Below are 72089 nucleotides of genomic sequence, written 5' to 3'. Positions count from 1 at the left end.
GAGTGTCGAAAGTCCTCCTTCTCGAGACGTGGAAGAGTGGCGTGTCCCAGATGGTTATCTGGAGGTGTTCAAATGGAGTTCCATAATCAGGTGGTCTATAGTTGTTGTGGGTGTTTAACATAATAGACAGGCGAGCTTAGATTACATTTTGGCGAGTGTAGTTGAAGTGTTCTTTATCGAAAGTTGCTAGCTTGATGGTTAGAATGTGCGTGTCCCAAGAAGTTTCTTTATCGAAAGCTGCTAGAATGTACGAGGCTGATTAAGTTTTGTATAGGTTCGTTCAAGATCTTCAAAGTGGGAGATTTGTTGGGTTTGAAGATGTTGAACGAAGGAACAAAAGGAAGAAGGTTTGAGAAGAAAATCTTGTGATTGTGTGATCTACTTTGTAGTCGCGAAGTGGTGAAATCAGGATTCGTGAATAGATGCATTTGAATAGTATTTATAAAGTGGGATTTGCGGTTTTGGAAATCAGAAGCCTCACGGTCGCGAGGATTAGATCTTGGTCGCGAAAAGTGTGTCTTGTAGGACAAGTTGAACGATTTGTTTTCTTTAATCGTTTTACCATATAAATAGAATCCTATGTAACTTGTAATTGTGTGTAAGAATATAATTAATGAAAATCTCTGATTTGCGCTCGTGGAGTAAACTCTTCTCCGTGTTTGGAGTTGGGATATAACCACGTTAAATTCTTGTGTCGTTATGCTTTAAATTACCGTTTATGCTTTTAGATTATTCGTTTGTCATACGTAAGTAAGTGATTGTTGTAAATCTCTGTCTTGGTTGGGTCCTAAATTCTGAAAATGAAACAACTCAAATACAGTAGCAAAACTGCATAAAAATGGCATAAGAACTACATAATAACTACTCAAAAAACTGCATAAAAATTATCCAAAAATTTTCACAAAATTCTCCCAAAAGACTCCCACAAAATTATACGAAAAACTGCGTAGAATCTAGTCAAAACTACCTAAAAGTGAATTAGCCAACATTTGCTATTCGGTTAGATTTGTTTATTGTATCATTACCTTAAACCATTCGGCCTATTGAATATATGAGTTTTTGAGCCGATGGCAAGCAAAGAAAATTAATAATTCACTCAAGATTCAATTTGTGTTATTTTATTTAGTTGCTTTCTTCTAATTGATATGTTAGCAATTATTTATCAATTTATTATTTGTAGGTATAATCTAACGTGTGTTGTTTGAATTTGTTTTTTACTAGAAAAAGAATAGATAGTATTTAGTTATTTGTTCAGCGGTAATTCGTAAATCCCAACAATAATTGTTAGAAAATGAATGTATGTCAACCCTCTTTTGTGTTTTTTTCTTAAAAAAGCTTTCAACCACAATCTCCAACAAGCATTGATGAGTTTCTATAATAAAAATAATATTATTTCAGTTGAACATTTTTTATAAATAAATTGTAACTGTTGAATGATAATTTCTTTTACTAAAAAAACAATACTTTAAATAGATGTAACTAATTTTTTTTAAAATATTAACATTTTTACTGTAAAATGATATTGTAGTTAATTTGATAAATGTAGATATTTTTTACAAAAAAATTTATATTTTCTATAAATAACTTTTTACTAATTTTTGCTTAAAGAATAATATTGTTTGTGAATAATTATTTTACTTCCCCTAAAAACTCATTTTTCTCTTAAACCCTTAAAAATATATATATATATATGTGTATATATATGTATATATATAGCCAAAAGTTCAAACGAGAACCATAAAAAAGGCGAGAACTGCGAGAACTTTTGATTTATAAAGATTTTCACATGTAACCAGATTGAATCACACATAAACCTTGATAAAGAGTATGAATGAACATAAAATAGCTGAAAAATACTTATATTTTACCTATATAATTGAATATATAGTTTCGTGTTTACATGTGCATATTTGTTTCCGAGCATGTGAACAGTTTCATATAATTAACAATTTAACATGTAATTTGAGCTAATGAACATATGTTTGTTAATGATATGTGCATTAATTAACACTTGCATGTAATTTGTTGCATTTAAACGCATAAAAACCATTAAATTATATAGTTCTCGCAGTTGTCACCTTTTTAGTGGTTCTCGTTTGAACCCCTCTATATATATATATATATATATATATATATATATATATATATATATATATATATATATATATATATATATATATATATATAAAGACAGACTGCCACACTATACATGAACTTTTTTCCCACGAATATTGTATAAATGTTCACATTTAGCTAGAATTTATCGATACCGCTAGACTAATGATTCTTTGGTGGGTATTATTCTAATACTGCTTTCTCAAATTATATATTAAGTTATTGTTTGGATAAAAATTTGTCATTTTTTATCTCTAAGACATGTTAGATTATTCTCATTGGCTATGTTATTTTTTTCGATAACTAGCTTTCGTGCAATAACACCAATAATATGGCTCATCATGTCTTTCCTCTTGCTTCTTGTAAATGATGTTGGAAGACGCAAATATATGGGACAATTTTATTTTTCTTAGATTTTATTTTTTTATTTTGTGTTTATAGCAAATTAGCATTGTTAAGTACAAAACTCAAAAAGGTTCATTCGTTCACTAATCGGATGATAACAAATATTAATGTAAAAAACAAATATTAATGCAAAAACAAAGAACGAAAAATGATTTCAGCTAAAGAAATCGGGTTTTGCATTATACAAAGACTCCATCATCACCCCCAATAACTCTTTATTTATAGAGTCTTGAGAATAAGTAATAATTAACTAATCACCCTACAATCAGGGGCTGATCGTTTATAGTGCGAGGACGGGAAACCGCCCCCCACTTCGAGTGCGTTTGATTACCTCATAATAGAATGATTTTGCGTTGAATGTTGAACCATTTGACATTCAACGCATTTTTTCTGACTTATGAATGACATATGATGTTGTATGGTTCAGTATTCAGTGATGAACCATTTAGAGCTAAAATACCCACTTAATTATTAAACACTAAATTTTATGTAATATTCTCTCTAAAATTATATCAAGATTACTTATTAAACAACTATATTGTTTTGTATTCATTCAAAATATTAATAAAGTACATCATGCATAATATCCGTTCAAAATAATTATTAAACAGATTATTGTCATTAATAATCAACTTCATTCATAACATTTGAATCATTCAGATTATGAACCATTCAGTGCTAAATCATTTAGTTTATCAGACGCAACCTTAGTCTTGTGTATGTAATAGAACTTGTAAGCCTTTGAGTTACGAACGTTTGAATTTTTGAATCATCTAAATCGGAGTCTGTATGAGGGAGATATGATTAAAATGGTGAAGGTTCACACAATTTGAATTGATCAAGAATTTACCATCTTTTTCCGTATCTCTCAAACATTTTTCAACTAAAATCAACTTTTAACTAAATAAATATCGTAAGTTAAAGAAATTAACTTAGATAATCAATAATTAAGATTGATATTTCTATTGAGAATATGCACATATAATTTTCGCCCCTTTAAAATTTACGCTCCCTTTTCTCCCTCATACGATCCCCATTTCAAATTTAACCCTCATTTTCACTTCTCATCACTTCGATTACCTCTTTTTGACAATTAATCTTATCTTTATGACAGTTTCTTCGCCGATTTGGCGCTCCTTCTTTTTTTCACTCTCCAACCACCGGCATCCCGCGGGTGGTGTGGCTTCCTTTTCCCTATTCCTTTTTCTTCGGCTTGATTCGTTTATACCAGCCGACCATCGACCTCTCGTCGTCGTTTTCGTGATGAGGTCGTTGGTCGGATGGGATTCTCCTTAAAATCAGATTTGGTTTGTTTTGACGACCACCATCTACTGCTTTTTCTACAGTGGTGGTTCGGTCTCTGGTTCGAAGGGTTGTGGTTTTTGTGGTGCCGAAAATTTGATCAATGTTCTCTTGGTCTTCCGCGCGTTAGTAAATCTTTTTCTTGGCCGGATCTGGATGTTGGACGATTCTGTCGTGGTTTTGTTGCTCATCGGAGTTAGTTTCTTCATCACCGAAGTTGTTATGTCATACCCCTCGCTCCTAGAGATCAGTTGGAGAAATCTTTCGAGGTATTCAGGTTTTTTGACAGATTAGAGTTTGGTTTTTGAGGTGGCTTCTTTTTTCTTGGCGATTTATTGTGGTGGTTTTTTTTGGCCGGTGGTTTATTTCACCATGTAGCTTCTTTTGGTTCTCTTCGTTGGTATGTTTTTCCATATGCGACGTTCTCTCGTGTTGGGCCCAATTGTGATGTGTCCTCAGAAGTTGGCCAGAATTTTTGTCAGTGGTTAATTTTGATAGCTTTCAGGTGTGCTGACGGCTGTTCATTTGTGGTTGTGGTTGTGGTTACGGGCGGTGTTCTTCACTCGCTTCCTTTGTTTATTCCTTTTATTCTGATTCTTGCAGGCTTGTAGGTCTCCGATTTTTTTTGTTGGCTTGTGAATCTTTGGAATAATTTAGTGTAGCTGATTCTTAGGTTCCTTGATGTTGTAGCTTTAGTTACTTTACGTTCCTTGTAAATAAAATTTCACCCTTTTGGTGAATTTGTTTGTTTTAGGCGTTAGTTGACTAGGGCTCGTTTGTATGGTTAGTTGTATTTGTTGATCCTCAGATCTATTAATGTTATTACTTTTTTTCAACAAAAATAAAAACAAAAAGTAAAATAATCTTAGCAATCAAATATATTTTAAATTGTTGTAATTTAGTAGTTATTACTACCTTTTGCCTAAGCTTATACAATACTTAAATATTAAAGAGTGGTAATGGAGAGAGAGAGAGAGAGAGAGAGAGAGAGAGAGAGATGAGTATTTATTTCATATATATGTAAGAATGGTGCACCTCATATGGTTACATTTACTCGATATATATACTACTAAAATATCTGTACATTTGAGATTCTTCAATTATGAAACATGTGAAATAGTGATATGTAAAAGTTGTTATCCACTTTTGATTTTTGGGATAACATCTTTTCACAACACTCCCCCTTGGATGACAATTTTATTGAAAAAACAACTAGTACTGCCTCGTTAAAAACCTTGCTAAAGAAAAACCTAGTGGGATAAAAACTTTAGTCAAGGGAAAAAGAGTGCAGCATAAAGTTGACTCCCCCTCAAGTAGATATCGTTGAGTCATCACATCTTTTGAAGTTGCCTCATGCCAATATTGTGAACATGTGTACTGAAGACAGCAGTTGACAGTGCTTTGGTATAAAGATCAGCAGAGTTGTTGATTGAACGTATCTCATTTTAATCTGGTTGTCTTTTATGAGATCTTAAGTATATAAAAGAATCTGAGGTTTTCATCTGAAACTATATCATCTAAATCTTTTATGTACAAATTTAGCCCCTGTGATTTGTCTACAGTCTCCTTCATGGTTTGCTCAAACCGTTGTTTCAATTCCTATTCCCTTTCAGTCCTTTTCTGAGCCTTACCAACATACCATTCTTTTTCATCAAACTTATGACCTTTAAGACCGTCTATGGTTTTAGTGCCTCGTCAGCATTTATGTTTTGTTCTGTCACTTTTGATACTCTTCTTTCATTTGTACTATGCAAGCTGAATTATCTTCATAGATAGTTGTTGGGCTTCTATAGCGTTCTAGTCCACAAGAATCAATAACGATTTGTGTCATTGATCTCAACCAAAACACATTATTGGGTAGCTTCATGTAATACAATGACTTTGGCATGATTTGAGGATGTAGCAATAAGTGTTTATTTCTGGAACCACCATGAAATTATTGTACCTCTATTTAGGAATACATATCCAGTTTAAGATTTTGATTTATGTGGATCAGATAAATAACCTGCATCTATATAACCAAACAAATCTTGTTTTGAATTGTTACAATAAAATAATTTTAAATCAGCAGTTCCTCAAGGGTATCGAAATATGTGTTTGATCCTATTTCAGTGTCTTTTTGTATGAGCTGAGCTAAACCTTGCCAACAAAGTAACTGCAAAATAAATGTCAGTTCTTGTACAATTTGTAAGGTACATAAGAGCTCCAATTGCACTAAGATATGGAACTTCTAAACCAATAACATCTTCATGTTCTTCTCGGGGACGAAATGGATCAGTGTCAACATTGAGTGATCTAACCACCATAGGAGTACTTAATGATTTTGCCTTGTCCATATTGAAGTGTTTTAAAAAACCTTTTTGGTATAATTTGTTTGATGTACAAGTAAACCATTAGGCATATGCTCAATCTGTAAACCAAAGCAATACTTGGTTTTTTCGAGATCTTTCATTTCAAATTCTTTCTTTAGAAGTTGAATGACTTCATGAATCTCTTTATTTGTACCTATGATGTTAAGATCATCAACATAAACAGCTATAATCACATATCCAGATGTTGTTTCTTAATAAAAACACATGGGCAAATAAGATTATTTGTATACCCTTTGCTTATCAAGTAATCACTTAATCGGGTATACCACATGCGATCCAATTGTTTCAACCCATATAAAGACCTTTGTGATTTAATGGAATACATTTCATTGGATTTTGCATTTGATGCTTCCGATACCTTAAATCCTTCATGTATATTCATGTATATATCACAATCAAGTGATTCATTTAAATAAGTAGTAATAACATCCATTAGATGCATTTCTAAATGTTTAGAAATTTCCAGGCTGATTAAGTAATTTCATCCATAACAGGAGAATAAGTTTTCTCATAATCAATTTCTGGTATTTGAGAGAAGTTTTGAGTTACAAATCTAGCTTTACCTTGTAACTTCATTTTTCTCATTTCTTTTTCGGATAAAAATTCATTTGTATTCCATATATTTCATAATGATAACTATTGATATGAAAACTTTTCTTTATTGAGCGATTCAAATTTAGCTCGTATTGTTTCTTTCTATTGAGCTCAGTCGTGTCTATTTTGACATTTAATGACAGATTTTGGCTCTGGATCATCATCATCATTCATGATGTCATATGCAACATTATATGAAAATATCTCATCAAGATTTTTCATTTCATTTTGGTTCCATAATATTTTTGAATGTGCATAATTGATTGAAAAATCCATGTTGACATCCTCAATCTCCTCTGCAGAAGGAGTATTGATTTGTGGTTCTTTTTGAACACTTTCTTTTACCTCATTATCAGTTGATTTTCTTTTTCGAGGATTTTTATCTTTAGAACCAATTGGTCTTCCACGTTTCTGTCGTGGCAAAGACTCATGAGTGACATTATTGCCAGCTTTTAGAATTTCAATTCTAGCTGAAGCATTTACTGCTAGTATATATGATTTAGTCACTACTTTTTGTATCTGTAAATACATCAGGTAATTTATTTGCAAGTTCTTGCATATGTATTATTTTTTAACTTTCTTTTCGCATTCTTTTGTGCGATGTCTATATACCTTAATTGATTTTCACATCATGAAGCATCTTTTTCTTTATTTTTTATTTCTCCCCCTAATATAGGGAACAATGTTTCATTAAAGTGACAATCAGCAAAACGTGCTGTAAAAACATCACACGTCATGAGTTCAATATATCTTATGATTGAAGATATTTCATATCCAACATATATTTCCATCCTTCTTTGAGGACCCATTTTAGTGCATTGTAGTGGTGCGATAGGGACATAAACCGCACAACCAAATGTTCTAAGGTGGAAAATATTTGGCTGATGGCCAAACGCAAGTTGTAAGGGAGAATATGTATGACTTGCACTTGGTCTAATGCGAATTAATGATGCAACATGTAAAATTGCATGACCCCATACAGATACTGGGAGTTTTGTTCTCATTATCAATGGTCTAGCTATTAACTGCAATCGTTTGACTGGTGATTCGGCTAAACCATTTTGTGTATGCACATGGGTAGCAGGATGTTCAACAACAATCCCAATAGACATGCAAAAATCATTAAATGCTTGAGATGTAAACTCACCAGCATTATCCAATTTCACCCTTTTAATAGTATAATCAGGGAAATGTGCCCTCAATTTAATAATTTGAGCAAGAAACTTTGCAAATGCCATATTACGGCTTGATAACATACAAACATGAGACCATCCGCTAGATGCGTCTATTAGAACCATGAAATATCAAAATGGTCCACATGATGGATGAATTAGTCCATATATATAACCTTGAATTCTTTCAAGAAACATTGGTGATTCTTTTTCAATATTCTTTTCGTTAATCACCATATATGCTTTTCATTAATCACCATATGTGCTTTTCATTAATCACTAAATGTGCTTTTTCATTAATCACCATATGTGCTTTTTATTAATCACCATATGCGCTTTTCATCGTATATCCTTTTCACCATATGTGTTTTTAATCATATGCGCTGCGCTTTTCATCATATGCACTTTTCATCATATGCGCTTTTAATCATATGCGCTGCGCTTTTCATCATATGCGCCTTTTATCATATGCACTTTTAATCATATGCGCTGTGCTTTTCATCATATGCGCTTTTCATAATATGCGCCTTTTATCATATGCACTTTTAATCATATGTGTAGTGACCCGAACTTTTCCATGTTTATATATATTAATTGAGATTGATATTTACATGATTAAATGTTTCCAACATGTTAAGCAATCAAACTTGTTAAGACTTGATTAATTGAAATAGGTTTCATATAGACAATTGATCACCCGAGTTGACCGGTGATTCACGAACGTTAAAACTTGTAAAAACTATATGATAACATATATATGGTTATATATATAGTTAACATGATATTATGATAAGTAAACATATCATTAAGTATATTAACAATGAACTACATATGTAAAAACAAGACTACTAACTTAATGATTTTGAAACGAGACATATATGTAACGATTATCGTTGTAACGACATTTAATGTATATATATCATATTAAGAGATATTCGTACATCATAATATCATGATAATATAATAATTTAAAATCTCTTTTGATATTATAAACATTGGGTTAACAACATTTAACAAGATCGTTAACCTAAAGGTTTCAAAACAACATTTACATGTAACGACTAACGATGACTTAACGACTCAGTTAAAATGTATATACATGTAGTGTTTTAATATGTATTCATACACTTTTAAAAGACTTCAAGACACTTATCAAAATACTTCTACTTAACAAAAATGTTTACAATTACATCCTCGTTCAGTTTCATCAACAATTCTACTCGTATGCACCCGTATTCGTACTCGTACAATACACAGCTTTTAGATGTATGTACTATTGGTATATACACTCCAATGATCAACTCTTAGTAGCCCATGTGAGTCACCTAACACATGTGGGAACCATCATTTGGCAACTAGCATGAAATATCTCATAAAATTACAAAAATATGAGTAATCATTCATGACTTATTTACATGAAAACAAAATTACATATCCTTTATATCTAATCCATACACCAACGACCAAAAACACCTACAAACACTTTCATTCTTCAATTTTCTTCATCTAATTGATCTCTCTCAAGTTCTATCTTCAAGTTCTAAGTGTTCTTCATAAATTCCAAAAGTTCTAGTTTCATAAAATCAAGAATACTTTCAAGTTTGCTAGCTCACTTCCAATCTTGTAAGGTGATCATCCAACCTCAAGAAATCTTTGTTTCTTACAGTAGGTTATCATTCTAATACAAGGTAATAATCATATTCAAACTTTGGTTCAATTTCTATAACTATAACAATCTTATTTCAAGTGATGATCTTACTTGAACTTGTTTTCGTGTCATGATTTTGCTTCAAGAACTTCGAGCCATCCAAGGATCCATTGAAGCTAGATCCATTTTTATATTTTCCAGTAGGTTTATCCAAGGAACTTAAGGTAGTAATGATGTTCATAACATCATTCGATTAATACATATAAAGCTATCTTATTCGAAGGTTTAAACTTGTAATCACTAGAACATAGTTTAGTTAATTCTAAACTTGTTCGCAAACAAAAGTAAATCCTTCTAACTTGACTTTTAAAATTAACTAAACACATGTTCTATATCTATATGATATGCTAACTTAATGATTTAAAACCTGGAAACACGAAAAACACCGTAAAACCGGATTTACGCCGTCGTAGTAACACCGCGGGCTGTTTTGGGTTAGTTAATTAAAAACTATGATAAACTTTGATTTAAAAGTTGTTATTCTGAGAAAATGATTTTTATTATGAACATGAAACTATATCCAAAAATTATGGTTAAACTCAAAGTGGAAGTATGTTTTCTAAAATGGTCATCTAGACGTCGTTCTTTCGACTAAAATGACTACCTTTACAAAAATGACTTGTAACTTATTTTTCCGACTATAAACCTATACTTTTCTGTTTAGATTCATAAAATAGAGTTCAATATGAAACCATAGCAATTTGATTCACTCAAACGGATTTAAAATGAAGAAGTTATGGGTAAAACAAGATTGGATAATTTTTCTCATTTTAGCTACGTGAAAATTGGTAACAAATCTATTCCAACCATAACTTAATCAACTTGTATTGTATATTATGTAATCTTGAGATACCATAGACACGTATACAATGTTTCGACCTATCATGTCGACACATCTATATATATTTCGGAACAACCATAGACACTCTATATGTGAATGTTGGAGTTAGCTATACAGGGTTGAGGTTGATTCCAAAATATATATAGTTTGAGTTGTGATCAATACTGAGATACGTATACACTGGGTCGTGGATTGATTCAAGATAATATTTATCAATTTATTTCTGTACATCTAACTGTGGACAACTAGTTGTAGGTTACTAACGAGGACAGCTGACTTAATAAACTTAAAACATCAAAATATATTAAAAGTGTTGTAAATATATTTTGAACATACTTTGATATATATGTATATATTGTTATAGGTTCGTGAATCAACCAGTGGCCAAGTCTTACTTTCCGACGAAGTAAAAATCTGTGAAAGTGAGTTATAGTCCCACTTTTAAAATCTAATATTTTTGGGATGAGAATACATGCAGGTTTTATAAATGATTTACAAAATAGACACAAGTACGTGAAACTACATTCTATGGTTGAATTATCGAAATCGAATATGCCACTTTTTATTAAGTCTGGTAATCTAAGAATTAGGGAACAGACACCCTAATTAACGCGAATCCTAAAGATAGATCTATCGGGCCCAACAAGCCCCATCCAAAGTACCGGATGCTTTAGTACTTCGAAATTTATATCATATCCGAAGGGTGTCCCGGAATGATGGGGATATTCTTATATATGCATCTTGTTAATGTCGGTTACCAGGTGTTCACCATATGAATGATTTTTATCTCTATGTATGGGATGTGTATTGAAATATGAAATCTTGTGGTCTATTATTATGATTTGATATATATAGGTTAAACCTATAACTCACCAACATTTTTGTTGACGTTTTAAGCATGTTTATTCTCAGGTGATTATTAAGAGCTTCCGCTGTCGCATACTTAAATAAGGACGAGATTTGGAGTCCATGCTTGTATGATATTATGTAAAAACTGCATTCAAGAAACTTATTTGGTTGTAACATATTTGTATTGTAAACCATTATGTAATGGTCGTGTGTAAACAGGATATTTTAGATTATCATTATTTGATAATCTACGTAAAGCTTTTTAAACCTTTATTGATGAAATAAAGGTTATGGTTTGTTTTAAAATGAATGCAGTCTTTGAAAAACGTCTCATATAGAGGTCAAAACCTCGCAACGAAATCAATTAATATGGAACGTTTTTAATCAATAAGAACGGGACATTTCAGTTGGTATCAGAGCGTTGGTCTTAGAGAACCAGAAAATTTGCATTAGTGTGTCTTATCGAGTTTGTTAGGATGCATTAGTGAGTCTGGACTTCGACCGTGTTTTCTTTAAAAAAATGATTGCTTAACATTTTTGTTGGAAACTATATATTTTTAACATATGAATATTATGTGATATATTAATCTCTTAACGTGTTTGACATTATGTGATAGATGTCTACCTCTAGAACAAGTCCCATTGACTCACCTAATAATAATGAAGAGTCAAATGTAAATTGGAATGATTCGTGGACTGATTCACAAGTTCCCGAAGAGGAACCGGAAGAAGAGTCGGAACCGGAAGAAGAATCGGAACCGGAAGAAGAATCGGAACCGGATGAAGAAATAGAACCGGTGGGAGAAATAATAAAACGGTTAAGTAAAAGAAAATCATCAACCAACCGACCAAGGTTAATTATGGTCAATGGTGTTTCCGCCAAGGAAGCAAAATATTGGGAGGATTACCAATTCTCCGATGAATCGGATTCCGACGAAAATTCCGATGATGTTATAGAAATTACCCCAACTGAATTTAAAAAGGCAAAAGAAAATAATAAGGGAAAGGGTATAAAAATAGAGAAATCTAATTCCAACCCCGATGAACTTTATATGTATCGTCAACCCCCGAAGTCCTTAAGTTGTAACAATGACCCGGGAACCTCTAAACCACCAGGTTTTTCTAAACCAATGTGGACAACGACAGTTAGCATTAGGGGAACATCATATATCCCTAGAAACTTGGCAAAACGAACCAAAACCGAAGAAGAAGAAACGAGCGAGTCGGAATAAGATAGTTGTATTCGTGTGGTGTAATATATGTAATATAGTGTGCTTATGCTTTATGATATATGTAAAAATTGCTTGTATTAATAAGTATTTTTTTTATGAATCTAACTCTTGTCTATTTTACAGTTAAAAACAAAAAATGGATAGACAACCCAATATTTTAAGAGACCTACCCGGAGACATGATTGATGAAATCTTGTCTAGAGTCGGTCAGAATTCCTCGGCACAACTATTTAAGGCGAGATCAGTTTGTAAGACATTCGAAGAACGTTCCAAGAATGTCTTGGTTTATAAGAGACTTTCGTTTGAAAGATGGGGGATATCACATTGGGAAACCCATAAGTTACGATGTGTTTACTTTGACGCATATATTGCGGGGAACCCAAATGCTATTTTACGCAACGGGTTAAGAAATTATTTTGACTCAATATATCCGAATATTGGACTTCGTGATTTAGAAAAAGCGGCTAACATGCAACATAAAGAAGCATGTTATGCTTACGGATTAGTAATGTTCGCTTCTCACCAAAGTGAGAACAAGAACATCGGGCTACAACTATTAAACAAAACGTTTCCACAAGTGACGGAGTCGGTAATTGGGGTAAGAAATGAGGTTTTTAGATTGTTACGGGACTGTTGGACATTACGTAACCCTCATCCTTTTGACGACGTTACAACACGCTGTCTTATCATTGGCCATAACGGTTATGTTCCACAAGACCAAGGATGGGAAGTAATCCTAGTAAAACCAGAATGCATGACTTGTTTCTGGACGTATGAATTACGTGTCTTTATTGCCTTTGCTGAACGACTTGTGTACTAGCTAGAATTATCTTCACAACTATCTTGTATCAAAGTTATTACGTGCTATATTTCATGCTTTATGTAAAATAAGCGGTATTGTAAGTTTGTAAAATATTGTATAAAAGTTTGAACGCGAAATATTATTATAATCAGTTTTTCATATAGAATTGTAGTAGTTGAATTGTATATTAGCTACTAAGTATGAACTTAACGGGTAGGTACTACCCGAATTTAAACTTATAAAACGCTAATATGAAGAAAAAGCTTTTATAAATGAGTTCATATTATGCTACGAAATACTATTAACTACTCTTAATATTCTGTATGATTAACTTGTTCCATTTGAATATTTTGAAGGAAATGGCACCGACTACTCGACACACCGTGAATATGAATGAAGAGGAATTCCGTACTTTTCTAGCTTCAAACATAGCCGCAGTACAGGCTGCGCTACATACCAACAATAACCTTGGATCTAGCAGTACAGGAAATCGTGTAGGATGCACCTACAAAGAATTCACTGCCTGCAAACCTTTGGAATTTGATGGAACCGAAGGACCGATCGGATTGAAACGGTGGATCGAGAAGGTCGAATTGGTGTTTGCCATAAGTAAGTGTACTGAAGAGGACAAAGTGAAGTACGCTACGCATACCTTCACAGGTTCTGCGTTAACATGGTGGAATACCTATCTAGAGCAAGTGGGACAAGACGATGCGTACGCACTACCGTGGTCAGCATTCAAGCACTTGATGAACGAGAAGTACCGTCCCAGAACCGAGGTCAATAAGCTCAAGACAGAACTTAGAGGGTTACGAACCCAAGGATTTGATATTACCACGTACGAAAGACGATTCACAGAATTGTGCCTATTGTGTCCGGGAGCATTCGAAGATGAGGAAGAGAAGATCGACGCGTTTGTGAAAGGATTACCGGAAAGAATCCGAGAAGATATAAGTTCACACGAGCCCGCCTCTATACAACAGGCATGTAGAATGGCTCACAAACTAGTGAACCAGATTGAAGAAAGAATTAAAGAACAGACTGCTGAAGAGGCCAATGTGAAGCAAGTCAAAAGAAAGTGGGAGGAAAACGGTGATAAGAATCACCAATACAACAACAACATCAATTACAACAATAATCGCAACAATTATCCCAACAATCGCAACATCAATCGCAACTACAACAAGCGGCCCAACAACAACAACAACAACAACAACAACAACAACAGCAACTACAACAATCATCCCAACAACAATAATAACCGCAACAACAACAACAATCAGAAGCAGCTATGCCAAAGGTGTGAAAAGTATCACTCGGGGTTCTGCACCAAATTTTGCAACAAGTGTAAAAGAAATGGTCATAGCGCGGCGAAGTGTGAGGTCTACGGACCAGGGGTTAATAGAACGAAAGGAACAAATGGTGTCGGAACGAGTAATGGCGGAGCAAGTAGTGTCGGAGCAAGTTATGCCAATGTAGTTTGTTATAAATGTGGAAAACCGGGCCACATTATTAGAAATTGCCCGAACCAGGAGAACACGAATGGACAAGGCCGCGGAAGAGTTTTCAATATTAATGCGGCAGAGGCACAGGAAGACCCGGAGCTTGTTACGGGTACGTTTCTTATTGACAATAAATCTGCTTACGTATTATTTGATTCGGGTACGGATAGAAGCTATATGAGTAGAGATTTTTGTGCTAAATTAAGTTGTCCATTGACGCCTTTGGATAGTAAATTTTTACTCGAATTATCAAATGGTAAATTAATTTCAGCAGATAATATATGTCAGAATCGAGAAATTAAACTGGTTAGCGAAACATTTAAGATTGATTTGATACCAGTAGAGTTAGGGAGTTTTGATGTGATAATCGGTATGGACTGGTTGAAAGAAGTGAAAGCAGAGATTGTCTGTTACAAAAATGCAATTCGCATTATACGAGAAAAAGGAAAACCCTTAATGGTGTACGGAGAAAAGGGCAACACGAAGCTACATCTTATTAGTAATTTGAAGGCACAAAAAATAATAAGAAAAGGTTGCTATGCTGTACTAGCACACGTCGAGAAAGTACAAACTGAAGAAAAGAGCATCAATGATGTTCCCATTGCAAAAGAATTTCTCGATGTATTTCCGAAAGAATTACCGGGATTACCCCACATCGATCTGTTGAATTTCAAATAAATCTTGTACCAGGAGCTGCACCAATAGCTCGTGCTCCTTACAGACTCGCACCCTGCGAGATGAAAGAACTGCAAAGCCAATTACAAGAACTTTTAGAGCGTGGTTTCATTCGACCAAGCACATCACCGTGGGGAGCTCCTGTTTTGTTTGTCAAGAAGAAAGATGGTACATTCAGGTTGTGTATCGACTACCGAGAGTTGAACAAACTTACCATCAAGAACCGCTACCCACTACCGAGAATCGACGACTTATTTGATCAACTACAAGGCTCGTCTGTTTATTCAAAGATTGACTTATGTTCCGGGTATCATCAAATGCGGGTGAAAGAAGATGATATTCCAAAGACTGCTTTCAGAACACGTTACGGTCATTACGAGTTTATGGTCATGCCGTTTGGTTTAACTAATGCACCAGCTGTGTTCATGGACCTTATGAACCGAGTGTGTGGACCATACCTTGACAAGTTTGTCATTGTTTTCATTGATGACATACTTATTTACTCAAAGAATGACCAAGAACACGGTGAACATTTGAGAAAGGTGTTAGAAGTATTGAGGAAGGAAGAATTGTACGCTAAATTTTCAAAGTGTGCATTTTGGTTGGAAGAAGTTCAATTCCTCGGTCACATAGTGAACAAAGAAGGTATTAAGGTGGATCCGGCAAAGATAGAAACTGTTGAAAAGTGGAAAACCCCGAAAACTCCAAAACACATACGCCAGTTTTTAGGACTAGCTGGTTACTACAGAAGGTTCATCCAAGACTTTTCCAGAATAGCAAAATCCTTGACTGCATTAACGCATAAAGGGAAGAAATTTGAATGGAAGGATGAACAAGAGAAAGCGTTTCAGTTATTGAAGAAAAAGCTAACTACGGCACCTATATTGTCATTGCCTGAAGGGAATGATGATTTTGTGATTTATTGTGACGCATCAAAGCAAGGTCTCGGTTGTGTATTAATGCAACGAACGAAGGTGATTGCTTATGCGTCTAGACAATTGAAGATTCACGAACAAAATTATACGACGCATGATTTGGAATTAGGAGCGGTTGTTTTTGCATTAAAGACTTGGAGGCACTACTTATATGGGGTCAAAAGTATTATATATACCGACCACAAAAGTCTTCAATACATATTTAATCAGAAACAACTGAATATGAGGCAGTGTAGGTGGATTGAATTGTTGAATGATTACGACTTTGAGATTCGTTACCACCCGGGGAAGGCAAATGTGGTAGCCGATGCCTTGAGCAGGAAGGACAGAGAACCCATTCGAGTAAAATCTATGAATATAATGATTCATAATAACCTTACTACTCAAATAAAGGAGTCGCAACAAGGAGTTTTAAAAGAGGAAAATTTAAAGGATGAAATACCCAAAGGATCGGAGAAGCATCTTAATATTCAGGAAGACGGAACCCGGTATAGGGCTGAAAGGATTTGGGTACCAAAATTTGGAGATATGAGAGAAATGGTACTTGGAGAAGCTCATAAAACCAGATACTCAATACATCCTGGAACGGGGAAGATGTACAAGGATCTCAAGAAACATTTTTGGTGGCCGGGTATGAAAGCCGATGTTGCTAAATACGTAGGAGAATGTTTGACGTGTTCTAAGGTCAAAGCTGAGCATCAGAAACCATCAGGTCTACTTCAACAACCCGAAATCCCGGAATGGAAATGGGAAAACATTACCATGGATTTCATCACTAAATTGCCAAGGACTGCAAGTGGTTTTGATACTATTTGGGTAATAGTTGATCGTCTCACCAAATCAGCACACTTCTTGCCAATAAGAGAAGATGACAAGATGGAGAAGTTAGCACGACTGTATTTGAAAGAAGTCATCTCCAGACATGGAATACCAATCTCTATTATCTCTGATAGGGATGGCAGATTCATTTCAAGATTCTGGCAGACATTACAGCAAGCATTAGGAACTCGTCTAGACATGAGTACTGCCTATCATCCACAAACTGATGGGCAGAGCGAAAGGACGATACAAACGCTTGAAGACATGCTACGAGCATGTGTTATTGATTTCGGAAACAGTTGGGATCGACATCTACCGTTAGCAGAATTTTCCTACAACAACAGCTACCATTCAAGCATTGAGATGGCGCCGTTTGAAGCACTTTATGGTAGAAAGTGCAGGTCTCCGATTTGTTGGAGTGAAGTGGGGGATAGACAGATTACGGGTCCGGAGATTATACAAGAAACTACCGAGAAGATCATCCAAATTCAACAACGGTTGAAAACCGCCCAAAGTCGACAAAAGAGCTACGCTGACATTAAAAGAAAAGATATAGAATTTGAAATTGGAGAGATGGTCATGCTTAAAGTTGCACCTTGGAAAGGCGTTGTTCGATTTGGTAAACGAGGGAAATTAAATCCAAGGTATATTGGACCATTCAAGATTATTGATCGTGTCGGACCAGTAGCTTACCGACTTGAGTTACCTCAACAACTCGCGGCTGTACATAACACTTTCCACGTCTCGAATTTGAAGAAATGTTTTGCTAAAGAAGATCTCACTATTCCATTAGATGAAATCCAAATCAACGAAAAACTTCAATTCATCGAAGAACCCGTCGAAATAATGGATCGTGAGGTTAAAAGACTTAAGCAAAACAAGATACCAATTGTTAAGGTTCGATGGAATGCTCGTAGAGGACCCGAGTTCACCTGGGAGCGTGAAGATCAGATGAAGAAGAAATACCCGCATCTATTTCCAGAAGATTCGTCAACACCTTCAACAGCTTAAAATTTCAGGACGAAATTTATTCAACGGGTAGGTACTGTAGTGACCCGAACTTTTCCATGTTTATATATATTAATTGAGATTGATATTTACATGATTAAATGTTTCCAACATGTTAAGCAATCAAACTTGTTAAGACTTGATTAATTGAAATAGGTTTCATATAGACAATTGACCACCCGAGTTGACCGGTGATTCACGAACGTTAAAACTTGTAAAAACTATATGATAACATATATATGGTTATATATATAGTTAACATGATATTATGATAAGTAAACATATCATTAAGTATATTAACAATGAACTACATATGTAAAAACAAGACTACTAACTTAATGATTTTGAAACGAGACATATATGTAACAATTATCGTTGTAACGACATTTAATGTATATATATCATATTAAGAGATATTCGTACATCATAATATCATGATAATATAATAAATTAAAATCTCTTTTGATATTATAAACATTGGGTTAACAACATTTAACAAGATCGTTAACCTAAAGGTTTCAAAACAACATTTACATGTAACGACTAACGATGACTTAACGACTCAGTTAAAATGTATATACATGTAGTGTTTTAATATGTATTCATACACTTTTAAAAGACTTCAAGACACTTATCAAAATACTTCTACTTAACAAAAATGTTTACAATTACATCCTCGTTCAGTTTCATCAACAATTCTACTCGTATGCACCCGTATTCGTACTCGTACAATACACAGCTTTTAGATGTATGTACTATTGGTATATACACTCCAATGATCAGCTCTTAGCAGCCCATGTGAGTCACCTAATACATGTGGGAACCATCATTTGGCAACTAGCATGAAATATCTCATAAAATTACAAAAATATGAGTAATCATTCATGACTTATTTACATGAAAACAAAATTACATATCCTTTATATCTAATCCATACACCAACGACCAAAAACACCTACAAACACTTTCATTCTTCAATTTTCTTCATATAATTGATCTCTCTCAAGTTCTATCTTCAAGTTCTAAGTGTTCTTCATAAATTCCAAAAGTTCTAGTTTCATAAAATCAAGAATACTTTCAAGTTTGCTAGCTCACTTCCAATCTTGTAAGGTGATCATCCAACCTCAAGAAATATTTGTTTCTTACAGTAGGTTATCATTCTAATACAAGGTAATAATCATATTCAAACTTTGGTTCAATTTCTATAACTATAACAATCTTATTTCAAGTGATGATCTTACTTGAACTTGTTTTCGTGTCATGATTTTGCTTCAAGAACTTCGAGCCATCCAAGGATCCATTGAAGCTAGATCCATTTTTCACTTTTCCAGTAGGTTTATCCAAGGAACTTAAGGTAGTAATGATGTTCATAACATCATTCGATTCATACATATAAAGCTATCTTATTCGAAGGTTTAAACTTGTAATCACTAGAACATAGTTTAGTTAATTCTAAACTTGTTCGCAAACAAAAGTTAATCCTTCTAACTTGACTTTTAAAATTAACTAAACACATGTTCTATATCTATATGATATGCTAACTTAATGATTTAAAACCTGGAAACACGAAAAATACCGTAAAACCGGATTTACGCCGTCGTAGTAACACCGCGGGCTGTTTTGGGTTAGTTAATTAAAAACTATGATAAACTTTGATTTAAAAGTTGTTATTCTGAGAAAATGATTTTTATTATGAACATGAAACTATATCAAAAAATTATGGTTAAACTCAAAGTGGAAGTATGTTTTCTAAAATGGTCATCTAGACGTCGTTCTTTCGACTGAAATGACTACCTTTACAAAAATGACTTGTAACTTATTTTTCCGACTATAAACCTATACTTTTCTGTTTAGATTCATAAAATAGAGTTCAATATGAAACCATAGCAATTTGATTCACTCAAAACGGATTTAAAATAAAGAAGTTATGGGTAAAACAAGATTGGATAATTTTTCTCATTTTAGCTACGTGAAAATTGGTAACAAATCTATTCCAACCATAACTTAATCAACTTGTATTGTATATTATGTAATCTTGAGATACCATAGACACGTATACAATGTTTCGACCTATCATGTCGACACATCTATATATATTTCGGAACAACCATAGACACTCTATATGTGAATGTTGGAGTTAGCTATACAGGGTTGAGGTTGATTCCAAAATATATATAGTTTGAGTTGTGATCAATACTGAGATACGTATACACTGGGTCGTGGATTGATTCAAGATAATATTTATCAATTTATTTCTGTACATCTAACTGTGGATAACTAGTTGTAGGTTACTAACGAGGACAGCTGACTTAATAAACTTAAAACATCAAAATATATTAAAAGTGTTGTAAATATATTTTGAACATACTTTGATATATATGTATATATTGTTATAGGTTCGTGAATCAACCAGTGGCCAAGTCTTACTTCCCGACGAAGTAAAAATCTGTGAAAGTGAGTTATAGTCCCACTTTTAAAATCTAATATTTTTGGGATGAGAATACATGCAGGTTTTATAAATGATTTACAAAATAGACACAAGTACGTGAAACTACATTCTATGGTTGAATTATCGAAATCGAATATGCCCCTTTTTATTAAGTCTGGTAATCTAAGAATTAGGGAACAGACACCCTAATTGACGCGAATCCTAAAGATAGATCTATCGGGCCCAACAAGCCCCATCCAAAGTACCGGATGCTTTAGTACTTCGAAATTTATATCATATCCGAAGGGTGTCCCGGAATGATGGGGATATTCTTATATATGCATCTTGTTAATGTCGGTTACCAGGTGTTCACCATATGAATGATTTTTATCTCTATGTATGGGATGTGTATTGAAATATGAAATCTTGTGGTCTATTATTATGATTTGATATATATAGGTTAAACCTATAACTCACCAACATTTTTGTTGACGTTTCAAGCATGTTTATTCTCAGGTGATTATTAAGAGCTTCCGCTGTCGCATACTTAAATAAGGACGATATTTGGAGTCCATGCTTGTATGATATTATGTAAAAACTGCATTCAAGAAACTTATTTGGTTGTAACATATTTGTATTGTAAACCATTATGTAATGGTCGTGTGTAAACAGGATATTTTAGATTATCATTATTTGATAATCTACGTAAAGCTTTTTAAACCTTTATTGATGAAATAAAGGTTATGGTTGGTTTTAAAATGAATGCAGTCTTTGAAAAACGTCACATATAGAGGTCAAAACCTCGCAACGAAATCAATTAATATGGAACGTTTTTAATCAATAAGAACGGGACATTTCAATATGCGCTGCGCTTTTCATCATATGCGCTTTTCATCATATGCGCCTTTTATCATATGCACTTTTAATCATATGCGCTGCGCTTTTCATCATATGCGTTTTTCATCATATGCGCTTTTCGGTGCTACATAGATATTTCTCATTTTCGGTTATCATTGACTGAGAATCATATCCATTATGATATATATCAAAGAAACTTAACAAATTTCTCTTTGATTTGGGAGAAAACAGGGCATTGATTATCAGAAAATTCGTACCATTTGGTAATATGAATTTTTGCCTTTTTCGTTCCTTATATCAAGTTTGCAAGACCTGATATAGTATTTATAATTCCTTCATTCGATTTAAATTAATGAAATATTTCTTAGATTTGATCATAGTGTGTATGTTACCACTATCTGCAATACATAGGTCTTTACCATTTAATTTATGTTGTATTTCAGCAGGATTCATACTAAAACTTCAAATAAGATAAGCAAACAATGAGTTATATTTCAGCAAGATAATCAAATTATATTACATGCAAACAAGTTACAATCTGAAGTACATAAAAGATAACACTTAATAAAATATATGCGTTATGTTCTAAAACCATTTATTTATGAGTGATACATAACAAGCTAGGCATCTTAGAAAATTCAAACCATTCAAGTCTTAAGGTAGCTCAGGGTTTATTTAATCAAGATTTTTCAACAGATTCACTCTCGTTTTCTTTTCTTTTGGGACTTATTTGTAGAGCTAAACAAGATGTTCATGTATTCAAGAAATACTAGACTGATGATCCACGTTACCAGATCATTAATAAGAATCTACGGGATTCTTATAAGAGCGTCTACTAACATCTTCAATTTTATTCTTTCATGGATCACCGTTATTTCTTGATAATTAATATCGTATCTATCTTTGAGTATTTTCCATAATACCCTTGGATCTTCGATCATATAATACGTAGATTCTAAGGACTCGTCAATATGTTTGCTAAGAAAAATACTTGCTATTGCTTTCTCTTCTTCGGAACAATTGTTATTTTCATTCAGGGTTTCTAAAATACCAATTGATTCGAGATGTTTTTCTACATTCATAACACATGTTAAGTAGTTGTTTCCACTTGATTCTAAAAAAGCAAATTTAAGCCTTTTTAAATTCGACATTTTCTATTATCAAAAAGATGAACAACATAAATCATAATCATAATAAACTTCTATTCATAGACAAATAATAAAATGAAATTAGAATCATTTTAAATTCATAAGTAGCAAACAACATAATAATGGCATGATTACAAATGATAAAACCACAAGGGCGGGATAGAATATAGGTTCACCCGGTGGTATATTAGCAACAATGATGATAGTTAATATGACCAACACAATAGGAAAAATCATCCGTGTGTGAATCATCTTTACAAAAAAGAAAACTTTTTAAGAGTGGTAATCTGAGAAAATGAAGATTGATTTGTGAAAATGTGAAAACGGAGATGTTTATTTTTTATTTGAAAAATATAGTCGTTGTAACGTCGCCAGTTGATTTTAACAACCGTTATGTATATATGACCGTTGTAACGTCGTTAGTTGGCGTTAACGACTGTTATGTACTCGTTGTATTAATAATAATTTTAATAAAAGAATATAATTAGTATATATACGACTATTATAAATACATTTAGTATAAAAACGAAGATTAAGAGAATAAACATATTAATAATAAATTTAAGAATAAATATTAGTATGCATGAAATAAATAATGATTAGTAGTTGCATAAGTAATCATAAATAAATGTTTGATAACAATAATATAAATGTTAGTGAAGTCAATAAGAGTTAAATTACATAAATGTAATGTTAGTAAACATAAATTATACTTAGGCAACAGTGTCGACCATATACAATTCAGGCGGTATAACCGACCGTATATAACTTAAATAACATAAATATAAATGTTAGTGAAGTTAATAAAAGTTAGATTACAGAAATATAATTCAGGCGGTATAACCGACTATATATAACTTAAATAACATAAATATAAATGTTAGTGAAGTTAATAAAAGTTAGATTATAGAAATATAATTTTACTTATGATGATAATAATATTTACCTTACTAATAAATAATAGAAGATATCGTTAAAGAATTTCTTACCTTGATTAGTGACTTGTGCTTGCTTAGATAAACCTTGATTATACGGAGCACTTTGTGCTGATAACGTGTTGTAATTTAGTAGTTTATTACTACCTTTTGCCTAAGCTTATACAATACTTAAATATTAAAGAGTAGTAATGGAGAGAGGGAGAGAGAGAGAGAGAGAGAGAGAGAGGGGAGTATATATTTCATATATATGTAATAATGGTGCACCTCATATGGTTACATTTACTCGATATATATACTACTAAAATATATGTACATTTGAGATTCTTCAATTATGAAGCATGTGAAATAGTGATATGTAAAAGTTGTCATCCATTTTGACTTTTGGGATAACATCTTTTCACAACATAAATGTCATAGTTGACAAGGAGCGAGATTTGTTTAATCAATTTTTAAATATAGGAAAATTTTGTCCAGAAATATTATATACATGGTGGTTTGGTGAAAGATCATCCTTGATCAGTTTTCCACTTAGAAGATTTCCAACGGGCTTCGTGGTGAGCCTTGCCCTCGGTTTATCCTTTAGGACACCGTTGGCAATGCCTTGTGGTGAGGCTTGTCCTCGTTGTGTGTTCAAGCTTCGTCCTGATTGTTTTTATCAAATAGCATTTTGCATCACAGTTTTATTCATATTTATTTATTTATTTGTGCTATATTTGTTTGTACTCGTAATTTTAACACTTGTAAATTATGAGTAGTATATATTTAATTAATTTGGTGTGGAGAAAGTATGTCATGTTTGTGAGTGGTATGTGATAACCATTTGATTTGATGGAGAAGACAAGAGGAGATACTGTTAATGTGATGCTAATGTAGCGCTCTATGGTGAGAAAGAAGAGGTCATTGTTAGGAGTGGTCTTATCCATTAGAATAAGTACCGGTCTTATCGAGATTCATAGTCTTAATTAATTCACCATGTTACCCGTGCCCGTCGTCTAGTAGCAAATTTTAGGCGTTTTCTAAGGTTGAGAGATCAGCTTTTTTTGGAGTTATTTTGGCATGGCTACGTATTCCGTGAGCGTATTCTCTTTTAGATTGGACTGTTCTACTCTTTCTGTAATTTGTTCACTTACTACTCTTTTTTAACACGCGTCATAACCTTAGAACACATATGACACAAATTACTTAATTATTATCGAATGAACAGTTTTAATTCACCTTCTCACCGTACCCAAAAAAATATATCTATTTAATAATAGCCATTTTTTTCTTTATGCTAAAATTTCACCAACAAAAAAAATTAAAAAAAAAAAAATGCATATTTCACTCACTATTATTTTCACCACTCTTTCTCTTCTCCTTCCTCTATATTCTTCAAATCATGAAACCAACAACATAAACCCCTTTTTGGAGCATCATAATTCTTCACTAAAAGATTATATTCTAAAGCTTGCATATCATGTTGAAACAACAAATTGGATCAAGAATATAAGAAGGGAGATTCATGAATTCCCTGAACTTGCTTTTGAAGAAATTAAAACGAGCTCAATTATCCGACGAGAACTTGACATGATGAATATAAAGTACCGTTGGCCGGTTGCTAGGACCGGAGTAGTGGCCATAGTTGGCACCGGTTTACCACCGTTTGTTGCACTTAGAACAGATATGGATGCTTTACCTATTCAGGTTAATTAGTTAATTATTTCTCTAGTTGTTACTAATTAATTTCCTTATATCATTTATGTAGTACAGTTAGATATATTAACGTACATATGATTCTGTTACTCAACTTTATGAACGAATTTTGTAAAACGTGCTGGGGTTTTGATACATCAATCTATCGATCTGCCGGCCAGTTGATTTCTTTTAAAGGATCGTACACAGTGTCATACTTATTATTTATAAATGGCAGACATGTAGGGGCCTTTTTTATACCCTTCTCTAATTTTGAAGATACTTGTAAATTATAATAATTACTTTAGTCTATCTTGATTTAGGGTTTCATCTCTTGTTGTATAAAAATAACGTATACATATATGTATACCTTTTCATGCATTGTGTGCAACTATTTGATAAGATTGGTAATTAATTAATTGGTATGATATCTTTTAAAGTACTAATAGCTGTTAGAATTATAATAGATTTTGATTAGTTAATTGATGATTGTTTTAGTTTAGAAATAAAATAGTTATGGGTATTAGTTGTTGTAAAGAGGGAATGTTTTGTTGTATAGAAAAGATGGAGAGGATAGTTTTTTGAAAGTTAGAATTATATTAACTCAAACTTGTGTGTTTGTTGTGTGTACATGGATCAAGACACAATGCCTATTTATAGGCTCCATAAGTTGGCTATGAATCTTCTAGTATTTACATGACATTTATATTTACCACTAGATAACTCTAGTTACTTCCTAATTAAATATCTACTAAGATAATATCTTTTACTAAATATCTAATTCTAGACTAATCTAGATAGAAAAACATTAATATTTTAACACTCCTCCTTAATGTTTTTCGTGGTTACTCCGAGCATGTTGCGTAGAAGCTCGAACTTTGGTCTCGGCGAAGCTTTGGTGAAAATGTCTGCAATCTGCTCTTCAGTTTTGCAGTACTTTAATTCAATCTCTTTCTTAGCGGTGACTTCTCGTAAGAAGTGATATTTGATATCAATGTGTTTTGTTCTACCATGAAACACAGGATTCTTTGCCATTGCAATTGCAGACTTGTTGTCGCAGAATATTTGAGTAGCTTCGTCTTGTTTTTCGCCCATGTCTTCAAGTATTCTTCTTAGCCATTTAGCTTGATTAGCTGAGTTAGCGGCTGCGACGTACTCGGCTTCGGCTGATGATTGTGCCACAGTTTCTTGTTTCTTTGATGCCCATGAGAAGACACCAGATCCAAGTGTGAATGTGTATCCTGAAGTACTTCTCATGTCATCGACCGATCCGGCCCAATCACTATCTGTGTATCCATGAAGCTTCGAGTCTATAGTGGGCTTGTACCATATTCCATAGTCCATGGTACCTTGCAAGTATCTTAGTATTCTTTTAGAAGCTCCGTAATGTATTTGAGTAGGGTTTTGCATGTACCTGGATAGTAGACTGGTTGCGTACATAATATCTGGTCTTGTTGCTGTTAGATAGAGTAGGCTTCCGATGAGACTTCTGAATCTTGAAGCGTCTGCTTTCTCAGATCCATCTTCTTGTCTCATCTTCTCATTGGCAACTAGAGGTGTGTCGACGGTTTTGCAACCGTATAGTTTAAACTTTTTCAGGAGATTTTCCGTGTATTTCTTTTGGCATATGAAGATGCCTTCATTTTCTTGACTGATTTCGATGCCAAGAAAATAGCGCATCAATCCAAGGTCGCTCATCTCGAACGTTTTCATCATGTCTTGTTTAAATTCTTGTATCATTCTCTCATTGTTTCCCGTATATATAAGATCATCTACATACAAGGAAATAATGAGAGTGTCAGATTTACCTTGGGTTTTGATGTAGAGTGTGGGCTCACTTTGACTCCTCCTGAATCCTGAACTTGTGAAATAGCTATCAATGCGGCTATACCAAGCACGTGGTGCTTGTTTAAGTCCATATAAGGCTTTCTTGAGCTTTAGGACTTTTTCTTCTTTTCCTTTTTGAATGAACCCTTGTGGTTGCTCTACATATATTTCTTCTTCTAGAAACCCATTTAGAAAGGCTGATTTCACATCTAGTTGGTGAATCTTCCATCTTCGTTGAGCTGCTAGAGCCACAAGAGCTCTTATAGTATCCAGTCGTGCTACGGGTGCGTAGGTTTCGGTGTAGTCGACTCCTGGTTGTTGTGAATAGCCTTTAGCTACTAGCCTTGCTTTGTGTTTTTGTATAGAACCATCAGGGTTGAGCTTTGTTTTGTAAACCCACTTAACTCCAATGATTTCTTTATCTTCGGGATGATCAACTAACTCCCATGTGTTGTTTTTCTCTATCATTCTGATTTCTTCGTTCATAGCAGCCACCCACTTTTCATCTTTGGATGCAACTTCATAGCTTTCAGGTTCAATAGTTGTGAAGTTGCAAGTCTCGTATACCTCTGTTAATGCTTTGACTCTTCCAGGTGTGGACTCTGGGCTTGACTCGTCTTGCGCCAAAGGTAATCTTGTCGACGGAGAAGTTGGTGTAGTAGGACTTGTTTCTCCGGTACTTTCCTGTTGTTGAGAATGCTCCATTTGTAGTGGTTGTTGAGCTGGACTTTCCATAGATATCTGCGGCAGATATGTTTGTTTTTCAACTTTGTCTTTCTCCCAATTCCATGAAGCGTCTTCGTCAAACTCCACATCTCGACTGATCACGATTTTATTAGTCTTCAGGTTATAGACTCGGTAGCCTTTAGACGGTGTGCTGTAGCCCAAGAATATTCCCTTCTCTGATTTTTCTTGGAGCTTGTGACGTTTCTCCTTTGGAATGTGGATGTAGCAAATACACCCAAATACTCGCAGATGTTTTGCTGATGGTTTCCTTCCACTCCATGCCTCAATTGGAGTCTTGTTTTCTACAGCTTTCGTTGGACATCGATTCAATATATATATACAGCCGTGTATACAGCTTCAGCCCAAAAACTGTTTGGAAGGCCTTTTTCATGTATCATCGTTTTGGCCATTTCCATTACAGTTCTATTTTTACGTTCAGAGACGCCATTTTGCTCAGGGGCGTAACCAACAGTAAGTTGGCGTTTAACTCCTTCGTCTTCACAGAATTTGTTAAACTGTGTAGAGGTGTATTCTTTTCCTCTATCACTCCTTAGCGTTTTTATATAATGGCCGCTGCTTTTTTCTACGAAGTTCTTAAACTTCTTGAATATCGTAAATACTTCCGATTTTTCACACATGAAATAAACCCACGTCATTCTAGAATAATCATCGATGAAGAGAATAAAGTACCTGTTTTGGTTAAGTGACGGGGTTCTCATTGGTCCACAAACGTCGGTGTGCACCAGCTCCAGTATACCTTTCGCTCTCCAAGCTTTGTCACGAGGGAAAGGTTTTCGATGTTGCTTGCCCATCACACAGCTTTCACACGTGTCGGTGATCTCTTCTATGTTAGGCAAGTCTCTCATCATATTCTTCTGTTGGAGGATTTTTAGTTCGTGAAAGTTAAAGTGGCCAAATCTTCGATGCCTTAGCCATGATTCTTCAACTTGAACTTTCATGGCTATGTCTTGGATATACTGCCAACGAAGCGAAAAGTTGCGGTTCTCCATTGGCACTTCGGCTATTAATTTATAGTTATTTTTCTTGTCACGAATAACGCATGATTTGTCTTCGAAGAGTAAAGAGTATCCGTGCTCCATCATTTGACCAACACTTAACAAGTTACTTGCTAGGCTTGGCACTAGAAGAACGTCATTGATAGATCGAGTGACGTTATTAGTTTGAACAGTTATCGTACCTTTGCCTTTAGTGTCAACAAGCGCTCCATTCCCTAGTTTGACGCGGGACTTTACGGACGTGTTGATACTATCAAATAATTTTTCATCTCCTGTCATGTGGTTGCTGCACCCACTGTCGATCAACCAAGTATCGTCCCTCTGTTTATTTGCGACATGACAGGCATAGAATAGCTGATTTTTGTTCTCCGGTATATCTTCACTTTCTTCCGTGAAGTTAGCTTGATGATTTTGTTTTAAACGGCAATCTTTTTCTAGATGCCCAAATCTTTTGCAGTTATTGCATTGTGGCTTCCCTTTATGGAAACAATCTTTCTCCAAGTGGTTTGTCCTTTTGCAAATACTACATGGAGGGTAGCTTTTTCTTTTTTGATCGAACCCGGTTCTGGGTTTTGCTCCTCCTCTCGAATTTTCTTCAAGATTTCTTTTCCCCCCATTATTAGATTTTTGAGACCTTAATTTGAGTTTAGACTGAAAGGCACTTTCGAGTGAGTTTTCACTACGCCGACTCAGTCTAGCCTCATATGCTTCGAGAGAGCCAACTAATTCTGTTACTGACAGAGTCTCAATATCTTTTGACTCTTCAATAGCAGTAATGACATGATCGTATTTTTCAGTCATACTGATAAGTATTTTTTCTACGATCCTTTTATCAGTTATTTTATCTCCATAGGCTCTCATTTGGTTTACTATTTCTTTAATTCTAGAATAGTAGTCTTTAACGGTCTCAGTCTCTTTCATATTTAAATTTTCAAAATCTCGTCTTAGAGTTAGTAGTTTTACAGATCTCACCTTGGCATTTCCTTGAAATTCTTCTTGAAGGATCTTCCACGCCTCTTTGGCTGTCGTAGCTCCCATGATTCGTGGAAAGATAGACGGTGTCAAGGCTTGTTGAATGTAGCCTAGAGCAGCAGCATTTCTTACAACATTTTTTGTTGTATTTTTCTTGTTCTTCTGCGGACAGAGTTTCGACGTCTTTTGGAGTTGTAAACCCGACTTCGACAATATCCCACAAGCTTTGTGCTTGGAAATATGTCTTCATTCGGATACTCCAAAAATCATAGTTGTCGCCATCAAAGATGGGGACGGGAATATTGTATGCACCGACGGTAGTCATGATGTATTCGAACGAACGCCCAAAATGGCTCTTGATACCACTTGTTAGAATTATAATAGATTTTGATTAGTTAATTGATGATTGTTTTAGTTTAGAAATAAAATAGTTATGGGTATTAGTTGTTGTAAAGAGGGAATGTTTTGTTGTATAGAAAAGATGGAGAGGATGGTTTTTTGAAAGTTAGAATTATATTAACTCAAACTTGTGTGTTTGTTGTGTGTACATGGATCAAGACACAATGCCTATTTATAGGCTCCATAAGTTGGCTATGAATCTTCTAGTATTTACATGACATTTATATTTACCACTAGATAACTCTAGTTACTTCCTAATTAAATATCTACTAAGATAATATCTTTTACTAAATATCTAATTCTAGACTAATCTAGATAGAAAAACATTAATATTTTAACAATAGCACTCTTGTGTCTTTGGTTATTAAGAAAACGTTTTCATTTCTACACTAGTTTTCGTCTTTTTCGTCAAAGGAAAAAAAAGTAATAATAGCACAATGTTTTGGGTTAAGCTCTGACATTCATATAAGCACAACTGCTGAGTGAGTTATGGATGGTTTTCAGATTATGGATCGGCAGCCGATTTTGAAACAATTGGTAGTTATCAACACCTTTTACCGCAAAATTTGATACATTACAGCTTCTTTTTGTTAATTTTTTCTAGTTCTTGTATTAAACTTCCTGCAATGTGTTGTCAAGTAATTATGGTTTTAATTCTCCATTTTTCTATATAGGAACGTATATTTATAGTAAATACTAAATAGTAATGGCATGGCATGGTGTGTGTAGGAACTTGTTGAATGGGAGCACAAAAGTAAGATTGATGGTAAGATGCATGCTTGTGGACATGATGCTCATGTTGCAATGCTTCTTGGTGCTGTTAAAATCTTGAAACAACTAGAAAATGAATTACAGGTAATTAATATGCATGAATGATTAATCATAAATTAAGGTCCTAATTACTTTAGTTAATTTATTACTCCATTATTAGGGGACGGTGGTTTTGATATTTCAACCAGCCGAAGAGCAAGGAGAAGGAGCAAAAGCTATGATAAAAGAAGGTGTTCTAGAGAATGTGGAGGCCATTTTTGGTCTACATTTAGTCCTTAGCTCAGATTCGGGTGTGGTTGCATCCCGGCCAGGCGAATTTCTGGCGGGATGCGGTTGTTTCAAGGCTGTGATCCATGGCAAAGGCGGTCATGCCGCCATTCCTCAAGATTCCGTTGATCCCATTTTGGCGGTTTCGGCTTCTATTATTAGCTTACAAAATATTGTATCTCGTGAGGCTGATCCCTTAAATTCTCCTGTAAGTACACAAATTAACCCATGCATGTATCTATCAAATTAAAGTGATTATATTTTCCATACAATATTTAAGTTAATAATTGTAATTTGTGTACGTGTAGGTGGTTTCAGTAGCAATGGTAGACGGTGGAAGTGAACTTAATGTCATTCCTGACTCGGTTTCCATTGCTGGTACTTATAGAGCCTTTAGCAAAAAGAGCTTCTATGCACTTGGAGAAAGAATACATGAGGTACATACCATATATAACTGAGAAAGTACTGGTTCATGTAAAATAAACAATCTGATAAAAATAATTAATAAGAAATAGTACACATGAGAATTGTGTATTGTTCTACACAAAAATGCATTATAAGATCATTCTCATTCATGACATCCTCCTTTCAAGGACAACCGCCACATGAGCTTTTTCTTTCCATTTTGTTTCCACTTCATCCCCATCACACACTATGACATCCATAACATACTTACTTCTCGTCACATACCCCACAAAATTAATTAAATAAATCAGTTACAAGTTATTATGTTATGGATACAAGTAATTACTACACAAAGTAGGAGGGAGAAAAGTTGGTCCCATCCTCCATTATGAGTAAAAAAAAAATTCACCAGGGCGAAGGTGGAGGAAATGGTTGAGGACAAGGTGAGAGCAAGGGATTGTCATCGGTACCCTCGAGGGCAAGCTGAGGACACACCTTGAGAGTACTGATGGGAATGCTCTAATACACAAGTCATCGCGTGTCACCTTGTTAGTGTTAGTGTGTCTTATCTATTACTCCTTACCATAACATTTGTATTACAGTGATGGGGTGTACGTAAATAAGTTGTGTTAGAGCTCGACTCGTTTGATACATACAAACTCAAGCGTCGCTTCAATTTGGAAATAATAATAATAATTCTATATAACTAACAGGCTAAGCTAGATTAAGCTCGTTTAATTTGAGCTTGTTCGAGCTCGTTTTCAAAATATGTACGTTCAAGCTCGGCTTTAATCAAGCTCTTAACCAGTTGAGCTTGATTAGTAGCTCGACTCATTTACGCGCCGTAACAATAGCCAACATCTGGTTTGTAACAACAATGGAAGAATTTTTATAAACTTAATGGTATGTGTTTGTTAATCAGGTGATACAAGCACAAGCATCGGTATATCGTTGCTCGTCTATCGTTGATTTCGAAGGAATTGAACATCCGACTGTGTCACCAACTATCAATGACAAGAGGATATACGAGCATGTAGTAAAAGTCTCAAATATGATTGTTGGAAAACATTACATAAAATTAACTCCACCATTCATGGGAAGTGAAGATTTTGCATTCTACTTGGAAAAGATTCCGGGGACATTTGCTTTTCTCGGAATGAGAAATGAGAAGGCCGGAATAATCCATTCACCCCATAGTCCTTATTATACGGTTGATGAAGACGTACTACCCACAGGATCTGCATTGCATGCTGCTTTCGCATTTACATACCTTTTAAGTACATCAAATGTATGTAGTTTGTAGCTTGTAATTATGTACTGTAAGTTCTATTATATATATATATATATATATATATATATATATATATATATATATATATATATATATATATATATATATATATATATACATATACATACTAATATTTTTGCCAAAAAAACAAAAAAAAAAAAAAAAAAAAAATTATGTACTGTAATATATACTCAGTATGTTTATAAGGACAACTCCATGTATAATTTGTGGTCAGTGATATCTCCACTGTAACTTTTGATAGATACATCGTTATTATGCAACAAGTAATTGTAATATATGCAACAATGATTGTAGGTTATACTCTCCTATCACATTAATAGTCATGTTTTAATTTAACTTTGACTTTAAATATTTTTGTTTATAATAAATATTACATATTTAATAAAACTTTATATCGATGGAATGGTTTTATATATATTTTTCTAGTATAACCCATGAAAATTGAATTATTGGTGACTTAACTATCGCTTAGAGCCTAAATTGAATTCTAGTCAGAATTTAAAACCCATGAAAATTTGATTATACCATTTTCATGGCGTCTCATTTTTTATTTATTTTATACTTTATTTTTTTAAAATTTTTTTCCTACTTATTGACTAGAGGTCCTCTCGGAAACAATCTCTCTATCCATAAAACATTGGGAATGACGACTTTCTCTACTCTTGGGAGTGTTTCAACTTCGGTTGAAGAAATGACTTAACTTTATTCTCGGACAGGGGAAAGATTGTCTACATCTTACCTCCACATGCCCCACACATGTGGGATTGAGTTTTATTGTTTTTGTTGTATTTTTTCTGGTTTAACGTTTAACGATCATCGAGTATTATATAGGGTTTATGCTACTCAATAGTCATATACTTTTACATTTGTTCTAATGTAGACTATATACATTAAAAATACCAATGTATGTAACATACTTTCAAAAAGTGTATCGATGTATGCAAAAGGTAATCTGCTACCTGCTAAACCGGTCATCTTCATTAACCTTTTATTTTTCAGTTTGTTCATTAAGTATGCATGAGGGTCTTTCTTTTTTCAGTTTGAGCAAAGTTTATTTACTTTGAATTGTAACTACCTTTATAATTTATAATGTCTTGATTTTGATTTTGAAACTAGAAGCTATAGCTCCATTTTGTTTTTAGAAATTTTGAATGTAACAGGTTTGACTCTCAAAGTGGACTTCCTTCTTGGAGTTAATCCAACATCAGAAGGACTAATCTACCCTTAGAAACTTATCGGTTATATCAAGCATGCTACTTGGTTTCTTTCGCTGATTTCTATTAGCACTCGGTTGTCCTTTCTTTTGATTGCATTGGATTTATCCGTGTGGAAGTCCTTATTTTCAATCCATTTCTCAGCAGATTTTGTGAACCAGCAAATCGAATTTTTTGTAATGATGGTTTGACAGGTTTATTTAGTTGAAGCATTAAAATCATTTTCACAACATTTCTTGAAACTGTATCAACCGTTGGTTACTCTAGCTACAGTAGAAGAGCTAGAAGTAATAATTTTGAGACTCCGACAACAAATTGAAGAAGCTGAGTATGAACTAGAAAAGGCAAGGAAAGGGAAAGCATTAATTAACTAATGTTTGATGGGTTGTACCTACTGCATTGATGGGTTGTACCTTTTCTACTTTCAGGTTAATAAGTTTAGTAAGTTTACATTGATACATAAGTTAAAAGTTTATGATCTACATTGGTATTTTTTGGGTATATAGCGTACACTGAAACAAATGAAAAAGTATATATAACTATTGAGTAGCATAAACCCTCTTATATAACACTAAAATACTAATTTAAAGTCAATGTTCGAAAGAAAAGAACTCTAAAGTCAAAACGATGGATGAAATATTAGATTTCTTAAAAATTACATTGAAAATCTCGTTGGTCATGATCTATAATGTATTGTGTAGTGATAACTTTTATCAATTTGGGAAAAGGTAGATCGACAAAGACACTCAAATCTTATGTTTCCTATAAAAACCTAACAAAATCACCATTTAAGAGTCGAATGTCTGTAAAATATCTCTCCCATATAATATAACGTCCCGCCTTACCACGATCACAATATTGTCCGCTTTGCTCGTAGGCACACGGTTTTTTGTTGGAGACCACACGAGGACTTCCCAGGAGGTCACCCATCCTAGTACTACTCCCACTCGAGCACGCTTAACTGCAGAGTTCTAACAGGATCTGTTGTGCTTGTAGCCCCAAAACGCGTTGTGTCTGGTAAGGATGGAAGTTACATTATAAAGGAGTCAAACAATCTTACAAAATCCGTTGTGGGAGGGGTATTACAAACTCCCCCACTTAGAATTCTGACATCTTTGTCAGGCCAAAACAAATCAATACACATGATCTATACCTCAAAAGATGCACGAGCCGAGTACTCGTCACACCCCGGGAGGCTAGTGCTCTGATACCATCTGTAACGTCTTGCCTTACCACGAACACAATATTGTCCGCTTTTCCCGTAGGCTCCCGGCTTTTTCTTGGAGACCACACGAGGACTTCCCAGGAGGTCACCCATCCTAGTACTACTCTCGTTCAAGCACGCTTAACTACAGAGTTCTGACGGGATCTGTTGTGCTTGTAGCCCCAAACGCGTTATGTTTGGTAAGGATGGAAGTTACCTTATAAGGAACTCGAACAATCTTACACAATCCGATGTGAGATAGGGTATTACAAAGATGAACCGACCCTTGAATTGGCCTCAAGAGATGCATGATCCAAGTGCCCGTCGCAACCCGAGACAATTGCCCCTCATAAGCGTAAGTAGTGAACTAACCGGGTATCTGACAATTGCCCCTCATAAGCGTAAGTAGTGAACTAACCGGGTATCTCTAGGTTTCAACTAAAAACCATGGTAGGAGATACAAATTAGCCACAACTCCTATAAGGGACCAATACTTTTAATACGTAGCCGATGTGGGACGGGTTGTTAAAAACTCCCCCACTTAAATTCCTGACGTCCTCGTCAGGCCGAAACATTCTTAATACCCAGGATCCATAACCCATGATATGTACGAGCATCGTGCTTGTCACACCCCGTGAGGATACCTCTAGAGATGCACGAACCGAGTGTTCGTCACAACCCGAGAGGCCTCTAGTTCTGATACCAGATGAAATGACCATCGAATCGGCCCCAAGAGATGCACGAGCCGAGTGCCCGTCGCAACCCGAGAGACAATTACCACTCATAAGCGTATGCAGTGAACTAACCGGGTATCTATAGGTTTCAACTAAAAATCATGGTGAGAGATACAAATTAGCCACAACTCTAAGCTTATAAGGGACCGATACTTTTCATATGTAGTCGATGTGGGACGGGTTGTTACATATAACTTATATGTGATGGGAACTAGTCGATATGTAAATTCTTAGACATTGATGAGGGGCTCGATCTAACCTGCTCACATTACAATGAGCTTTCACGTAAAAAAATCTCAACTTTTAAGACAACAAGTATTTTGAGCTTTATCAAACATTTGCAACTCACCTTTAATACTTTAAAATTTGGAGATGCCTTCTTCATTATCTTTATACAGTAACCTCATATGACTATGTAGTAACTATTTAATATAATTAGTAAAGATTTATCATAAGTACAATTTATTTATCTCCTTGCAATGAATTAATATACACATAATTTTACACTATTCTTCATACTTTTAAATTGTACATATTAGTCAATTAGTTATGACATATTATGTGTTGTGATAATATATTTTTTGATAAATATTACATAAAGCTAAAAATACTATAATAGCTACTCCTCATTCTCATCATCGTTATCGTTGTCATCGCTAAAAATACTATAATTTAAGATCAATTATACTTGTGACGAAGTAATGCTTCCATCTTATTCATGCGTTTGACTTTCTTTTTGTACTACATGATTTTACACTCCTCCAAAAGGTCAAACTAATGCCCAATCAAAATTGTCATGCGTCAATTTGGACTTTTGTTTTCTCAGGTTATAAGTCCAACTCAACACTACAACGGTCTTTTTTCGTGGCAACTTTGATGCCAAATGCCCTTTTGCTTGTCGTAAGAATTGATCTTAAATTAAAAGTCTACGCTTTGTTATACAGTTTATTTAAAAGAAAAGAACAGAAGCGAAAAGAGAATTAAAATGTTTTGTGTTCCTGAGTTTTGATATGAAAGAAAGTCGATGCATGATTTTAATGTAGTTTACCTTCTAATCTTTCTTATTGGAAGAATCCCTCTTTTTTATCTTAAGAATCCCACTTTATTATCTTTCATTCCATTTCTTCTCTTTATGAACAAGATTACGAAAATAGAGCATAGTATTAATATTAATATTAATATTAATTCTTTTAACTTGGCGAGTTGTAATAAATATATAGTTTTTACAACATTTTTATAATGAAATATTTAAATATTGCTAAATCCTTATCTTTGTATCTTTTATATTCTTGATTATTATACTTAATAGTTTTTATAACATGTTTAGATGTAGTCATACATGTAAACATATAATGTATAATTCAATTGCTTATTTATAATTTAAATTTACCATTATAAATATTAATAGTAAAATTTGGTATCAAAAAATATTTATACCTTACAATTAATTAAACTAAGTTAACCTTAAATATTCTTTCTTAAAAATCTATATCCATCTATCTACATAAATTTATCTATGTATATCTATATTCTAAATTTCTATATATTTTATATTCTATATATCTATATCTATCCATATAAACATAAAAAGAAAGAACTGAATTATAACACCTAACAAATCAAATTTAGTTTGGTTTGTTATGTAATCAGGTTATTATGTAATATAGATGGTTAAGTTCTAAATTGTATATATTACAATGAGCAATTACTTGGACATCACCATTAACTAAAGATACAAAATCAATGAACTTTAAAGCATTTCAGCATATTTATTTTTGTCCTCTAAATAACATATGATGTTGAACATATCTACATTCTGTAATAAATAGTTCAACGTTAAAATACTTTTAACCATTAAGCGCATGAATTTATGTAATATAATTTTTAAATTGTATCGTGAATAGCACAAAAGATTAATAAGATAATTTGCATCAATCACATTGTTAATTTAAAATGAGTATTATACAAGTTATTTTCAATCAGAACCTTAAAATCATTCAGATTATAAATCATTCAGTTCTTAATTATTTAGTATTATCAAACGCACCACTAGTGCGTGTAGTTAAAAATGATAGTATATGAGTGAACTTCTATTAAAAAGTATTTAATTTCTCATTTCTAATTTCAATTTAAAATGATTAAACCAAACAAATATTTTATGAAGTCAGCTTTCAAGATTAACTTACATTTGGTATCTTATATAAATCATGAGTTGTTGGTGAATTTAATGTTATCTAACAATTATTTAAAATATTTGTGATTTATTTAAAAAATAAGGGTTATTAAATTATACTTGATAACGAGTTTGAAGAGTGTGAAGTACATGTTCGTAAGCACTACCTTTACAATATCGTGAAATTAGCAATGGTCAAGGGCCCCCTTTGCAATGTCAAGGGGGTCTACGGGGCAGAGCCAATAAATAGGATTCCAAATTACATATTGGTGGGCATGCTTTCATTTTTACGCACATGAAATTCTGTAAACGCTCTAATATTTTGATTTATGATTTCATTGTCAAAATTACAATTTACAAGTTGTTATTCTTGAATTATCTATGTAAAACAATTGTTGAACGAAATACATTATAGAAAAAGGTGTTTACATGATTCGTGAATCAATACAAATCATCATCATCATCATCATCATCATCATCATCATTATTATTATTATTATTATTATTATTATTATTATTATTATTATTATTATTATTATTATTATTATTATTATTATTATTATTATTATTATTATAATAAACGTTATACTAATTAGTACCAAATCAATCCTCGTTTCAACTAAAAAATCATTGTTATAATTCAGTAGGCTTATAACTACCTTTAGTGGTTCTTGACTGTAGAAGGTATATAGAGATAGAGATACTGTAAAACAGAGAAAACAAAGGTTGAACAAAAGGTATGAGTAATTGGTTTTTTATTTATAGAAAAATGTACAATGAGAGTTTGGTTGCATTTGGAATCTAGAGAGAGAGTGTTTTTGTTAACCAAAAAATACACATAATAAACTCTAACTCAACACACCTATTTATACTCAAAAAAATATACTATGCAATATCTATAATAATAATAAAATTATCATCCAATTATTACTTTTATAACACTCCCCCTTGGATGATAATTTTATTAGTGAATAACTAGTACTGCCTCGTTAAAAACCTTGCTAAAGAAAACCCTTTGGGATAAAACTTTAGCTAAGGGAAAAAGAGTGCAGCATAGAGTTGACTCCCCCTCAAGTAGGCAACGCCTGAGTTGTTACATCTTCTGAACATGCCTCATGCCAATATTATGAACGTGTGTTCTGAAAATAGCAGTTGGGAGTGCTTTGGTGAAAAGGTCAGCAGAGTTTTTACTGGACTGAACATATCTCATTTCAATCTGGTTGTCCTTAATGAGATTTTGAGTGTATGAGAAGAATCTAGGGGGTAAGTGTTTTGTTTGGTCACTTTTGATATACCCTTCTTTCATCTGTGTTATGCAAGCTACATTATCTTCATAGATAGTTGTTGAACTTTTATTGCGTTCTAGTCCACAAGAATCAGTAATGAGTTGTGTCATTGATCTCAACCAAAAACATTCCCGACTGGCTTCATGTAATGCAATTACTTCGGCATGATTTGATGATGTTGCAACAAGTGTTTGTTTTTTAGAACGCCATGATATTGCGGTACCTCCATTTAGGAATACATATCCATTTTGAGATTTAGCTTTATGTGGATCAGATAAATAACCTGCATCTGCATAACCAACCAAATCTTGTTTTGATTCGTTAGAATAAAATAATCCTAAATCAGTAGTTCCTCGAAGGTATCGAAATATGTGTTTGATCCCATTCCAGTGTCTTTTGGTAGGAGCTGAGCTGAACCTTGTCAACAAATTAACTGCAAAAGAAATGTCAGGTCTTGTACAATTTGTAAGATACATAAGAGCTCCAATTGCACTAAGATATGGTACTTCTGGTCCTAGGATATCTTCATGATCTTCACAGGGACGAAATGGATCAGTGTCAACATTAAGTGATCTAACAACCATAGGAGTACTTAATGGTTTTGCCTTGTCCATATTAAAATGTTTTAAAATCTTTTCAGTATATGTTGTTTGATGTACAAGTAAACCATTAGGCATATGTTCAATTTGTAAACCAAGGCAATACTTGGTTTTTCCGAGATCTTTCATTTCAAATTCTTTCTTTAGAAGTTGAATGGCTTCATGGATCTCTTTATTTGTACCTATGATATTAAGACCATTGACATAAATAACTACGATATATATCTGGTCATTGTTTTCATAATTAAAACACATGTGCAAATAAGTTTATATGTATACACTTTTCTTATCAAGTAATCACTTAATCCGTTATACTATTGTATCAACCCATATAAAAATCTTTGTGATTCAATGGAATACATTTCTTTAGGTTTTGCGTTAGATGTTTCTGATACATTAAACCCTTCAGGTATATTCATATATATCACTATCAAGTGATCCATATAGATAAGTAGTAACAACATCCATGAGATGCATTTAAGTAACTACCAGGTTGATTAAGTATCTAATAAGTAATTGTATCCATTACATAAGGATAAGTTTTCCTCATAATTCATTTCTAGTCTTTGTGGGAAACCTTGAGTTACAAGTCTAGTTTTGCCTTGTATCTTCATTTGCACATTTCTTTTTCAGATAAAAATTCATTTATATCCCATACGTTTCACATCTTTAAAAGTGATAACGATTGATCCGAAAACTTTTCTTTTATTGAGTGATTCTAATTCAGCTCGTATTGCTCCTTTCTGTTGAGCTCAATCATGTCTATTTTGATATTCAATGACAGATTTTGGTTCCAGATCATCATCTTTATTCATGATGTCATTGTAACATTATATGAAAATATCTCATCAAGATTTTTCATTTCATTTCGGTTCCATAATATTGCATAATTTATTGCAATTTATGTATTTACATTTATCAATATCCTCTGCAGAAGGAATATTGATTTGTGGTTCTTCTTGAACACTTTTTTTTACCTCATTATCAGCTGATTTTTCTTTTCTAGGATTTTTATCTTTTGAACCAATTTGTCTTCCACGTTTCAGACGTGGCGAAGACTCATGAGTGACATTATTGCCAGCTTTTGGAATTTCAATTCTAGCTTAAGCATTTACTGCTGGTATATATGATTTAGTCACTCTTTTTGTATCTTTAAATGCATAAAGTAATTAATTTGTAAGTTCTTGCATATGCATTATTTTTGAACTTTCGTTTCGCATTCTTTTGTGCGAGTTCTATATACCTTAATTGATGTTCACATAATGAAGCATCTTTTTATTTATTTTTCATTTCTCCCCCTAATATAGGGAACAATGTTTCATTAAAGTGACAATCAGCAAAATGTGCTGTAAAACATCACCCGTCATGGGTTCAATATATCTTATGATTGAAGATGTTTCATATCCAACACATATTTCCATCCTTCTTTGAGGAATCATTTATTGTGGTGGTGCAATTAAAATACACTGCACAACCAAATGTTCTAAGATGGAAAATATTTGGCTCTCGACCAAAATTAAGTTGGTAATGGAGAATATTTATGACTTGCACTTGGTTTAATGCGAATTAATGTCGCATCATGTAATTTTACATGTTCACATATAAATATTGAGAGATTTGTACTCATTATCAATTGTCTAGTTATTAGCTGTAAGCGTTTATCTATTGATTCAGCTAAACCAATTTTGTGTATGCACATGAGCAACTGGATGTTCAACAACAATCCCTGTAGATATATAATGATCATTAAATGCTTGAGATGTTAACTCACCAGCATTATCAAGTCTCATCCTTTTAATGGTGTAATCAGAATAATGTGTTCTCAATTTAATAATTTGTGCAAGAAACTTTGCAAATGCCATATTACGGCTTGATAACATACAAATATGAGACCATCTGCTAGATGCGTCTATTAGAACCATGAAATATCAAAATGGTTCACATGATGGATGAATTGGTTCATATATCTTACCTTGAATTCTTTCAAGAAACATTTGTGATTCTTTTTCACAATATACTTTTCATTAATCACCATATGTGCTTTCCATTAATCACCATATGTGTTTTTTTTATTTTTTATAAATCACCATATGTGTTTTTTTTTTATCATATATCCTTTTCACCATATACGCTTTTAATCATATGCGCTGTGTTTTTCACCATATGCGCTTTTAATCATATGCAATTTTCATCATATTCGTTGTGCTTTTCATCATATTCGCTTTTTATCATATGCGCTTATCATATGCGATGCGCTTTTTATCATATGCGCTTTTTTATGTGAATAGTAAATTAATTAATTTCGTTTTACTATTCATATGAATTAATTTAGATTTACTATTTTGTTAATTGAGTAATATATATATACATCATATACTTGTGACTCCGAAGGCTCAAATGAATTTGACCATATAGTTATACGTTGTACCTTGCACATTAATTTTCAGTAGAAGCTTTAGATGCATATTATTTTCAGTAGAAGCTTTAGATGCACTTTTTTTTTTAATCACCAAATATCACAAACACTTTGTTTGCGTTTGTTCATAGTCATCAATGAAAACCATTTTCTTTAATTTTATTTTATACAATAAAATTAACGCATCATTATTCTTTTCAAAAACAATAATCTATTGTTATTGTTCACTTGTGCCATGTTTAACAACAAAAGTCAACAACCTCTGTCTTGTTTGTTGTGGCAACCAAAAACAACCTTTGCTTTTGTTACCGAGAATCCAAGACCAAAAAACAATTAATTTTTAATTAATCTTTTATCAAAACCATAAATGATTTTATTGATCTACGTTGATATGGCCATAAAGAATTGACGGCTGACCTACTTTTGTAAGTGTATTTCGGCTATCATCCTGAAAACGCACAACGACCTTTTTTTTTTTTATGAACTATTTGTTTCATATCTAGCTTAGGCAATTATTGTGAACATTTGATCCCTATAAGAGCATTTATTTTTTAGACTTTTAGTTGATTTGTACTTGTCACAATTAGGGATAGCACCCGCGGGTCGTGGATGCGGATCCATTGGATCCATCACCCGTACCCGCAATTTTTTTTTAAGAGACATCCAATTGAACCCTTGTTCGTTGAAACAATTTGACTATATTTTTACTCCCCATTATTAAACGGGCCATTTTGATGCACACTCTTAAAAAAATAATTTGTTTTTGAAGTTTTATTATTCAACCTCCTTTTTTCAACGGTCACGTTTTTAACAAAACATTTGACAAGTTTGGAAAAAAGTTTTTTATTGATTATCATCAAAAGTTTTCTATTGTCACTCTACTGGATGGAATTATGGCATACAACCAAAATTGCAACCCAACACTACATAAGAACAAAAAGGTTGTTTTTAATTAACATATGTATATGTGTTAAACTCGGAATAATAATAACTTATTTTAGAAAATTAACATAAGACATGTTGAAACATTTTTGTCACATTTAGCTCATCAAGTCTAATACTTATCATTGATAGATTTTATCACGTCTAGGAGATGTTTACTTTTTTCTTGTATTAAGTCCTACTTTCATTTACCTTTGTTTGAAAAAAAGTTTTTTTACTTTGCTTTCCCCCTTTCTGTAAAACTCATTTAAACACTTTCTTTGTTTTTTTTAAAAAAAACTTCCTTTTTTTTTACGTTACCCGTAAATTATAAATATATAAAAAAACTTGACCAATTTTTAATTCTTTCACAACACCCGATATCGTGATCGTGACCTTTCACCAAAGCAAGAGATATTCTTGATAAACTAAACACTGACTCGTGTTTGGAATTGTCGGCCACAAAAAAAAAATTCATTTGATGAAAGTATATATATATTTTTTAATTATAGAAGGAGACCACTTCATTTTCAATACCTCATTTTTGGCAAAAAGCTACTCCATTTTACCATTCCTTTTTTTTATTTTAACTTTTAAGATTATAAATTTAAGAATAAACATTAGTATGCATGAAATAAATAATGATTAATTGCATAAGTAATCATAAATGTTAGATAACATATAAAGACCCCATCGTATTCTTATTGATCGGAATTAATCTCGACCCATGGTACCGTGTTGTCAAATGACGTGTTGCGTACATAAAGTACCGTGTTGTCAAATGACGTGTTGCGTACAATCATGAGGTCTTATTAACATAAATATAAATGTTAGTGAAGTTAATAAGAGTTAGATTACAGAAAATATAATTCAGGCGGTATAACCGGCCATATATAACTTAAATAACATAAATATAAATGTTAGTGAAGTTAATAAGAGTTAGATTACAGAAAATATAATTCAGGCGGTATAACCGGCCATATATAACTTAAATAACATAAATATAAATGTTAGTGAAGTTAGTAAAAGTTAGATTACAGAAATATAATTCAGGTGGTATAACCGACCATATATAACTTAAATAACATAAATATAAATGTTAGTAGTCCAAAATTTGATATATTCGAGTCTGAAAATTATTAATAATTTCATACCTTGATTAGTGATTCGTGATCGTTTGAGATATCTTTTAATTACACTAAGCTTTTCGTGCTGATAACGTGTTATAATTCAGTAGGCTTATAACTACCTTTAGTGGTTCTTGACTGTAGAAGGTATATAGAGATAGAGATACTGTAAAACGGAGAAAACAAAGGTTGAACAAAAGGTATGAGTAATTGGTTTTTTATTTATAGAAAAATGTACAATGAGAGTTTGGTTGCATTTGGAATCTAGAGAGAGAGAGTGTTTTTGTTAACCAAAAAATACACATAATAAACTCTAACACAACACACCTATTTATACTCAAAAAAATATACTATGCAATATCTATAATAATAATAAAATTATCATCCAATTATTACTTTTATAACAATCATATCCTTTTCCCCCCTTTTCCCCTTTTCACTTTTTTTTAATACCATTTTTTTCCTTTTTACTCTTTATTCATTACTTCTCTTTTTTACTTTTTTATTTTTAATACTTTTCATACTTTTTTATTATTTACATAAAATCAAATATATCACTTTAATAATTATATATATATATATATATATATATATATATATATATATATATATATATATATACGGTTGAACTGAAGTATTATTTTATTCTCTTTTTGTTCCGTTAAATTCACTATTGGTAAAACAAAATGGGTAGAACATGATTTTGTATAAATCATATATATATATATATATATATATATATATATATATATATATATATATATATATATATATATATATATATATATATATATATATACACTAGATTTTTTGACTCACGGCCTCACGCGATACACAACTAACGTATTTAAAATATCTAAATTTTTTGAAGCAATTTAACTATATTATATAATATAAGTTCCATATCAAACATATTTTAAAATGGCACTAACCAAACAATGAATAAATTGAAACTCTAACTATGTGTTAAAATGACTTATTTTAAATATGTATAGACTTAGACATTTGATATTCATATAACTACATTATTAAGTTAGTGTAATAATATAACATATATGTTTTAAATTAGATATGATTTAAATTATATGTAACTTATTAAAATATGTATAACAAGTATAGGCATTAATATTAATATTCATATAATTACATTATATATATATATATATATATATATATATATATATATATATATATATATATATATATATATATATATATATATATATATATCGAATTAATGATTATCCCGTGATATGGACGGTGAAATATAAATTTGTAAGTTTATTATTTTTGGCAAATATATTTAGTAAATTATTTACATCTTACAAGTTAGAGTATAATTTCTAATAAGTAAAATAAAATAAGTAATTTTAAGATTAAAAATAAGTTGGGTGACTCTAAAATAGATAAAACATAATTTAATTTATGTAATCATAAAGATCAATGGGTTAACATATAGAAGGTTAATGAAAAGTGATTAATTACAATTATAATAATTTATATTATTTTTAAAAAAATTAACTTAAACTATTATAGTAGTAATAATATAAAAATTATTATTATTTATATTTATATTTATATTTATATTTATATTTATATTTATATTTATATTTATATTTATATTTATATTTATATTTATATTTATATTTATATTTATATTTATATTTATATTTATATAGAAACTTCGTTAAATCTTTACGTAAAAGTGAATATTGAATTTGATGACGTTAGATGCAAGAAATCCTAAAAAAAAAAAAAAAAAAACTTCTTTGCGTAAAATATATTTTTAATGATTGATCAATTGATAATAAATGTAAGAAATTCTATGAAATAAAAACTTAGTAAGATGTGATAAATTAAATCCATTGAAATCTTTTCTAGTATAATTCGTGAAAATAACTTATACTCTATACTTGATAATTTTTGAAACAACCCAACTCGTATTCCATACGATAAATTTTTTTTTTTATACAACACATTTACGCGCCAATTAAATATGTAAACCATTCCACAAGATCCACTTAAACGTACAACAATTTAAATGTTTACAAAAGGCACGAAGGCCATTAATCAAATTCAATACAAGTTTGACCCACTACAATTGATAGTTTATAATCCAAACGACACTCGAGCATGGTTTGGGACTAAACTACCCAAAACATTAGGCCAACTTCCAAGCTTCAACAAAACATCATCAAGGGCCACTTAATGCCCGATAACCCCCTTGCCCTTATCCGTACCTGCGACTAAAAAGATAAACAACGAGAGGGGTAAGCTAACGCTTAGTGAATGCAATAATTATACACGTACATATATAATATACTTACTTGCAAACACTTAAACACATACCGCATACATGCTAGCAACACAATTAGCTTATCATCTCAATTATAAACTATAAACTTCCAATATCACAAGCTAGCAATGCAATAGCATATATACAAACCGTACAATATAATATGCTTACACTACAACACAATAACCATGGTTAACCAATCGTACAAGGGATGGTACTCGAATTTCCCATTGGTGTTCATAACATCCATTAGTGTACTTAGCACCTCGTATCACTAACCCCCGGGTGGCATCTTAACACCTCGATACTTCACCCTCGGGTGGCGTCTTAACACCTCGACACTTCACCCTTTAGCATGGAGTGGCGTCTTAACACCTCGACACTTCACTCCTAGGTGGCATCTTAACACCTCGATGCTTCACCTCGAGTGGCATCTTAACACCTCGATGCTTCACTCGTCACGTGAAACGTGGTGTCTTAACACCTCGACACTTCACATCTCACGCTACCACAAATAAATATATTATATACCTACGCATATAATTATTCCACTCACCTTAACACTTCGGTGGTGATTTAAATGCTTCCGAAGGCTTCAAAGCAAAGTACCTAATTACATAAGTACACATTCGATTACACAACTAGTGGAATTAACCACATTACACTTACTTGAGCATTTAATGACCCAATTCGCATTAAATGACTCAACCATACCAAAACCGCCCTTAAATGGCCAAGACCCGACTTTAATCACTAAAGCTAGTAAATTAAGTCTACTAACATCAACTAACACAAACTTAGGTTAATTCATACCCATTTCACCCAAACTAGGTCAACTAGTCCATTTTGGATCCATTTAACACTTTCACTACCAAACTTGTCAAACATGACCCAAATAACATCTCTTTCAACTTTAACAAGCGTGTTAGTGACTAAAAACGCCATTTAACATTTATAACCCCGAATCATAAGACCAAACCCTAGGTTATCGCCATTTGGGTTTTCTTTCCTCAACACAACCCAAGTTCGCCCATTTTAACCCCAAATGGGTCACATAAGTTCCAAATGAACAAAACCCTAGCATAAACTAATTAAAACTCAAAACTTAGAGTTAGAACTTACCGAGACTATCAACGCGTAGCTAGAGACACAAGGAACAACTTTAATTCTTGCTCCAAAGATCAACCCTCAATCCTTCACTCTCAAATCTTGCTTTTAATTCAATTGGGTTTTAAGTTTTGAGAGAGAAATTGGAAAGAAAAGAGAAAAGAAATAAATGAAATGGATGAGTGGTTGGGATTTAATGCTCCCATCTGATTTATACGCGAAATTACCAATTTGCCCCTTGAAGTCATTCAATTTGAGCTAAAATCGGAGTCAGAACTGCAGAGTTGTCGCGGCGCGGCGATATATGTCGCGGCGCGACATTACGAAGGAAAAACAACCTCTCTTAACCCACTTTCTGAACCTGGTTCGCTTGAAATGCCGCGGCGCGGACCCCTTTGTCGCCGAGCGACACATAAGGGGAAAATCGACCCTTCTTAATCCAATTGCTGATCTGGATTTGCTTTATATGCCGCGGCGCGGCCCAATGTGTCGCGGCGCGGCATTGGCCGTCACCTGGACACTTCGGCAACCTTAAACAAAATTTGATTTTATTTAATTCGTACACTTAAATCTCGCTTCCTATATTCGCCTAACCTTCAACAATAGTCTCATAAGACTTAACGCTAACAAAGCCCATGTAAAACTTGTATTCGCACACATTATCAAGTATATATATATAAATATCTAGACATTTACGCATAGTCTAGCAAGTTACAAACGTACAATGATTAAGTATGTACCTTTCAATATGTACGGGAAAAACGGGATGTTACAACTCTCCCCCACTTGAATCGGAGCGCGTCCTCGCGATCCAAGCCGCATGACAAGAGGGAAGATAAACCAACACAAATTCTTCGGGCTCCTAAGTAAACTCAGAACCTTTACTACGACGCCATTGAACTTTAAAAGTCCTAACCTCTTTATTTCTCAACCTTTTGACCTTCTCATCGAGTATAGCAATCGGCTTCTCAATATACTCTAACTTATTGTTTAGCTCGATCTCGTCTAAAGGCACCCATGAAGAATCATCCGCAAGACACTTACGGAGATGGGAAACATGAAATGTATTATGGATCCCCGCAAGCTCTTCGGGTAATTCCAAACGATATGCAACTTCGCCAACACGAGCTAAAATCTTAAACGGACCGATAAACCGAGGAGCTAACTTTCCTCGTTTTCGAAACCGAATAACACCTTTCCATGGCGAAACCTTAAGCATCACCATGTCACCTTCTTGAAATTCGATCATTCGTCTACGTTTGTCGGCATACGACTTTTGTCTATCTTGAGCCTTTTTCAAATGCTCTCGAATCATATCAATCTTGCTATTCGTTTCTAAGACCAAATCGGTACTCCCGATTTCCCTTTGACCCACTTCACCCCAACAAATCGGGGTTCGACACCTTCGCCCATAAAGCATCTCATACGGTGGCATCCCGATACTAGTATGATAACTATTATTGTACGAGAATTCCACCAAAGGTAAGTGCTCGTCCCAACTACCACCAAAATCAATAATACACGCACGTAACATATCCTCCAATGTTTGATTCGTACGTTCGGTTTGACCGTCCGTTTGAGGATGGTACGCCGTGCTCAATTTCAATTGTGTACCCATATCTTCATGAAACTTTTCCCAAAACCGAGATGTAAAACAGGTATCTCGATCCGATATAATAGATATAGGAACCCCATGTCGAGCGACCACTTCCTTGATAAACAACTTAGCCAAGGTCTCCGACGATATCGCTTCTTTAATGGGAAGAAACAAAGCACTTTTCGTCAACCGGTCAACTATCACCCAAATCGTATCAAATTGGGTTCTCGCCGTCTTAGGTAACTTTGTTATGAAATCCATGGTAATGTGCTCCCATTTCCATTTCGGGATTTCTAACGGTTGCAACTTACCATACGGATTTTGGTGTTCGGCTTTTACTTGTAAACACGTGACACATTGCTCAACATACTTCACAACATCACGTTTCATGCCCGGCCACCAATAATCTTTCTTCAAGTCAAGATACATTTTCGTCGCGCCCGGATGAATGGAGTATTTTGACTTATGTGCTTCATCAAGTTGCACTCGTCGGTAATCACCCATCTTAGGCACCCACACCCTTCCTTGGAAGGACAACAAACCACGCGGACCCATAGTAATAAACTCCGATTGGCCCACGATTCGCTCCGTATGCTTGTTGTGGACATAAGCCTCTATTTGAATCTCACCAAGCTTTTCAAGAAAGTCGTTGGTAATAATCAAACGTAACGACCCCACTTTTATCGCCGGATGTTGACTCTTTCGACTCAACGCATCCGCGACCACATTCGCCTTACCCGGATGATAAAGTATTTCACAATCGTAGTCTTTCACCACATCCATCCACCTACGTTGGCGATAATTCAAATCTCGTTGATTAAAGAGATGTTTCAAACTCTTATGATCCGAATAAATCGTACACTTGACGCCATACAAGTAATGGCGCCAAATTTTCAATGCATGTACTACCGCCGCCAACTCAAGATCATGAGTCGGATACCTCGTTTCATGTTCCTTTAATTGTCGAGAGGCATAAGCGATGACTTTACCTCTTTGCATTAGAACACACCCGAGTCCATTTAAAGACGCATCACAATAGACCGTCATGTCTTCTACACCTTCCGGCAACACTAACACCGGAGCTTGACACAACTTCTCTTTTAACAATTGAAAAGCAATTTCTTGCTCGTTCTCCCAATTAAATCTCGTGTTCTTTCTCGTCAACTTCGTCAATGGAGAAGCAATCTTAGAAAAGTCTTGGATAAACCGACGATAATACCCGGCCAATCCGATAAAACTTCGGATTTCCGTAGGCGTAGTCGGTCGTCCCAAACTCTTTACCGTCTCTATCTTCCCCGGATCTACTTGAATACCGTCCATATTCACAATATGGCCAAGGAATTGAACTTCCCTTAGCCAAAATTCACATTTTGAGAATTTTGCATACAACTTCTCCTTCCGCAACGTCTTTAACACACACCGCAAATGATGTTCATGTTCCTTCATACTCTTCGAATAAACGAGTATGTCGTCAATGAACACAATTACCGACTTGTCCAACATAGGTTGGCACACTCGGTTCATAAGATCCATGAATGCCGCCGGTGCATTCGTAAGACCAAAAGGCATTACCACAAACTCAAAATGCCCATAACGCGTTCGAAAAGCCGTTTTCTCAATATCTTCCTCACGGACCCGCATTTGGTGATAGCCGGACCGTAGGTCGATTTTAGAGAAATACGTTGCACCTTGGAGTTGATCAAACAAATCGTCAATCCGAGGCAATGGATAACGATTCTTGATCGTCACTTTATTCAACTCCCGATAATCGATGCACATCCGCATACTACCATCTTTCTTTTTCACAAACAAAACCGGAGCGCCCCATGGAGAAGCACTCGGTCGAATGAAACCCTTTTCAAGCAACTCTTGGGTTTGGTTTAACAACTCTTGCATTTCCGTTGGTGCTAAACGATAAGGAGTTTTAGCAATGGGGGTAGCCCCCGGAACCAACTCAATGCGAAATTCAACTTGTCTTTTCGCCGGGACACCCGGTAACTCATCCGGAAAAACGTCTTCAAATTCATTAACCACAGGGATTTCACGAATGGTTGGTGGCTCATCACGAGTATCAACAACATGGGCAAGAAAAGCCATGCCACCACTAACAAGGAAACGACGTGCCCGTGCAAAAGTGCATATCGGTACAAGTCTCCTTCGCTTATCGCCATGAATAATTAATTCTCCCCCACTTGGGGTCTTCACCCGAATGAATTTATCATGGCATGCAATATCGGCTATATTAAGATCGAGTCAATCCATACCAATAACAATATCAAAATCACCCAAAGTCATCGGAATAAGATCGATCTTAAACGTTTCGGAACCAAATACAATATTACAATCCTTACACACATCAACCACTAGCGCCGTCTTGCCATCCGCTATTTCAACTTCTACCGGATGACTTAACTTAACTAGCGGTTTATTTAACTTAGGCACAAATCGAGGCGACACAAAGGACAAATTAGCCCCACTATCAAAAAGTATCCGTGCCGGATTAGAGTTAACTATGAAAGTACCTGAGACGACTTCATTGGATTGCTTGGCCTCATCATTGGTCATCAAATAGTTGTGACCCCTAGCCGTACCCGCCGCCTTCTCTAGACGCTTAACATTATCGTTGCGCAAATCGGGACACTCCGGCTTCTTATGCCCTTCTTTACCGCAATTAAAACAAGTGAGCTTGTTTCCGGAAGATGGTTTTGGACAATCACGAGCCATATGACCCGCTTGCCCACAATTATAGCACGTAAAAGTAAAACCACCGGAAGCGCCCTTCTTCACGCTATTGACACTTTCGGAACTTTTCTTGTTCTTTTTGTTCGAAAAGTTTGAATAGCTCGAACCTTCACTTTTTCTCTTGCCAAAAGTAAAACCACTCTTTCTTAAGATGAGCGACTCGAAACCTTTGGCCATGTCAAACAACTCATCAAAGCTTTTCACTACGTTCACACTAATCTTATCTTGATAGTTGTCGTTCAAGGTTCGATAGAAATCTTCCTTCAACATTTTATCATTCCCGACGTACTCCGGGCAAAATTGGGTTTTGGACAAAAACACGGATTTGAGAGTGTTCAAATCCATCGACCCTTGCCTCAAGGAACGTAACTCGTCCTTAAGCCTAGTAAGATCGGCCGAAGTTCGGTATTCCTTGAAAAATTCGGACTTGAATTCATCCCAAGTGAATTCCATGCATTGCTCTTCACCATAAACTTGGAGCTTTGCGTCCCACCACAACTTGGCATCGCCCCTCAACATACTACACCCGTACCTTGTCCTCTTATCGAGAGGACATTTACAAGTACGGAAGGCCCCCTCCATATCGGAGATCCAACGGGCGCTCTTAAGAGGATCTCTTTCACCATTAAAAGAGGGAGGTTGAGAGTCCTTGAAATTCTTATAGAAAAAGTCCCGTCTTCCCACATTATCTTCGCGAAGAACGGCCTTAACTTGCTCCTTTACCACATTGACTAATTGCTCGTCAATCGTATCTAGGAACATCTTCTTAACGTCCTCGAGAAAAGCCTCATGATGCCTTTTCAAAATGGCCTCAACCTTGGCCGTAAACTCGACTTCTTCACTAGTACCTCCGCCGTTGATATCATGCCTGTTTCTCATCTTCATTCTATAAGACGGAATAGATTAAACCACAAAAACGAAAGGACAAATTACATATGTATATACATATACGCCACACTACTCCATCTCGCTCAACAATCGTCGTACATTGCTTGTTTAACACGATTTGCACCCGTAACAACGGTAGCTACTCATTGTTACGCGAGCACGTCGCATTCACTTGCTAGTACAACATCCGTCTTGCTTGATGATTGCTAAACACAACACAAAACAATTAGCACAAGGTTAATTCACATAAAACTAAGCACTAATCAACTCCCGGTCCGACCCGTCTCCTACAAGTCCCGCATAACGCGCATACACAATAAAGTCTAAGTCTAGGCGCCTATCTCAAGTCGCCTAAATCCCTTAGACCATGCTCTGATACCACTTGAAACAACCCAACCCGTATTCCATACGATAAATTTTTTTTTTATACAACACATTTACGCGCCAATTAAATATGTAAACCATTCCACAAGATCCACTTAAACGTACAACAATTTAAATGTTTACAAAAGGCACGAAGGCCATTAATCAAATTCAATACAAGTTTGACCCACTACAATTGATAGTTTATAATCCAAACGACACTCGAGCATGGTTTGGGACTAAACTACCCAAAACATTAGGCCAACTTCCAAGCTTCAACAAAACATCATCAAGGGCCACTTAATGCCCGATAACCCCCTTGCCCTTATCCGTACCTGCGACTAAAAAGATAAACAACGAGAGGGGTAAGCTAACGCTTAGTGAATGCAATAATTATACACGTACATATATAATATACTTACTTGCAAACACTTAAACACATACCGCATACATGCTAGCAACACAATTAGCTTATCATCTCAATTATAAACTATAAACTTCCAATATCACAAGCTAGCAATGCAATAGCATATATACAAACCGTACAATATAATATGCTTACACTACAACACAATAACCATGGTTAACCAATCGTACAAGGGATGGTACTCGAATTTCCCATTGGTGTTCATAACATCCATTAGTGTACTTAGCACCTCGTATCACTAACCCCCGGGTGGCATCTTAACACCTCGATACTTCACCCTCGGGTGGCGTCTTAACACCTCGACACTTCACCCTTTAGCATGGAGTGGCGTCTTAACACCTCGACACTTCACTCCTAGGTGGCATCTTAACACCTCGATGCTTCACCTCGAGTGGCATCTTAACACCTCGATGCTTCACTCGTCACGTGAAACGTGGTGTCTTAACACCTCGACACTTCACATCTCACGCTACCACAAATAAATATATTATATACCTACGCATATAATTATTCCACTCACCTTAACACTTCGGTGGTGATTTAAATGCTTCCGAAGGCTTCAAAGCAAAGTACCTAATTACATAAGTACACATTCGATTACACAACTAGTGGAATTAACCACATTACACTTACTTGAGCATTTAATGACCCAATTCGCATTAAATGACTCAACCATACCAAAACCGCCCTTAAATGGCCAAGACCCGACTTTAATCACTAAAGCTAGTAAATTAAGTCTACTAACATCAACTAACACAAACTTAGGTTAATTCATACCCATTTCACCCAAACTAGGTCAACTAGTCCATTTTGGATCCATTTAACACTTTCACTACCAAACTTGTCAAACATGACCCAAATAACATCTCTTTCAACTTTAACAAGCGTGTTAGTGACTAAAAACGCCATTTAACATTTATAACCCCGAATCATAAGACCAAACCCTAGGTTATGGCCATTTGGGTTTTCTTTCCTCAACACAACCCAAGTTCGCCCATTTTAACCCCAAATGGGTCACATAAGTTCCAAATGAACAAAACCCTAGCATAAACTAATTAAAACTCAAAACTTAGAGTTAGAACTTACCGAGACTATCAACGCGTAGCTAGAGACACAAGGAACAACTTTAATTCTTGCTCTAAAGATCAACCCTCAATCCTTCACTCTCAAATCTTGCTTTTAATTCAATTGGGTTTTAAGTTTTGAGAGAGAAATTGGAAAGAAAAGAGAAAAGAAATAAATGAAATGGATGAGTGGTTGGGATTTAATGCTCCCATCTGATTTATACGCGAAATTACCAATTTGCCCCTTGAAGTCATTCAATTTGAGCTAAAATCGGAGTCAGAACTGCAGAGTTGTCGCGGCGCGGCGATATATGTCGCGGCGCGACATTACGAAGGAAAAACAACCTCTCTTAACCCACTTTCTGAACCTGGTTCGCTTGAAATGCCGCGGCGCGGACCCCTTTGTCACGGCACGACACATAAGGGGAAAATCGACCCTTCTTAATCCAATTGCTGATCTGGATTTGCTTTATATGCCGCGGCGTGGCCCAATGTGTCGCGGCGCGGCATTGGCCGTCACCTGGACACTTCGGCAACCTTAAACAAAATTTGATTTTATTTAATTCGTACACTTAAATCTCGCTTCCTATATTCGCCTAACCTTCAACAATAGTCTCATAAGACTTAACGCTAACAAAGCCCATGTATAAACTTGTATTCGCACACATTATCAAGTATATATGTATAAATATCTAGACATTTACGCATAGTCTAGCAAGTTACAAACGTACAATGATTAAGTATGTACCTTTCAATATGTACGGGAAAAACGGGATGTTACAATTTTTATATAGAAATGTTTGATAATTTTAAAAAGTTCAGAATTTAGATAATATTTAAAAAGTGAAGAATTTTTATCCATGTAGAAGCCATGTGTACTACAAAATTTTCGAGAAACTATAGAACTTATATATATATATATATATATATATATATATATATATATATATATATATATATATATATATATATATATATATATATATATATATATATATATATATATATATAGTGGTAGGATCAAGAGGGAAGTAACCATTCGGGGAGAAGCAAAAACTTTTTTTTTTTTCGTTTTTTGAAAAATCTTTGTTCACGAATATTATATATGAGATGAAAATATGAACATTTAGTAGAGACACTTTTTGATAAATGTTTTTATTTTGGCGGGAAAACGCTCGAAGAAGTAATATATAACAATTATCGTGTTTTTCGAGCGTATTTTGAGATTTTAGCTATTGGGTTTTAGATATTAGGGTTTAGATATTAGGGTTTATAGGGTTTAGATATTAGGGTTTAGAAATTTAGGGTTTAGGGTTTAGATTTAGGATTTAGATTGAGTTTTTAACACGAACGGTTTAGAGTTTAGGGTTTAGGGTTTAGGGTTTGGTGTTTTGGATTTATGGAATAAACCCAAAACACCAAACTCTAAACCCTAAACCCTAAACTCTAAATCGTGCTAAATTTTACTTCACAAAACATGGAAAAAAAACGTTCATATTCTTCATGAACAATATTATCTTGAATGTTATTTTTGTCGATCGTTTTTCCTCCTAAATAATAACATTCATCACGAAGTGTCTCTTCTAAATGTTCATATTTTTGTGTGATCTTGATGCCGGGAAAAAAAATTCCAAACAAAACGAAAAAAAAAAAATTTGCTTCCCCCCGCTTTCCCCCAATTGGTTACTTCCCCATTGATCCTGCCCCTATATATATATATATATATATATATATATATATATATATATATATATATATATATATATATATATATATATATATATATATATATCAAGAGGGAAGTAACCATTCGGGGGGAAGCGGGGGGAAGCAAAATTTTTTATTTTTTTTCATTTTTTGAAAAAACTTTGTTCACGAACATTATAGATGAGATGAAAATATGAACATTTAGTAGAGACACTTTGTAATAAATGTTTTTATTTTGGCGGGAAAACGCTCGAAGAAGTAATATATAACAATTATCGTGTTTTTCTAGCGTATTTTGAGGTTTTAGCTATTGGGGTTTAGATATTAGGGTTTAGATATTAGGGTTTATAGGGTTTAGATATTAGGGTTTAGAAATTTAGGGTTTAGGGTTTAAATTTAGGATTTAGATTGAGTTTTTAACACGAACGGTTTAGAGTTTAGGGTTTAGGGTTTGGTGTTTTGGGTTTATTCCATAAACCCAAAACACCAAACTCTAAACCCTAAACCCTAAACCCTAAACTCTAAATCGGGCTAAATTTTACTTCACAAAACATGAAGAAAAAAAAAATGTTCATATTTTTCACGAACAATATTATCTTGAATGTTATTTTTGTCGATCGTTTTTCCGCCTAAATAATAACATTCATCACGAAGTGTCTCTTCTAAATGTTCATATTTTCGTGTGATCTTGATGCCGGAAAAAAAAATTCAAAAAAAACGAAAAAAAAATTTTGCTTCCCCCCGCTTCCCCCCGATTGGTTACTTCCCCATTGATCCTGCACCTATATATATATATATATATATATATATATATATATATAGGGTGAGGATCCGTGGACAACTTGAGGGTGTAGAGAACCGAGAGAACCAGGTAGCCTAACCTTCATCTGCGTGCAGATTGACTCAATCTGCGTGCAGATTGACTCAATCTGCATGCAGACTGACCTTCATCTGCGTGCGCAGATTGACTCAAATCTGCGTGCAGACTGACCTTCATCTACTTTGCAGATTAACTCAATCTGCGTGCAGATTCAGCTTATCTGGTGTGCAGATTGGTCAAACGAGATAGAATCAACATATGACCTTCAATATGTGTACAGATTGAACTCAATCTGTGTACAGATTGAACTCATCTACAAAATTCATCTACTCAATCGAATGTGCAGATTCTTAAATCAATCGAATTAATGTTTGAAATTGATGTTACCTTGTTACAATAACAGCGACTAGAAGATTTTGTGAAGGAATCAAGGTCTGAAACAACTGAATCATAAAAATCAAAGTTGCAGTTCATCTTCATCATTCGCTCACTGTTATCATGAAATTGAGGAAATTGCTGATGATTTGGAGTATAATCCTTCAAGGAAGTTGACAATCGCTGCCTTAGGATCTTGTTTCAATCAATTTTAACTTTCAATTTCATTGTTTATGATGTCTGGTAAAAGCAGCAGGTGATGGTTCGCTGGGTTCTCTGCTATGGAGAGTTCTTCCAGGATCCTTTCACTGTATATACATATATATAGTTTTATAATCAAGAGGGAAGCACTTTTTTTTGGGGGAGTGGAGGGAAGTAATTTTTTTTCTTTTTTCAAACATTAAAATCACATATAAACATGAACATTTAAAAAAGATACTTTGTAATAAATGTTATTATTTTGGTGGGAAAATGCTCGAAGAAATAAATGATAACATGCATCATATGTAATGTTTTAATTAAAGTATTTTTTTAAGGGGTTAGAAATTAGGGTTTAGAAATTAGAGTTTAGATTAAATTTTTAACACGAACGGTTTAGAGTTTAGAGTTTATGGTTTTGGGTTTAGGGCGAAAACACTAAACCCTAAACTCTAAATCGGGCTAAATTTTGAAATAGAAACTTCACACACGATGAAAACAAAACGATAAAAATAAACTCTAATTAAAACATTACTCATGGTAAATGTTATCATTTATTTCTTCGAGAGTTTTTCCGCCAAGATAATAACATTCGTCACAAAGTGTTTTTTTTAAATGTTCATATTTTCATGTGATCTTAATTTTTGAAAAAAATTCAAAAAACAAAAAAAATTACTTCCCCCCAAAAAAATGATTATCTCTTGATGATGATGATGTGTGTGTGTGTGTGTGTATATATATATATATATATATATATATATATATATATATATATATATATATATATATATATCTTAGATATAACTTTACTATAAAGTTATATCTAAGATGCTCGCGAACAGACTTCAAAAGGTCATTGAAAAAATTGTCGGAAAAGAGTAAAGTGCCTTCATCAAGGGTCGATTCATCCTAGATAGCATTCTCGTGGCAAATGAGGTGACTGATGAAATGAAATTCCAAAAACGAAAACGTCTATTATTTAAGGCGGACTTTGAGAAGATTTTCGATAGTATCCGGTGGGAATATCTTTTCTGCATTATGGAAAAAATGGGTTTTGGTGTTAAGTGAAGAAATTGGATCAAGACTTGTCTAGAATCGGATTCGGTTTCGGTTCTTGTGAATAGATCCCCAACAAAAGAATTTTGTCTCAAAAGAGGGGTACGCCAAGGTGACCCTTTGTCCCCATATTTATTTATTATGGTGACGGAAGGATTAAATCTCTTGACTAAACGGGCAATGGAGATGGGATTATACAAAGGTTTGGAGGTTGGTAAAGATAAGGTATTAATATAACATATAGAATATCCCGACGACACGATGTTTTTTTGCAGAGTGGAGTAGAAAGAACGCTAGTAATCTTTTCAAGTTGCTAAAGTGTTTTGAAATCTATTCAGACTTGAAAGTCAATTTCTCGAAAAGTTGTATTTTTAGAATTGGAGTGCATAAAGAAAGTGTTAAGCAAATGGCTGGATTCATTAGTTGTCGGGAGGAAGCCTTACCCTTTTCGTACCTCGGTTTACCTATTGGTCGAAGGATGAATAAACTTAATGTTTGGAATCCTTTGATAGAAAAGTTTCAATCTAGGTTAGCGGATTTGTAACGACCCGACTTTTTCGACTAGCTTTTGTGCTTTGTGTTTTCGCGAAACTGCGTATTTGTGCGTACTGAACTATATTATGCTCTGGGAACTTTCTACATATGGATTACTTTCGTTTATATATTAAAACGTGCCTTTAAGTACGTAGGTTACTTAACTTAACCCCCGGAAGCCTTTATGACCGTTAGTGTTACTTGACGTTTTTAACGAACTGCGTACACGTTTAACTTTTGTCGTAATTAGAATATTATGACTATGTAACACTAATTGTTATTTTATAATAAAAATTACTTGGGTTTTTGGATGCTTAATTACGCTTAGTAATTTACTAGAGCACACTAGTTAGTCTTGTTGGACTTTCTACCTTGTTGGACCTTAGCCCACCCTACACTAGCTAGTGGACTATTTAATTAGCCCAATTATAAATAACTAGTGACCCATTAATAAGTAAGGCAAATGTCCATTTATTAGAGGGAACATACTAGCATTTTTGTCAAGTATTATCCTTAATGTTGCATGGCATCCTAACATAAGCACCAACTTTATACAACCATTAACCAAAAAGCAAAAAGGTGTCCCCCTTGTCCCCCCTTGAAACCCACAGCCACCACACCCCCACCCTCACCTCACCACCTATAAATACAAGCCTTATTCCATCCACTTTACACTTGCTCTCATTTGCATTTTACACACACTTACTCTCTAATTCTTTCTCTAGTCTTTCTCTCTCTAAAAAGTGTAAGGTGTTGTTTGTTTTCCTGGCTGCAGACCTTATTATGTCTTATGTCTGCACGCCCGCAGACGTTTTGACTGCAGACAGTTTGTTTTTCTGAAGACATAAGATAAAATTATGTCTTATTATGTCTGCAGCCTCGCAGACTTAGGAATGTGCTTCTAAGTGCTGCAGACAGAATTAAGTTATGTTGCAGACCTAAAAACAAACAGTCTTCATTATTCAGCATACAGACCTTCAGTTCACATCTTCTTTACAGACATGGTCCGCAGATCTTCAGACAAAAACATCTTAAAAAACAAACAGCACCTAAGTATTTGATTTTTCTTCCTCCTCTTCTCTTCTCTTTCACGAATTCATCATCATGGGTCTAGCTTTTTAGCTTTGATCTTGATTACATCTTGTAGATTCAAACATGAATTTGAATCCTTCAAGAACATGGAAGATTCAAGCTTTCTAGCTTTGAATCTTCACCTATTTTGAATATCTAAATCTTTTAGCTTTAATCTTGTTATTTTGTTATAAAGGTTCAAACTTGTTTTTGTAATCTTCATGTAACTTAAAGATCCAAGCTTTATGCTTCAAGATCTTCAAGAACAACCAAGATTCAAGCTTTCTAGCTTTGAATCTTCATATCTTTTGTTGGATCTAAGTTTTCTAACTTATGATCTCATTACTTTGTTATAAAGATCAAAACTTGTGTTTATGGTCTTCATGTAACTTAAAGATCTAAGCTTTATGCTTCAAGATCTTCAAGAACACCAAAGATTCAAGCTTTCTAGCTTTGTAATCTTATAACTTGTGTGAAAAGGATCCAAGCTCTCTAGCTTAGGGTTCCATCACTTCATTTGATTAAGATTGTGTTCATATATGTTTGATTGAAGTAAAGTTTGTAGCTTTAGTTGTAAATAGAATTTGTGTTTGTGTTAAGACTAAGGATATGATGTAACCTTGGTTCATCATCCATCTAAGACTCTTAAATGAGTTGTGTTCTTACTTGGTCTTAACATATTGTGTGTTGATGGTTGAATCTTGGTCAAGGTGATGCTAACCCATCAAAGAGTTGTACACTTGAAGCTTACAAGCATCAAGGATGAGAACCGTGATGAGCATCAAGCACCAAGAACCCCACCGGAGCACTTGTTTACTGTTTTTCGAAATCTGATCAGATTCCTGGACTTCTTAAAAATTGATTTTCAGCTAGTTCGTTTCGATTAGATGACTTTTCGTTTAGGCCTCGTCTTAATCCGATATACGGATTAGGATTTATAGCCCTCCGAAACTCACTACGCCTTTGTAACGTTGTGCTGAAATTTCTCACCTACTCTCACTTAAACCGTCGCCACGGTCAAACGAAGACGAGTTAGGTTCTGAAAATTGGTCAGCGGTTAGAGGACTCATATACAGAGCCATATCTCCTGACTACGCGTCTTTTCGTTTTGTATAGAGGTCGTAGCAGCTGACCGAAGTCAGCCTATTGTTTCGATCTCTATTCTTGTCAAACTTACTTAGCTTTTATGATGATGAATGATGATGATGATGACACTTAAACTTAATTTGTGCTCTTTTAAACCTTTGGGAACAATATACTGACCTAGTGACCTTTGACTTAGGTTGACGACCTTTAGAACCGACTTACTACTTGCATACTTTCATTATTGACTTTACCGCTTTTATCACTGTGAGTTATAGCTTCCCTTTTTACTTATACTATTTTTGGGACTGGGAATACATGCGCTTTTTATGTTTTACTTACTTGACACGAGAACTTAAACTTTACATATGTGTGGGTTATATAATGGCATAAACTTTCCCCTTAGCCCGGTAACGTTTAATCATTGGTTTTGAACCGGTGAACGCGAATATTAGATATGGATCCATAGGGTTTGACATCCCCACTCGGGCTAGTCGCGCTAGCATTTAACGGGTGTTTGATACTTCGAGGACATACGCACTCGCCAAGTGTACTTTTAGGGGGTATTACTATTACGTTAAGTTAGTTACCGGGTGCCCACGGATAAGCATATACTTTTCATACTGTTTTGAATATGATACCTCGTGGTCCACATTACTTTACTGCTTACAAACTATAGCTCACCAACATTCGTGTTGACTTTTAAGCGTGTATTTCTCAGGTGCTTAGACGAGGTTGCTTTCGCTGTTAGACTTGCTGTCTTGGTGTTATAGACTTGCTGTTATGGACCTGCTGTGTTAGATTTCCGCTGAATTACTTAGAGATGTCTCAATCATGGAACTTTTATCTTGCATTCGTAACTTATGTTATTTTCAAATAATGACTTTGTAACGACCTTTGTGCCACGTTATCTTTTGTAAACGCTATCTTTTATGAATGCAAAAATGGTTTTCAAATAGCATGTAGTATTTAACCGTGTAAAGATCCTGTTGTTGACGAATTGTACACGATCGTTTTGTACGGGGCGTCACATTTGGTATCAGAGCATTGGTTGTAGGGAATTAGGTTGCATTATTGAGTCTTGACCGAGCCAAGTAGGATTCACTGATAGGACTAATCTACAACTTACTTGTTTAACTGTTTCTGCGAAACTTACTGCATACTACTGCTTACTTTTACTACTATGTGTATTTGCTGTATGCTTATTCTCGCTACTGCATGCTACTATCTGCTTTCGATTACATGATACTTTCGTAGGATTTTGTTAATATTGCCATGATATGTACTGCTAGGATGCTGTAGTGCCTAATTACGTGCTTGCTATATGTCTTACTGACATGGAAAATGTTATTTTTCCTTGTTCAGATGTCAGACATGCTGCCCATGACCTTTGACTTCGAGAGTGACTCAGAGACGACTGTTGCCTCGCCTAAGATTATTGCTGATTCACCGCTACCCTTCGACGACTCTGGTGATTCACCTTCCAGTGGACTCGTGCTTGACCTGATGGACGCCTCAGACGGAGACGAGGATCACGAGATGATTCCAGCACCACCCAGCCCTAGACTCTCGAAGCCACAGCACCATTCCGGTGATACTGTAATTCCTGGGGGAAATGGAGACGGTCCTTTCCGTAACGAGCATGGACATTGGGTTAGACGCACCGCTGATGGACGTGTTGTACTGATTCCACCAGGCAGATATCGACTTATGACCACCGGCCGGGCAGATCCACCTTCAGATGATTCAGACGATTCATCATTCGACGACTCCAGTGAGGAGGATTCCGAAGAGGATCCCGAGGATGATTCTGAGGAGGACCCTGAGGAGGAGCCCGTGCAGCTGCCCTCTACCCCGCCGAAGAAGCGGTATCGTTTCGATGGTACCGTTATCCCAGGGATTAACGGAGGTAGACCGTTCTTGGATGCACGTGGACAGTTAGTTAGGGTTACCGCCCGTAAGCGGGTTGTGCCATATCCTGCAGATCCATTCGTGTGTAAGGTTGCCCGTTACGCACTATCTACTTCTGGTGCTGCACCATCTGCACCACCGGCACCATCTGCATCACCTGCCCCACCAGCATCCCCCGTCGTCAAGGAACTGACGAGAGAAGTGCATATCCTCCGTGCTCGGGTAACTGAGCTCGAGGAACAGATGTCCCACCTGATGGACATCATTTACCCACCATCACCGTAGGATTATTGTATTAGATTTCCTTATGTAACTCTGTTAGTAGTTTCATGTTTTACTCATGTGTTGTACGAACCTTATGCGGATGTATGCAACTTTCTTATTAATGAATAGAGCTTAATGTTGTTTAATTATTATACAGTGTTCTATTTATGCTACTGTATGATGACTTTGTGGTATCTGAATCTAGTTGCTTTACTTAATTAATCGTGTGTTGTGTTGATTCCATACTGGGTGCCTTATGCTATGATATTATTGAATGCTGGGTTTTGACTTGAGTCAAAAATTTGTTCAGAGGAACAATGGCAAATGGAAGAGTCCCAAGGGAAATGCCCACAACGGCACAGATTTAGAAAATGATAGCTGCTCGAGTAGCTGCAGTTATGGTGAATGCCAACCCCCAAGCTCCACCCGCTAACCAGAACAATCATAACGGGTGCACCTATAAGGAATTTCAGAGCTGCAAGCCCCACAATTTCAGTGGTACTGAAGGACCAGTTGGGCTGACGAGATGGTTTGAGAAGTTGGAAGCTGTGTTCCGTGTGAGCAACTGCTCGGAAGTGAACAAAATTAAGTACGCCTCCTGTACTCTATCGAACGGCGCTTTAACCTGGTGGAACACGCTCGCTCAGGCTAAAGGAATTGACGAGGCTTATGCTACCCCGTGAGAGGAATTCAAAGGGGCTATGATCGAGGAGTACTGCCCCAGAACGGAGATTCAGAAAATGGAAGCTGAGTTTTGGGAGCTGAAGGTTGTGGGAACCGACCTTGATGGCTATAACCGAAGGTATTTAGAGTTAGCTTTGATATGCCCCACGATGGTTACCCCTGAATTTAATCGAATGGAATGATACTTGTGGGGACTTCCCAAGACCATTCAGGGAAATGTTACCTCTTCGAAACCATCAAATCTCCCGGAAGCTATGTGCATGGCGCACACCCTGATGAACCAGATCGTCCGCAAGGAACTAGAGAAAGCGAAATCAGAATCAAGAGCTAGTTATGAGAAGCGTAAGTGGGAAGGCAATAAAGGGAAGGTCTTTGATCAGAACCCAGCTAAGAGGCATGAGGGTTTCAAGGGAAACAACAACTGGAGGAACCCCAACCCGAACCCTAGCTCAAACCCTAACTACAAGGGTAGTCTCCCGCAGTGCAAGAGATGCTACAAGCATCATACAGGGTACTGCAACGTAGTCTGTGAAAAGTGTAAGAGAACTGGGCACATTGGCAAGGATTGCAAGATCACCACCTAGCTGTGAAGACAAACCCTACTGGACCAAGAAAGTGTTTTGAGTGCGGTTAACAGGGCCACTTCAAGAATGAGTGCCCGAACAAGAAGAAGGATGCCGGACCAGCACGTGGGAGAGTTTTCAACATGAACGCCAGGGATGCCCGTGAGGATCCTGATTTGGTCATAGGTACATTCACTGTCAATAATCTACTTGCTTCTGTCTTATTTGATACTGGCGCCGATAGAAGTTACGTATGTAGATATTTTTGTTCTAAGATAGACTGGTCGTTAGTGCCTTTAGACGAGAGTATTCTGGTTGAAGTAGCCAATGGGAAGCTTGAGAAGGCTAACCAAATTGGCCGAGGAGGTATAATAAACCTAGCTGGTGTGGACTTTGAGATTGATTTGATACCCATTAAGTTGGGAAGTTTCGATGTGATAGTTGGTATGGACTGGTTGTCCAAAGTAAGAGCAGAAGTTTTTTGTGGAGAGAAGATTATCTGTATACCTCGCGAAGACGGTGTGCCATTGATCGTACACGGAGAGAAAGGTATGTGACAACCCGGAAATTTTTGAACAAATTTAAACTTGATCATTATATGTTTCCGACACGATAAGCAAAGTCTGTAATGTTAAATCTCAAGAAATTTAAACTGTGTTCATACATTCATTTAACCTCGACCAAATTTCGACAATTCACGAACCATTATATATATGAATATGATTATATATGTATATGTATATATATTATAACTTGAAAACGTTAACAAAGTATTAGATGAATAATACTTTACATGAACGTATTTGTTTCAATATATTTATCGACGGAATTAGAAAATAATATCAAATGATTGATTTATCAGATACATTGTATGATTACGAGTCTCTGTTGAGAAGTCCACTTTGATTTAGGAAACCTTTTCTTTTTAACGGTATTCGGAATATTTGGTAAAGTGATTTACAAAAGTGTCATTTACAAGAGTTAGTCAAAAGTTAGTAAAGATTCCTGTTTAAATTTCAAAAGCGTGTTTTATTTTGATTGCCTCGTGTCCCTTGATAAATTAATTATTTGGTTTTCATATTATTAAAAACATTAATTGATATAATAATTTCTATTATTTAAATGAGTCTAAGTTATATAAAACAGACTTTGAAATATTATTAGTTTTGAAAAATTATATATTATTGTTAAATAAATATTTCAAATTTATATTTTGAAATGAAAATATATATATATTTTTACAATGTAATAAAACTTAATATTAATATAGTTATAAAAGGTTTGAGTTAAAATAAAACTATTATATATATAATACGAGACATCGGTTTATAGAAGCAAATAACCAAAACAACCAAATATATAAGTTACACTTTGAGTAATATAACTACCAACGATTTTAGTCTATATTTTGATAAAGGTACGAGTCATGAAATGTAAAGGGCTAGTTTTCTAAGCGTACGAAAGGACGTTCGAAAAACCGAAACTGGTACGTAAGTCGAGCGTCGACGTACAATTCATCGGTGCTAAAATTACAAATCAACTATGCACGTGAATATAATATAATATTTAATTAATTCTAAAGATTAAATATATTATATATTAATTATTATATAAACAAAGTGTCAGCAACATGAAATTGTGTTTATGAGATGGATGAAGGCTTCATGCGATCGCATGAGCCCATCCTCACAACCTCATGCGATCGCATGAGGGGGTAGGTGGGGTGAAATCCTTTAAATCTAGTGAATTCAGTGTTGTGTGATTCATTTCATATTCCACTCGTATAACTCACATACTTATATATTAATTATTGTTATTTATATTATTATTATTATTATTATTATTATTATTATTATTATTATTATTATTATTAAAGATTAATATTATTATTAATTTTATGGTTAGGAGTATTAATATTATTAGTATTACACATAAAATACTACGACGGAGTGCTGCTCGAGTGATCTAAAACGGGTTTTCAAAACTGGTTTTCGAGTAGGATAGGGCTAAGGAAATTATGGGTTATAGCTATAGAGGTTATGGGTATGTGTAGTGACCCGAACTTTTCCATGTTTATATATATTAATTGAGATTGATATTTACATGATTAAATGTTTCCAACATGATAAGCAATCAAACTTGTTAAGACTTGATTAATTGAAATAGGTTTCATATAGACAATTGACCACCCAAGTTGACCGGTGATTCACGAACGTTAAAACTTGTAAAAAAACTATATGATGACATATATATGGTTATATATATAGTTAACATGATATTATGATAATTAAACATATCATTAATTATATTAACAATGAACTACATATGTAAAAACAAGACTACTAACTTAATGATTTTGAAACGAGACATATATGTAACGTTTATCGTTGTAACGACATTTAATGTATATATATCATATTAAGAGATATTCGTACATCATAATATCATGATAATATAATAATTTAAAATCTCTTTTGATATTATAAACATTGGGTTAACAACATTTAACAAGATCGTTAACCTAAAGGTTTCAAAACAACATTTACATGTAACGACTAACGATGACTTAACGACTCAGTTAAAATGTATATACATGTAGTGTTTTAATATGTATTCATACACTTTTGAAAGACTTCAATACACTTATCAAAATACTTCTACTTAACAAAAATGCTTACAATTACATCCTCGTTCAGTTTCATCAACAATTCTACTCGTATGCACCCGTATTCGTACTCGTACAATACACAGCTTTTAGATGTATGTACTATTGGTATATACACTCCAATGATAAGCTCTTAGCAGCCCATGTGAGTCACCTAACACATGTGGGAACCATCATTTGGCAACTAGCATGAAATATCTCATAAGATTACAAAAATATGAGTAATCATTCATGACTTATTTACATGAAAACAAAATTACATATCCTTTATATCTAATCCATACACCAACGACCAAAAACACCTACAAACACTTTCATTCTTCAATTTTCTTCATCTAATTGATCTCTCTCAAGTTCTATCTTCAAGTTCTAAGTGTTCTTCATAAATTCCAAAAGTTCTAGTTTCATAAAATCAAGAATACTTTCAAGTTTGCTAGCTCACTTCCAATCTTGTAAGGTGATCATCCAACCTCAAGAAATCTTTGTTTCTTACAGTAGGTTATCATTCTAATACAAGGTAATAATCATATTCAAACTTTGGTTCAATTTCTATAACTATAACAATCTTATTTCAAGTGATGATCTTACTTGAACTTGTTTTCGTGTCATGATTCTGCTTCAAGAACTTCGAGCCATCCAAGGATCCATTGAAGCTAGATCCATTTTTCTCTTTTTCAGTAGGTTTATCCAAGGAACTTAAGGTAGTAATGATGTTCATAACATCATTCGATTCATACATATAAAGCTATCTTATTCGAAGGTTTAAACTTGTAATCACTAGAACATAGTTTAGTTAATTCTAAACTTGTTCGCAAACAAAAGTTAATCCTTCTAACTTGACTTTTAAAATAAACTAAACACATGTTCTATATCTATATGATATGCTAACTTAATGATTTAAAACCTGGAAACACGAAAAACACCGTAAAACCGGATTTACGCCGTCGTAGTAACACCGCGGGCTGTTTTGGGTTAGTTAATTAAAAACTATGATAAACTTTGATTTAAAAGTTGTTATTCTGAGAAAATGATTTTTATTATGAACATGAAACTATATCCAAAAATTATGGTTAAACTCAAAGTGGAAGTATGTTTTCTAAAATGGTCATCTAGACGTCGTTCTTTCGACTGAAATGACTACCTTTACAAAAATGACTTGTAACTTATTTTTCCGACTATAAACTTATACTTTTTCTGTTTAGATTCATAAAATAGAGTTCAATATGAAACCATAGCAATTTGATTCACTCAAAACGGATTTAAAATGAAGAAGTTATGGGTAAAACAAGATTGGATAATTTTTCTCATTTTAGCTACGTGAAAATTGGTAACAAATATATTCCAACCATAACTTAATCAACTTGTATTGTATATTATGTAATCTTGAGATACCATAGACACGTATACAATGTTTCGACCTATCATGTCGACACATCTATATATATTTCGGAACAACCATAGACACTCTATATGTGAATGTTGGAGTTAGCTATACAGGGTTGAGGTTGATTCCAAAATATGTATAGTTTGAGTTGTGATCAATACTGAGATACGTATACACTGGGTCGTGGATTGATTCAAGATAATATTTATCGATTTATTTCTGTATATCTAACTGTGGACAACTAGTTATAGGTTACTAACGAGGACAGCTGACTTAATAAACTTAAAACATCAAAATATATTAAAAGTGTTGTAAATATATTTTGAACATACTTTGATATATATGTATATATTGTTATAGGTTCGTGAATCAACCAGTGGCCAAGTCTTACTTCCCGACGAAGTAAAAATCTGTGAAAGTGAGTTATAGTCCCACTTTTAAAATCTAATATTTTTGGGATGAGAATACATGCAGGTTTTATAAATGATTTACAAAATAGACACAAGTACGTGAAACTACATTCTATGGTTGAATTATCGAAATCGAATATGCCCCTTTTTATTAAGTCTGGTAATCTAAGAATTAGGGAACAGACACCCTAATTGACGCGAATCCTAAAGATAGATCTATTGGGCCTAACAAACCCCATCCAAAGTACCGGATGCTTTAGTACTTCGAAATTTATATCATATCCGAAGGGTGTCCCGGAATGATGGGGATATTCTTATATATGCATCTTGTTATTGTCGGTTACCAGGTGTTCAGCATATGAATGATTTTTATCTCTATGTATGGGATGTGTATTGAAATATGAAATCTTGTGGTCTATTGTTACGATTTGATATATATAGGTTAAACCTATAACTCACCAACATTTTTGTTGACGTTTAAAGCATGTTTATTCTCAGGTGAATATTAAGAGCTTCCGCTGTTGCATACTAAAATAAGGACAAGATTTGGAGTCCATGTTTGTATGATATTGTGTAAAAACTGCATTCAAGAAACTGAATTCGATGTAACATATTTGTATTGTAAACCATTATGTAATGGTCGTGTGTAAACAGGATATTTTAGATTATCATTATTTGATAATCTACGTAAAGCTTTTTAAACCTTTATTTATGAAATAAAGGTTATGGTTTGTTTTAAAAATGAATGCAGTCTTTGAAAAACGTCTCATATAGAGGTCAAAACCTCGCAACGAAATCAATTAATATGGAACGTTTTTAATCAATAAGAACGGGACATTTCAGTTGGTATCAGAGCGTTGGTCTTAGAGAACCAGAAAATTTGCATTAGTGTGTCTTATCGAGTTTGTTAGGATGCATTAGTGAGTCTGGACTTCGACCGTGTTTTCTTTAAAAATGATTGCTTAACATTTTTGTTGGAAACTATATATTTTTAACATATGAATATTATGTGATATATTAATCTCTTAACGTGTTTGATATTATGTGATAGATGTCTACCTCTAGAACAAGTCCCATTGACTCACCTAATAATAATGAAGAGTCAAATGTAAATTGGAATGATTTGTGGACTGATTCACAAGTTCCCGAAGAGGAACCGGAAGAAGAGTCGGAACCGGAAGAAGAATCGGAACCGGAAGAAGAATCGGAACCGGATGAAGAAATAGAACCGGTGGGGGAAATAATAAAACGGTTAAGTAAAAGAAAATCCTCAACCAACCGACCAAAGTTAATTATGGTCAATGGTGTTTCCGCCAAGGAAGCAAAATATTGGGAGGATTACCAATTCTCCGATGAATCGGATTCCGACGAGAATTCCGATGATGTTATAGAAATTACCCCAACTGAATTTAAAAAGGCAAAAGAAACTAATAAGGGAAAGGGCATAAAAATAGAGAAATCTAATTCCAACCCCGATGAACTTTATATGTATCGTCAACCCCCGAAGTCCTTAAGTTGTAACAATGACCCGGGAACCTCTAAACCACCAGGTTTTTCTAAACCAATGTGGACAACGACGGCTCGTATTAGGGGAACATCATATATCCCTAGAAACTTGGCAAAACGAACCAAAACCGAAGAAGAAGAAACGAGCGAGTCGGAATAAGATAGTTGTATTCGTGTGGTGTAATATATGTAATATAGTGTTCTTATGCTTTATGATATATGTAAAAATTGCTTGTATTAATAAGTATTTTTTTATGAAACTAACTCTTGTCTATTTTACAGTTTAAAAACCCAAAATGGATAGACAACCCAATATTTTAAGAGACCTACCCGGAGACATGATTGATGAAATCTTGTCTAGAGTCGGCCAGAATTCTTCGGCACAACTATTTAAGGCGAGATCAGTTTGTAAGACATTCGAAGAACGTTCCAAGAATGTCTTGGTTTATAAGAGACTTTCGTTTGAAAGATGGGGGATATCACATTGGGAAACCCATAAGTTACGATGTGTTTACTTTGACGCATATATTGCAGGGAACCCAAATGCTATTTTACGCAACGGGTTAAGAAATTATTTTGACTCAATATATCCGAATATTGGACTTCGTGATTTAGAAAAAGCGGCTAACAT

General features: G+C 34.3%; 1 protein-coding gene across 1 annotated transcript; it reads left to right on the top strand.

The window, feature by feature from the left end:
• Window positions 1-25014: 25014 nt before the first annotated feature.
• LOC139842398 (IAA-amino acid hydrolase ILR1-like 4) lies at window positions 25015-33060 on the top strand. The gene is made up of 5 exons (XM_071832542.1): window positions 25015-25386; window positions 31044-31169; window positions 31246-31560; window positions 31661-31789; window positions 32680-33060. The coding sequence occupies exons 1-5, from the start codon at window positions 25015-25017 to the stop codon at window positions 33058-33060; spliced, it is 1323 nt and encodes a 440-aa protein (XP_071688643.1).
• Window positions 33061-72089: the final 39029 nt, after the last annotated feature.

This window comes from Rutidosis leptorrhynchoides, chromosome 4 (genome assembly GCF_046630445.1).
Source record: "Rutidosis leptorrhynchoides isolate AG116_Rl617_1_P2 chromosome 4, CSIRO_AGI_Rlap_v1, whole genome shotgun sequence".
NCBI lineage: Eukaryota > Viridiplantae > Streptophyta > Magnoliopsida > Asterales > Asteraceae > Rutidosis > Rutidosis leptorrhynchoides.
Note: the sequence above shows the minus strand (reverse complement) of the source record. Positions and strands in the feature narration are given on the sequence as shown.

What these genes read in the sequence shown, in the direction of transcription:
- LOC139842398 (XM_071832542.1), top strand. Translation starts at nt 25,015, where the DNA reads ATGCATATTTCACTCACTATTATTTTCACCACTCTTTCTCTTCTCCTT. An exon ending in CTGATCCCTTAAATTCTCCT is followed by an intron (nt 31,561 to 31,660) that starts GTAAGTACACAA and finishes GTGTACGTGTAG; the next exon opens with GTGGTTTCAGTAGCAATGGT. An exon ending in TTGGAGAAAGAATACATGAG is followed by an intron (nt 31,790 to 32,679) that starts GTACATACCATA and finishes TTTGTTAATCAG; the next exon opens with GTGATACAAGCACAAGCATC.